Source organism: Acipenser ruthenus, chromosome 42 (genome assembly GCF_902713425.1).
Source record: "Acipenser ruthenus chromosome 42, fAciRut3.2 maternal haplotype, whole genome shotgun sequence".
Taxonomy (NCBI): Eukaryota; Metazoa; Chordata; class Actinopteri; order Acipenseriformes; family Acipenseridae; genus Acipenser; species Acipenser ruthenus.
In genome coordinates this window covers 1,065,545-1,137,633 of record NC_081230.1, presented here as the reverse complement: position 1 = coordinate 1,137,633, position 72,089 = coordinate 1,065,545, and the positions used below count along the sequence as shown (strand labels likewise).

Here is a 72,089-nt window from a genome sequence, read left to right as displayed (position 1 = left end):
CTCTTCCATTGCTGGTAGTGTCACGTGTTCAGTGTGTTGATATGTAAATAAATCCTGCTCGCCTGCGGGGGGCGTATCAACTTCAACCTCCGTCTCGATCTCCTGCCTGTCACTCAGCAGTGAATGCACGCACCCACACGGCAGACGGCTACTCTGTCACAAACATTAATATCTTTCTAAACAAGGGATTTAGGGGAACTCCATAATAAAAGCTGAATCTCAAAACAAGAATTGTGTGAATATAGTAATTGTTACAGCTGTGTGTAATGGTATTTAAAACAGGATGCATTCATCCACTTTTTGCATATCCGCCCTTACTCTGGTCCCACCGCAGTCAGATATGAGACGGATTACTGTACTTTGCAATTATTTCTGTTAAGTGGAGTTATATACTTAAATATGACATATTGCATTAAGAATTAATGTGTAATATGCATAATTTGAAATTTATTATTATTATTATTATTATTATTATTATTATTATTATTATTATTATTATTATTATTATTATTATCCCCTTCTTGTTTGAAAAGAAACAAACTAAAGTTACATCACTGACCACTTAGTGTCTGTCTCTCTGTGAATCCAAATAATTATCTTTACTGAAATTATTCAACAGTTTAGATACCATTCCTAAAACTATGTATCAGGACACTTTTCTTGCACTAATTAAACAAATTATATTGTAGAAAAAACACATATAAAATGTATAACCACGTCTGTTGTAGAGGTGAATTTAACCCACAGCACCACCTAGCCATCCAGCTAGGACACCAGGCCTCCAGAGAAAGGTGACAGGCTGGTCTAGAGCATTAACATTAACCCACAGCACCACCTAGCCATCCAGATTGGAACCCAGGCCTCCACAGAAAGGTGACAGCCTAGTCTAGTGCATTAACATTAACCCACAGCACCACCTAGCCATCCAGATTGGAACCCAGGCCTCCAGAGAAAGGTGACAGGCTAGTCTAGTGCATTAACATTAACCCACAGCACCACCTAGCCATCCAGATTGGAACCCAGGCCTCCAGAGAAAGGTGACAGCCTAGTCTAGTGCATTAACATTAAACCACAGCACCACCTAGCCATCCAGATTGGAACCCAGGCCTCCAGAGAAAGGTGACAGGCTAGTCTAGTGCATTAACATTAACCCACAGCACCACCTAGCCATCCAGATTGGAACCCAGGCCTCCAGAGAAAGGTGACAGCCTAGTCTAGTGCATTAACATTAACCCACAGCACCACCTAGCCATCCAGATTGGAACCCAGGCCTCCAGAGAAAGATGACAGACTATCCTGATGCATTAAGAATAGCCACCCATAACTATTACACACTCAATAGTGCTACATTTAGAAATACTAAAAGAAAGTATTTCTTAACATTAACATAAACCCAGTGCAGCACCTAGCCCCCCGCCCCTCCCCCCGCTAGGACCCCAGGCCTCCACAGCAAGGTGAAAGGCAGGACACCAGTATTGATTTGCAGACAGGTTGCTTTCCCTCATGTGACATATCTCGAGTGTTTTGCATGATCACATTTGAATCAAAGGTGAGCCACAGGTCTGGTCTGCTGTGGAGCGCCTTTGATTCAAATGTGATAATGCAGAACAGTCTGTTCTTTTTTGCTTGTTCTTTTTTTTCTATTCGCAGTGAATCGCAGAACCTTTAACACTTTGTATCCAGAATCCACAAGCGAAGGGCTTGTAGACTATTCATTTATTTTTACAGTTTTTTTAATGGTTAAGTTATAACCCAATTAAGGGATTATTTAACTATTCAGACAGTTCACCTGGGTTTCAAAATCACCAGTGTTGAGTTATATCCATTTATAAACAAAAATGATTAGTAAAAATACTTTACAAAGGATTTGTCGATAAGGACAGGGGGTGACCCGGCTGTCAGGAGGCTCATCAATATGGTAACAATATCTCAGAAGGGTGATACAGCAAACCTGGGCAGGTACAGACCTATCAGCCTTACAACCAGGACATGTTACACTATGGAAACAATAATAAGACTGTAACACATGTGTTTTGTGTTTCTTTTTTTATTAGTAGTACTGTTTTGTTTTAGTTATTGATTGGTTTGTTTACATTCCTGTCCTCTTTTGCACAGCTGCTGCTGGTCACACTGCTGGCTCCTTCATTGTGTGTCTGTTCCCCTCCCTGCACACACGCCGTGGAGGGAGGGGAACAATCTGTGCTCATCTACATCGGTACCTGTACTAGAAATTGACGGTAGTGGAGTGTGGGGAGCTGGTCCTTTTGGACTTCTTTCTCATTGTTGTAACCTATTCGGTATTTTTTTTCCTCTCTGCTAGCACTCTCGGCTCCGCTGCAGCAGCGCCTCAGTCTGGTGTTTGTGTGGATGTGTGGGATTTTAAATATTGTGCGCGGCCGGCACATTGTTTTAAACTGTTTTGTTTAGTTTGTTGCATTATAGGAGTCTCAGGAGAGTGTTATTGAAGTATAATCCTACCATTGTATATTAATGCAATTAGCCATTTTCTCTGCTAAGTCGCTGTTAACTTGTACCTAGCTACTATAGTTTGTTTTGTGAAATTAACTACACTGAATTACATCAGGTTGTTTTATATGGGGCTTGTGTATCTTAGTTTTGCTGTAGTTTTTGTTTTAGTTTAGAAACACTTATTATTTGTGTGATTGCACGTTTGTAATTGATACTGCTTCGTTTTGATTGCTGTGTTTATTTTATTATTGTTGGGTTTTATCTTAATTGATTTTCAGAGTGTTTTGCTTTGTTTTGTTTTTCATCATTTTGTTCTATTGTATTATCAGTTGACACTGACCTGCCTCTGCCCCCTCTCTGGGTTGTCTGGAATTGGGAAAGGGTTAAATTGTCTTTTGAATTTGTTAATATTATTTGCTGAATTTCTCCTCCTGTCTACAGCTCTTCTCTTCTGTAATAAAAGACTTGTTGATTTTTAACTTGCCTCTCTGGTATTTGTGACAAATGAAGGACTCCTATTGAAACACACAATAACCTGTGTGCTAAGAATAATATTTTTATTCAATTATTTTATATATACATTTTGGGATTCAATCCCAAATGGCGTAGCCGACTACAACAAGTATTTTAAATTAATTAAATTAATTAAATTAATTACTGTTATCCAGGGTTACAAAACTATCCTCAGTATACAGTCACAACACTGAGGTCTGCTGCTGGACTACAGTCTGCACGTTTTATAAAAGAAAACACAAGTCAGGCTGAACAGATTAATGTGATGGAAAATCCCTTTAAATATCAATTGTGGCTAAGTCGCTTATTTTTAAACAAACTAATATTCCATAAGCTCCCATTGCCTCTGCTTGTGTTATCCCTGCTCTGTGGAGACATAAAGAGGACTGGTCTCCAATCCACCACCTTCAGAGCAATAGAAAAATAAAGAAATGAAAGAACACTTGAAAAATCATTGAGATGTGTGCTTACCGATTACTAGTGAGTGGAGTAGCTGCTCTCTGTCTCTGTGTCCTGCTCGTTCGATGTGAAGGTGCTGCTGTATTAACACCTGCACATGAATGAGATCACACTGTCAAACCCAACCCAACATGCAAATCAATACTGTGCAAGACATCGAGACATCTTTTATTATAGATTCACAAAGAAACCCATTCCCAATACAACCTGATTGCTGATCATTAACTTCATTTACTAATTAACTATCAACAATTTAAAAAAAAAATCTTTACATATGTATCCATGGAAATACACCGGGGCATAAAAACATATGCAGACAGGTCCCCTAGGTTTCAATATCACTAATGTTACACTATATCAATAAAATGATAAGTAATCAGTATTTACAAATAATTTGCTGAAACAAAAAAATACCTTCAGTAACTCTGACACTTTACCTACACATACCCTGAACCACCTAGCCATGCAGATTGGAACCCAGGCCTCCAGAGAAAGGTGACAGGCTAGTCTAGTGCATTAATATTAACCCACAGCAGCACCTAGCCATCCAGATTGGAACCCAGGCCTCCAGAGAAAGATGACAGAGTAGTCTAGTGCATTAACATTAACCCACAGCACCACCTAGCCATCCAGATTTTAAATCAGGCCTCCAGAGAAAGATGACAGGCTAGTCTAGTGCATTAACATTAACCCACAGCAGCACCTAGCCATCCAGATTGGAACCCAGGTCTCCAGAGAAAGATGACAGACTAGTCTAGTGCATTAACATTAACCCACAGCAGCACCTAGCCATCCAGATTGGAACCCAGGCCTCCAGAGAAAGGTGACAGGCTAGTCTAGTGCATTAACATTAACCCACAGCACCACCTAGCCATCCAGATTGGAACCCAGGCCTCCAGAGGAAGATGACAGACTAGTCTAGTGCATTAACATTAACCCACAGCACCACCTAGCCATCCAGATTGGAACCCAGGCCTCCAGAGAAAGATGACAGAGTAGTCTAGTGCATTAACATTAACCCACAGCACCACCTAGCCATCCAGACTGGAACCCAGGCCTCCAGAGAAAGATGACAGACTAGTCTAGTGCATTAACATTAACCCACAGCACCACCTAGCCATCCAGATTGGACCCCAGGCCTCCAGAGAAAGATGACAGAGTAGTCTAGTGCATTAACATTAACCCACAGCACCACCTAGCCATCCAGATTTTAATTCAGGCCTCCAGAGAAAGATGACAGAGTAGTCTAGTGCATTAACATTAACCCACAGCACCACCTAGCCATGCAGATTGGAACCCAGGCCTCCACAGAAAGGTGACAGGCTAGTCTAGTGCATTAACATTAACCCAGAGCACCACCTAGCCATCCAGATTGGAACCCAGGCCTCCAGAGAAAGATGACAGACTAGTCTAGTGCATTAACAATAGCCACCCATAACTATTACACACTCAATAGTGCTACATTTAGAAATACTAAAAGAAAGTATTTCTTAACATTAACATAAACCCAGTGCATCACCTAGCCCCCCAGGCCTCCACAGCAAGGTGAAAGGCAGGACACCAGTTTTGATTTGCAGACAGGTTGCTTTCCCTCATGTGACATATCTCGAGTGTTTTGCATGATCACATTTGAATCAAAGGTGAGCCACAGGTCTGGTCTGCTGTGGAGTGCCTTTGATTCAAATGTGATAATGCAGAACAGTCTGATCTTTTTTGCTTGTTCTTTTTTTTCTATTCGCAGTGAATCGCAGAACCTTTAACTCTTTGTATCCAGAATCCACAAGCGAAGGGCTTGTAGACTATTCATTTATTTTTACACTTTGTTTAATGATTTTAGGTAGGGCTGTCAATTAATCGCAGTTAACTTCTGCAATTAACGCGTAAATGTTTTTAGAGTTTAATTATTTTAATGCGTGTTAATCACATTGCTGTGTCTTGATCCTTTCGGCACACCGTACTTCAATCCCGGCCGTGGCAGCATGGTATTGAGTGTCTGAGTGCAGTTATTGTTTAAATAGAAAGTTAGTCACTGAACCTCTTAATGGAGCAAAGCACTAAAAATGAATGGGATTTTTTTTTGACGGCTCACTGGACAGAAAGACGCTTACTTGTCTACTGTCAAAGTGAGTTCCAGTATCACACACGAGTACATCTAGTCTGCTGCATGCTGAACACGCCTTCATCTCTCAAAATACACGAGCAGCTCTTCAGCTACAGACAATAACAACAACAAATTAAACCCACCAGTTTAGAAATGCAGGATCGCTGCAAGCCCGTATCAAGCGAAGAATGATCATGATAATAAATGAGTTAGGCTGCGTTGCTCCTTTTTTCATGTAGTATGTAAAGCCTGACAATTGTTAGTTTGCAGTTTTTGGATATGATGACAGTGTTTTTTGTATGTTCTCTTCACAATTAAGTTCATTTCCTAGAAGTGCTTACTATAGCTACAGATTTATAATTTTATTAAAAAAAACTAATTTATTTCAGTTCACAATCACATTTAAAAATAGATATCCTATGTATTATGTTTTCTGATCTCTGTATGCTGCTGATCAAGCTTGAACCGCACATGTTATTGTGCTGGATGTATTTGTAATTTCTAAATTATTGCCCCTAGTACATTTTGGTGGTGGTCTCAATGGGTACATTTCCTGGTTAAATAAATACATGAATAAATACATTTTAAACAATTTTATTTACAGTTAAGGATATTAAAAACAATAGCATCAGTAATAAAACACATTTATATTCAATGGATGTAGTAATTGTGACAATTTAATATGCAATTAAAACTGAGATTAACTAAGATTCATTTTTTTAATCGTGAGATTAATCGCGATTATTTTTTTTAATCGCTTGACAGCCCTAATTTTAAATTATAGGCCCAATTAAGGGATTATTTAACTAATCAGACAGTTAACAGGGGTTTCAAAATCACCAGTGTGGAGTAGTGGTTAGGGCTCTGGACTCTTGACCGGTGGGTCGTGGGTTCAATCCCAGGTGGGGGACACTGCTGCTGTACCCTTGAGCAAAGTACTTTACCTAGATTGCTCCAGTAAAAACCCAACTGTATAAATGGGTAATTGTATGTAAAAATAATGTGTAAAAAATAATATAATTGTATGTAAAAATGATGTGATAAGGGCGTCTGCTAAGAAATAAATAGTAATAAAATGGATTGACAAAGGATGTGTCGATAAGGACAGGGGGTGACCCGGCTGTCAGGAGGCTCATCAATATGGTAACAATATCTCAGAAGGGTGATACAGCAAACCTGGGCAGGTACAGACCTATCAGCCTTACATCCAGGACATGTTACACTATGGAAACAATAATAAGACTATCCTCAGTATACAGTCACAACACTGAGGTCTGCTGCTGGACTACAGTCTGCACGTTTTATAAAAGAAAATACAAGTCAGGCTGATCAAACTAATGGGCTTGAGAATCCCTTTAAACATCAATTGTGGCTAAGCCGCTTATTTTTAAACAAACAAACTAATATTCCATAAGCTCCCATTGCCTCTGCTTGTGTTATCCCTGCTCTGTGGAGACATAAAGAGGACTGGTCTCCAATCCACCACCTTCAGAGGAATAGAAAAATAAAGAAATGAAAGAACATTTGAAAAATCATTGAGATGTGTGCTTACCGATTACTAGTGAGTGGAGTAGCTGCTCTCTGTCTCTGTGTCCTGCTCGTTCGATGTGAAGGTGCTGCTGTATTAACACCTGCACATGAATGAGATCACACTGTCAAACCCAACCCAACATGCAAATCAATACTGTGCAAGACACCGAGACATGTTTTATTATAGATTCACAAAGAAACTCATTCCCAATACAAACAGGGTGAATACTTCTCTAATGAAGACTTTTCAGGTTTTTATTTTTGATTGATTTGTTTTTTCAGCCCCCCAACCCCCCAGTAGGTTGTGTAAATCAAAGGAGAAAAAATCCCATTTAACTGCATCACAATTTCAGGTTGTAACACAACAAACTGTGAAAACGTCCAAGGGGGATGAATACTTACTATAGGCACTGTATATAGTGAAAAGTGTTGAATTAAAATCAAGGGAAGTAATGTTAAAACTTTACAATGCATTAGTAAGACCTCACCTAGAATATTGTGTTCAGTTCCAGTCACCTCGTTAAAAAAAGGATAGAAAGAGTGCAAAGAAGAGCAACCAGAATTATTCCAGGTTTTAAAGTCATGTCATATGCAGACAGGATAATATAACTGAATCTGTTCATTCTTGAACAAAGAAGACTACGCGGTGATCTGATTCAAACATTCAAAATCCTAAAAGGTATTGACAATGTCGACCCAGGGGACTTTTTTTTTACCTGAGAAAAGAAACAAGGACCAGGGGTCACAAGTAGAGATTAGACAAAGGGGCATTCAGAACTGAAAATAGGAGGCACTTTTATACACAAAGAATTGTGGGAGTCTGGAACCAACTCCCCAGTAATGTTGTTGAAGCTGACACCCTGGGATCCTTCAAGAAGCTGCTTGATGAGATTCTGGGATCAATAAACTACTAACAAGTAAACGAGCAAGATGGGCCGAATGGCCTCCTCTCGTTTGTAAACGTTCTTATGTTCTTACCTGTGAGCTCCCGCACTCTGCCACTGGAACCATGTCTCACTGCCCAGCCAGTCTGTGAAGTCTCTTTTGGAGGCTGCCTGCAATGATGCACGAGGCAGGGGCAGCTTCAGGCTGGATTGAAGTGACTGTTTGTCCAGGGGGTCCCCCTCTGTCCCAGCAGGGAGTCTCCCTCAGAGGGGTGAGGCTCTACAGTGGCTGAGCCTTTGAGGAGGGGTGGCAAGACTCCCCCAGAGCAGAGACACACAGAACACCACACTTGTAGGCTTGCATTCAGCAGGAGAATAGTTAGAGTGAAACCCTGCTTCAATGTTCCCCTCAGATTTTCAAAAGTAAACAAATAAATAAATGATACCACAGCTTTATAACAGATCATTGTTTAATTGTAGCTGAATAAATAAATAAATAAATAAATAAATAAATAAATAAATAAATAAATAAATATTCCTGTATGTGACCGCTAGGGGGAGCTGAAACCCCAAAAAGTTATTATAATAATACAAAAGTAAATAAGTCACCATATTTGTCTACTTCTTTACATGAATCTGTGTATATAACCAGTTTATCATCACACAATATCAAACTTATCTAGGATTGTCTTTATTTTTGCCACGTTATTATTTATTTCTTAGCAGACACCAGGGTGGTTTACAATTGTTACACACAATTACATTATTTTTACATGCAATTACCCATTTGTGAGTTGGACTTTTACTGGAACAATCTAGATAAAGTACCTTGCTCAAGGGTACAACAGCAGTGTCCCCCATCTGGGATTGAACCCACGCCCCTCCGGTCAAGAGTCCAGAGCCCTAACCACTACTCCACACTGCTTCCCTGTTCTTTTACAGTTAACATTTCTAAGGAGCAGTGCAGACCCCATCAGAGATTACACAGCAATGAACGATGAGGAGGTGATTGAACTCTAGTCATTACCATTGCAGACATGGAGATTACACACACAGAGCAATGAACTGGGTGAGGAGGTGATTGAACTCTAGTCATTACCATTGCAGGCATGGAGATTACACACACAGAGCAATGAACTGGGTGAGGAGGTGATTTAACTCTAGTCATTACCATTGCCGACATGGAGATTACACACACAGAGCAATGAACTGGGTGAGGAGGTGATTGAACTCTAGTCATTACCATTGCAGACATGGAGATTACACACACAGAGCAATGAACTGGGTGAGGAGGTGATTGAACTCTAGTCATTACCATTGCAGGCATGGAGATTACACACACAGAGCAATGAACTGGGTGAGGAGGTGATTTAACTCTAGTCATTACCATTGCAGGCATGGAGATTACACACACAGAGCAATGAACTGGGTGAGGAGGTGATTGAACTCTAGTCATTACCATTGCAGGCATGGAGATTACACACACAGAGCAATGAACTGGGTGAGGAGGTGATTGAACTCTAGTCATTACCATTGCAGGCATGGAGATTACACACACAGAGCAATGAACTGGGTGAGGAGGTGATTGAACTCTAGTCATTACCATTGCAGGCATGGAGATTACACACACAGAGCAATGAACTGGGTGAGGAGGTGATTTTCAAAGAAAAGAAACAGGATGATTCTTAGAAGTTACATTTTTTTGATGAGAGTTAATTACGTTTCACAAAACAACAAATATTTTGTTTCGATCAGCCATCAACTTATTTTACATTTTCCCATTAGCATCACAGTAGAAGATTGAAGGTATCATTTAAAAAGATAAATGGGTTAAACATAATAATCTAATTATTAGAAGACTTAAACACTAAACACAAATGTTTGTGCACATTCACTTTATTATGCAGCAGTTTAAACTAAGAATTAAAGAATGCTTTATATTGTGGAGCACATTGTTTTTATGTGTGTATTGTATCACAAAAATATCAGTAATGCTGTTTGAAATATCTAGATCCAGCCCTTTTTACTGAACTCATTCAAGGAGGAATGAACACTATCAACCAATGGAGTCTAAACTGTACAATGTAAAAGAGGAACAGTGTTTTGGTGCCACCTACTGGATACATTGAAGCATTGCAAATTTGACGTTTGTAACTTTTGAAGAGCTACAAGCTAACGCCACTCAAAGAGAATATTGGTGTTATTAATGAAACCTGAGAGATGTCTCGTCATGTTTAATAATAAACGCTTTCTGCAATGCACACATTCTGTAGGCTGCTTATTAATCTTCACTCGTGTTGCTTCTCTTGAATGAATACACTGGGTACAGACCGGGGACAACAACTACAGACCCAAATACAGCTTTACAGAAAGTACTGTTGGGAGCAGTAATATAAATGCAGAGTATTGTATGTGAATATTTACCTTTGTTCCCAATCCTCGCAGTCATAAGCAGTTAAACTACTAAAACATTTTAAAAATACTGTAACTGGACTGTTTAATACAAACCTCTCACTCTCTGACATATATGATCTGATTTCTTTATTTATTCAATACATTTACACAATGCTGTGTCGTACAGTGGTTAAAGAAACAGGCTTATAACCAGGAGGTCCCCGGTTCAAATACCACCTCAGCCACTGACTCATTGTGTGACCCTAAGCAAGTCACTTCACCTCCTTGTGCTCCGTCTTTTGGGTGAGACGTAGTTGTAAGTGACTCTGCAGCTGATGCATAGCTCACACACCCTAGTCTCTGTAAGTCGCCTTGGATAAAGGTGTCTGCTAAATAAACAAATAATAATAATAATAATAATAATAATTTAGTTTATTAACCTGCTCTGTCTCTCCACTGGGTAGTTATTCATATAATAAAAAGCATTTCATTCAAAGAGCTTTAGTTTTCTAACGCCTCTCAGGTTTTTCTTGTGGAATGGGACGCTTTTTAATCACAATAAGACACCTCAGGACATCTTTTCAAAGCTTTTACGCCAGTCTTTAATTAACTCCTATTTATTTTAAAGAGGTAAACCACCTGTTCATTTTTCAAAACTAGAACCACACAGCTGAGTAATACACTGTATTTCAAGCCCTCTTCAGCGCTCTCAATGTGTTTAGTTTTTCATGTTGTAACATTAACATGATGTCTTGTTCTTTTTTAAATCAATAGCAGTTAATTAAAGCCTGGAGGAAGCGCTTTGATAATGCGTCCCCTCGAGTCTCACAGAGCAGCGCACTCCTTGGCGTGTCTCATTGCTGGTGACTCTTCTGCTGCTGTGGACGCGGCTCTGTTGCCTGGTTTAGTTCGCAGCGCAGTCTGAGGAAGAGTCTAAATCTGTGCCGCTGGACAGCAGGGAGGAATACTGTCCTGGATAAAGAATAGGAGACAATCATACAGTTTAAGAGAAACTGAATAAAAGCATGGGGTAGAAATAGCAGAGGTTACTGCCTGGAAGTTTACTCGTAAAGAATGACCTTTCTGCGACCCTGTGCTGTATTTACCAAAAACAAGTTCACACGCCCTGAACCTGCAAGACTAGCGAAGAGAAAGCTATGAAACTGCGAGCATGCCTGCGCCATTGTGGATCTGTTTGTGACAACGGCGCTCAACTTGAATTAACCTGATATACTTCTAAAAAACATTATCAGGGGTATCGCGTTAGTGTTTGAACATCTCATTCGGAAGAAGAGGACGGGAAATATCAATATAATTACACAAAACACAGATTATATATCTGCGAGAAACTCGCTGCATCGACACTGCTGCCGCCTGATAAAGAAAGGACTATACCAACTCTGGCATGGGGGAGGGGTTACCTCAATTCAAATTGTATTCACTGGGGAAAATATAGAGCTACAAACAGCTCGATTATGATGTTAAAATTGAGAGTCATATTCATTTTTAATTAAAAGATCCCCGGTATCACAATTCCCTTTGCGGTTCATATTAGATGAATTGTTAAACCGCGCTGATCAGTTTGTATTTTGTGATTGGTATATTCCTCGTCCTGTGGGAGACAGACCCGTTCAGACACTGAGGGAGAGCAGAGAGGAGGTGAGAGAGTCTGCATGGAGCTCTACAATGTGTTTATAAACTACAGAGCGCTGTTATATTGTATTATTTTGAAAGGTCCGGGTTGTAGTGTGGTAGGAGCGCGTTGTTTTATCCGTTCAGACACTGAGGGAGAGCAGAGAGGAGGTGAGAGAGTCTGCATGGAGCTCTACAATGTGTTTATAAACTACAGAGCGCTGTTATATTGTATTATTTTGAAAGGTCCGGGTTGTAGTGTGGTAGGAGCGCGTTGTTTTATCCGTTCAGACACTGAGGGAGAGCAGAGAGGAGGTGAGAGAGTCTGCATGGAGCTCTACAATGTGTTTATAAACTACAGAGCGCTGTTATATTGTATTATTTTGAAAGGTCCGGGTTGTAGTGTGGTAGGAGCGCGTTGTTTTATCCGTTCAGACACTGAGGGAGAGCAGAGAGGAGGTGAGAGAGTCTGCATGGAGCTCTACAATGTGTTTATAAACTACAGAGCGCTGTTATATTGTATTATTTTGAAAGGTCCGGGTTGTAGTGTGGTAGGAGCGCGTTGTTTTATCCGTTCAGACACTGAGGGAGAGCAGAGAGGAGGTGAGAGAGTCTGCATGGAGCTCTACAATGTGTTTATAAACTACAGAGCGCTGTTATATTGTATTATTTTGAAAGGTCCGGGTTGTAGTGTGGTAGGAGCGCGTTGTTTTACCAGTTCAGACACTGAGGGAGAGCAGAGAGGAGGTGAGAGAGTCTGCATGGAGCTCTACAATGTGTTTATAAACTACAGAGCGCTGTTATATTGTATTATTTTGAAAGGTCCGGGTTGTAGTGTGGTAGGAGCGCGTTGTTTTATCCGTTCAGACACTGAGGGAGAGCAGAGAGGAGGTGAGAGAGTCTGCATGGAGCTCTACAATGTGTTTATAAACTACAGAGCGCTGTTATATTGTATTATTTTGAAAGGTCCGGGTTGTAGTGTGGTAGGAGCGCGTTGTTTTATCCGTTCAGACACTGAGGGAGAGCAGAGAGGAGGTGAGAGAGTCTGCATGGAGCTCTACAATGTGTTTATAAACTACAGAGCGCTGTTATATTGTATTATTTTGAAAGGTCCGGGTTGTAGTGTGGTAGGAGCGCGTTGTTTTATCCGTTCAGACACTGAGGGAGAGCAGAGAGGAGGTGAGAGAGTCTGCATGGAGCTCTACAATGTGTTTATAAACTACAGAGCGCTGTTATATTGTATTATTTTGAAAGGTCCGGGTTGTAGTGTGGTAGGAGCGCGTTGTTTTATCCGTTCAGACACTGAGGGAGAGCAGAGAGGAGGTGAGAGAGTCTGCATGGAGCTCTACAATGTGTTTATAAACTACAGAGCGCTGTTATATTGTATTATTTTGAAAGGTCCGGGTTGTAGTGTGGTAGGAGCGCGTTGTTTTATCCGTTCAGACACTGAGGGAGAGCAGAGAGGAGGTGAGAGAGTCTGCATGGAGCTCTACAATGTGTTTATAAACTACAGCGCGCTGTTATATTGTATTATTTTGAAAGGTCCGGGTTGTAGTGTGGTAGGAGCGCGTTGTTTTATCCGTTCAGACACTGAGGGAGAGCAGAGAGGAGGTGAGAGAGTCTGCATGGAGCTCTACAATGTGTTTATAAACTACAGAGCGCTGTTATATTGTATTATTTTGAAAGGTCCGGGTTGTAGTGTGGTAGGAGCGCGTTGTTTTATCCGTTCAGACACTGAGGGAGAGCAGAGAGGAGGTGAGAGAGTCTGCATGGAGCTCTACAATGTGTTTATAAACTACAGAGCGCTGTTATATTGTATTATTTTGAAAGGTCCGGGTTGTAGTGTGGTAGGAGCGCGTTGTTTTATCCGTTCAGACACTGAGGGAGAGCAGAGAGGAGGTGAGAGAGTCTGCATGGAGCTCTACAATGTGTTTATAAACTACAGAGCGCTGTTATATTGTATTATTTTGAAAGGTCCGGGTTGTAGTGTGGTAGGAGCGCGTTGTTTTATCCGTTCAGACACTGAGGGAGAGCAGAGAGGAGGTGAGAGAGTCTGCATGGAGCTCTACAATGTGTTTATAAACTACAGAGCGCTGTTATATTGTATTATTTTGAAAGGTCCGGGTTGTAGTGTGGTAGGAGCGCGTTGTTTTATCCGTTCAGACACTGAGGGAGAGCAGAGAGGAGGTGAGAGAGTCTGCATGGAGCTCTACAATGTGTTTATAAACTACAGAGCGCTGTTATATTGTATTATTTTGAAAGGTCCGGGTTGTAGTGTGGTAGGAGCGCGTTGTTTTATCCGTTCAGACACTGAGGGAGAGCAGAGAGGAGGTGAGAGAGTCTGCATGGAGCTCTACAATGTGTTTATAAACTACAGAGCGCTGTTATATTGTATTATTTTGAAAGGTCCGGGTTGTAGTGTGGTAGGAGCGCGTTGTTTTATCCGTTCAGACACTGAGGGAGAGCAGAGAGGAGGTGAGAGAGTCTGCATGGAGCTCTACAATGTGTTTATAAACTACAGAGCGCTGTTATATTGTATTATTTTGAAAGGTCCGGGTTGTAGTGTGGTAGGAGCGCGTTGTTTTATCCGTTCAGACACTGAGGGAGAGCAGAGAGGAGGTGAGAGAGTCTGCATGGAGCTCTACAATGTGTTTATAAACTACAGAGCGCTGTTATATTGTATTATTTTGAAAGGTCCGGGTTGTAGTGTGGTAGGAGCGCGTTGTTTTATCCGTTCAGACACTGAGGGAGAGCAGAGAGGAGGTGAGAGAGTCTGCATGGAGCTCTACAATGTGTTTATAAACTACAGAGCGCTGTTATATTGTATTATTTTGAAAGGTCCGGGTTGTAGTGTGGTAGGAGCGCGTTGTTTTATCCGTTCAGACACTGAGGGAGAGCAGAGAGGAGGTGAGAGAGTCTGCATGGAGCTCTACAATGTGTTTATAAACTACAGAGCGCTGTTATATTGTATTATTTTGAAAGGTCCGGGTTGTAGTGTGGTAGGAGCGCGTTGTTTTATCCGTTCAGACACTGAGGGAGAGCAGAGAGGAGGTGAGAGAGTCTGCATGGAGCTCTACAATGTGTTTATAAACTACAGAGCGCTGTTATATTGTATTATTTTGAAAGGTCCGGGTTGTAGTGTGGTAGGAGCGCGTTGTTTTATCCGTTCAGACACTGAGGGAGAGCAGAGAGGAGGTGAGAGAGTCTGCATGGAGCTCTACAATGTGTTTATAAACTACAGAGCGCTGTTATATTGTATTATTTTGAAAGGTCCGGGTTGTAGTGTGGTAGGAGCGCGTTGTTTTATCCGTTCAGACACTGAGGGAGAGCAGAGAGGAGGTGAGAGAGTCTGCATGGAGCTCTACAATGTGTTTATAAACTACAGAGCGCTGTTATATTGTATTATTTTGAAAGGTCCGGGTTGTAGTGTGGTAGGAGCGCGTTGTTTTATCCGTTCAGACACTGAGGGAGAGCAGAGAGGAGGTGAGAGAGTCTGCATGGAGCTCTACAATGTGTTTATAAACTACAGAGCGCTGTTATATTGTATTATTTTGAAAGGTCCGGGTTGTAGTGTGGTATGAGCGCGTTGTTTTATCCGTTCAGACACTGAGGGAGAGCAGAGAGGAGGTGAGAGAGTCTGCATGGAGCTCTACAATGTGTTTATAAACTACAGAGCGCTGTTATATTGTATTATTTTGAAAGGTCCGGGTTGTAGTGTGGTAGGAGCGCGTTGTTTTATCCGTTCAGACACTGAGGGAGAGCAGAGAGGAGGTGAGAGAGTCTGCATGGAGCTCTACAATGTGTTTATAAACTACAGAGCGCTGTTATATTGTATTATTTTGAAAGGTCCGGGTTGTAGTGTGGTAGGAGCGCGTTGTTTTATCCGTTCAGACACTGAGGGAGAGCAGAGAGGAGGTGAGAGAGTCTGCATGGAGCTCTACAATGTGTTTATAAACTACAGAGCGCTGTTATATTGTATTATTTTGAAAGGTCCGGGTTGTAGTGTGGTAGGAGCGCGTTGTTTTATCCGTTCAGACACTGAGGGAGAGCAGAGAGGAGGTGAGAGAGTCTGCATGGAGCTCTACAATGTGTTTATAAACTACAGAGCGCTGTTATATTGTATTATTTTGAAAGGTCCGGGTTGTAGTGTGGTAGGAGCGCGTTGTTTTATCCGTTCAGACACTGAGGGAGAGCAGAGAGGAGGTGAGAGAGTCTGCATGGAGCTCTACAATGTGTTTATAAACTACAGAGCGCTGTTATATTGTATTATTTTGAAAGGTCCGGGTTGTAGTGTGGTAGGAGCGCGTTGTTTTATCCGTTCAGACACTGAGGGAGAGCAGAGAGGAGGTGAGAGAGTCTGCATGGAGCTCTACAATGTGTTTATAAACTACAGAGCGCTGTTATATTGTATTATTTTGAAAGGTCCGGGTTGTAGTGTGGTAGGAGCGCGTTGTTTTATCCGTTCAGACACTGAGGGAGAGCAGAGAGGAGGTGAGAGAGTCTGCATGGAGCTCTACAATGTGTTTATAAACTACAGAGCGCTGTTATATTGTATTATTTTGAAAGGTCCGGGTTGTAGTGTGGTAGGAGCGCGTTGTTTTATCCGTTCAGACACTGAGGGAGAGCAGAGAGGAGGTGAGAGAGTCTGCATGGAGCTCTACAATGTGTTTATAAACTACAGAGCGCTGTTATATTGTATTATTTTGAAAGGTCCGGGTTGTAGTGTGGTAGGAGCGCGTTGTTTTATCCGTTCAGACACTGAGGGAGAGCAGAGAGGAGGTGAGAGAGTCTGCATGGAGCTCTACAATGTGTTTATAAACTACAGAGCGCTGTTATATTGTATTATTTTGAAAGGTCCGGGTTGTAGTGTGGTAGGAGCGCGTTGTTTTATCCGTTCAGACACTGAGGGAGAGCAGAGAGGAGGTGAGAGAGTCTGCATGGAGCTCTACAATGTGTTTATAAACTACAGAGCGCTGTTATATTGTATTATTTTGAAAGGTCCGGGTTGTAGTGTGGTATGAGCGCGTTGTTTTATCCGTTCAGACACTGAGGGAGAGCAGAGAGGAGGTGAGAGAGTCTGCATGGAGCTCTACAATGTGTTTATAAACTACAGAGCGCTGTTATATTGTATTATTTTGAAAGGTCCGGGTTGTAGTGTGGTAGGAGCGCGTTGTTTTTGTGTGTGTGTGTGTTGTATTTGTGAAGCGGCGTGTTTGTTTTTATTCATATCTCCTCAGTTGCAGTCTCCGTGCCGCGGGCTCAGCGCTGCTCGAGTGTCGGGTTTCCAGTCAAAATGAACTCGTGTTGAAAACATCTAGCGAGTAAATATTGTCTTTGGCGGTCTGGCTATTTTTGTCGTGCATGTTTGGTTTTGTTTTGTTTTGTTTTGTTTTGTTTTTCTATTCGTGAGACCGCGTGGAACTTAGAAGCTAGCAATCGGGGAAGTATTTTTTATATATAAACGAGATCAAATATATTTTCAGTATCAAACAATTATTATCGTGTATGTGTACCGTAATGATTGTAAAAGCAGCGCTTTCCAAAACGTTCATACAGTGACTGCCATTTTCACACTTGCATGAACACACATGGAAACCGGCTTTCTGTCCTTCTTAATGTGTTTGAAATCATGTTTAAACATTCTTTCAATGAGGTGTATCTGTGTTGCCTTTACTAGTGTTATTCTTGTGTATTATTTAAAACACTGAGGGACACCTCAATTCCAAACTCGTGCTGTGGGACGTCACACTGTGTTTTTAATATTGCTAGGGGAAACAAACATGTTTTTATTTTGATGCAGGATATCTGGTACTACACAAGGTTACAATACAGGTTTATAAGCCTTGCTTTCAGACAGTGTTGCACTTCCTTGATCACCTGGGGGGGGTGAAATTGTCTCCTCCCCTTGAACGGCTTCTTTCACAGTATCTTAAACTGTATTCTTGTAATCTCATAGTACAGTATACATTTGTTTAAGTGAACTAAAGCACATGTAAAAACATTCTCTGTTCTCCTTGAACTAAATAAACACATTTTCAGATCTGAAGAGCAGAAAGGACACATTCACTGAGGAGACGGTCAGAGCGAGTGACTGGAGCACTAGAGCCGTGCTGCACATCCCACTGACAATACCTGAAGTAAGCTTCTCTCTCTCTATTCATTAGACTTCAATCAGCTTCATACTCTGTCTATATTGTCTCATTGTAACTGAGTGTGTCGGAGCACTCAATGTGTTCCTTGTGTTGTCTCATTGTAACTGAGTGTGTCAGAGCAGTCAGTGTGTTTCTTGTATTGTCTCATTGTAACTGAGTGTGTCAGAGCAGTCAGTGTGTTCCTTGTATTGTCTCATTGTAGCTGAGTGTGTCAGAGCAGTCAGTGTGTTTCTTGTATTGTCTCATTGTAACTGAGTGTGTCAGAGCAGTCACTGTGTTCCTTGTATTGTCTCATTGTAACTGAGTGTGTCGGAGCACTCAATGTGTTCCTTGTGTTGTCTCATTGTAACTGAGTGTGTCGGAGCAGTCAGTGTGTTTCTTGTATTGTCTCATTGTAACTGAGTGTGTCGGAGCACTCAATGTGTTCCTTGTATTGTCTCATTGTAACTGAGTGTGTCGGAGCAGTCAGTGTGTTCCTTGTATTGTCTCATTGTAACTGAGTGTGTCGGAGCAGTCAGTGTGTTCCTTGTATTGTCTCATTGTAACTGAGTGTGTCAGAGCACTCAATGTGTTCCTTGTATTGTCTCATTGTAACTGAGTGTGTCGGAGCAGTCACTGTGTTCCTTGTATTGTCTCATTGTAACTGAGTGTGTCAGAGCAGTCAGTGTGTTCCTTGTATTGTCTCATTGTAACTGAGTGTGTCAGAGCACTCAATGTGTTCCTTGTATTGTCTCATTGTAACTGAGTGTGTCAGAGCAGTCAGTGTGTTCCTTGTATTGTCTCATTGTAACTGAGTGTGTCAGAGCAGTCAGTGTGTTACTGGGCAGGATTGTAATTGTGTGCAATGCTTTGTTTATTATTGACATTTTTGCTTAATATTACAGAAAGAAACGCATCTGAAAGGCTAAGAGTTTAGCACAAGAATGTGCGTTACAGTACAGTTAATCTCTGTTATTGTCACAGATTAAAAAGGGCAGTTCACTTGCTTTTAAATTCATTTTTCAGTAGATCTCTTTTCCATGACTCCTTTGCAAGTTATTGCTCTGCACACAGAGGTGCCTCAAGTCAATACTATGCAAGTTATTGCTCTGCACACAGAGGTGCCTCAAATCAATACTATGCAAGTTATTGCTCTGCACACAGAGGTGTCCTCAAATCAATACTATGCAAGTTATTGCTTTGCACACAGAGGTGTCCTCAAATCAATACTATGCAATTTATTGCTCTGCACACAGAGGTGTCCTCAAATCAATACTATGCAATTTATTGCTCTCCACACAGAAGTGCCTCAAATCAATACTATGCAATTTATTGGTCTGCACACAGAGGTGTCCTCAAATCAATACTATGCAAGTTATTGCTGTACACACAGAGGTGCCTCAAATCAATACTATGCAAGTTATTGCTCTGCACACAGAGGTGCCTCAAATCAATACTATGCAAGTTATTGCTCTGCACACAGAGCCAGAAGACATCGAAACTATCACAAAGCCTTCAACAAGTAAGAAAATAAAGAGATCATAGAAACTTGGGGATTAAAGTGTTTTCTGTCATCTGCTGATATTACATTATTCTGTTCATGTTAACACTCCTCCTTATTAAAATGTCCAGCACTGTGCAGTGTCGCTAGTTAAAATGACTGTGTTAGTGGCAATGTGCTGAAAGCACGTGTACCTTACACACAAGGGCTACTTTGAAATGTTCTATAGTTTTCATTGATTTAAGATCACCCGAATACACGTACGTTTAAACTGAAGTCTCATCGTGTTAGTTCAGTCACTTCATTCAAAGCACTTGCGTTTCACTTTGCATCGTGTTATTATAACCATTCAGGACGCACTTCAAGAAGCTTTTATTTCTTATTTCTGTTCCAGTTTACATGTTTCTGGTTAATAGGGGTGCTCTGATAATCGGGAGCCTACCGGCATGGCACCGATATAAGGAAGAAAACACAACTGGCTATCGGCAGACATGATTGAATTTCATCCAGCACAGAATTTAATGTTTGCTCAGGCATGCTTACTAATGATGCAAGAACACTGAGACACTCATTTTACCAGTGCTGTGTAACGTGTGATCATCCTGCAGTAAATAAGTCTCTAAAGAGCCGTGTTTGGATTTTTAATATCTGAAGACAACAATAGGATAGCGAGTTGTGTGCAGCAGAACAGACTTGATGCTGCATTAAATCCAACAAGGAACTGCGAGTAGAATATCATTCTGATGCTTTAAAAAAAAAAAAAATAGGTTGAATCCTAAATAACACTGATGGTTTAAATTCTTATTTGTAATTGTGTGTCTTGCTCAGTCTCATTGGGTGCGGGTGTATTCTGAGACATTTTGAAGCTGTAATTGATTACTGTGCCGTCTTGTTTAGTAACTAATTCAAGTTTGATTGAATTTTTTAAGCGGATATTTTCATAACATCTTTGTTTTTGATTAAGTGAACAGTTGAAGCTGTGCTGCATTTTGAAGCAGTGTATGCTTACAATAAGAATGTAACGGCTGCTGTTGTAGTTTCTCCACCTCACAGCTGGCTCAGTCTCATTTTGAGGGTGCATCTTCATTGATAGACTTTCCGCCTGCCTTGTTTTAAGCTAAAGGAATGAAACCACTGAGACTAAAATATAGCAGCAGCATTACTGCGGCACTACATTCTTATCAACGCTGAATGTTTTGCCATAACACGTCTGCTGTAAATAGTCATTTTTATAGTGGGGGGGGGGGGGGGGAGAAGAAAAGAGTGATGAGTCTCCTATTAAAAATAACACATCTGCAATAATTGTAATCTTGATGCCATCCAGAAAATACCTTAACAGATGTGGCAAAGAATTAACAAAGTTAAGTGAAGCAACATAAGTTGAGGTTTTTTGTGCATTTTCAAATTAACATTAAACTGCATGAATTTCACTTTGCATGTCCGGCTTAAAGGGTACAGAAGGACCTTTTTATTTTATTGTGTCGCATGTTCCCACGTGTTGATACAACTCTTTACATAAGGTGTGTGTTTATTTTTTTACATTTCAACCATTTTTTTTTTACTTTTTTAAATTTCATTCTATGTGCCTCAAGATGGCTTCCCATGTACCCACATGGACCTCTCAGAACTACATTCCCCATCATCCTCCTGCTCACATGTGTAACTGAGATGGATTTACCAGTGAGCAGGAGGATGATGGGAAATGTAGTTCTAAGAGGTCCATGTGGATACATACACACACCTTACGTAAACAGTTTTAGCAATACATGGGAACATGAAACACAATAAAATTAAAAAGGTCCTTATGTACCCTTTAACATCAGCAGCAGTTTTCTGTTCTGAACCCCTGATTATTAATATTATTATGGTTCTTGTGTTTAGACACTAAACAGCTTTTGTTCAAAGAGTGCATCATTGTTTATCTCATACAAACATGTTTTGCAGTGATGTATTTGCAAGTAACATTAGTATCTCAAATCTGTCATATTTCAATTTTGACAAATGAAAGATGTTGGATTAACTGGGTCAAAGTGAACTAGTATTCATATACAGTAAAACATAGCAAATCTGAGCATCAGTAAGTTGATGCCTCTGTGATTTCCCAGCACGGTACTGGCACTGCAGAATACTGCCTGCTGATCTGAATCAAAGCATTCAACACGCCCGCAGCAGGCAGAACTAACTTTGTTGCTGGTATTTAATAAATTGTTCCTGTTTTCAAAGACGCTGCTCCCTTAGGTGTTGGGATTGCAATGTTTTACTGTGTTCTGTAGTTTAATGTGTATCTTTTTGTAAATAGCCCCAACATTTAATCTCAACCTTGTGGGATAAGCCATTACAAAGAAACATTTTCAAGAATAATGTCTACACATAAGCGTGTTACTGAGTTCTGAAAATGTGCTCACAATGATTTCATTTCCTGCAAAGGGTGAAAGCGCTGTTGTAATATTTCTGTAAGTTTCAGTAGTTGGACGTGTATAAAAGTAGCTGACAGCAGTTACATGGACATTAAAATCGTGATATAATAATACATTGTATTGCTCGGGAATTTACAAATAAATTACCTACCTGCTTGAAAAATCATATTGTTGGATGGGAAAATGTTTATTTGCATGTAAATCATTATATTATGTGAAGAAGTTTTAGGTTACCAATAATCAGTATAATAATAAATAGTAGAAGATGCTGAACTGGAAATGCTGCCAATCTGTCTGCGGGGTAGATTGTCTATGGAGGGTTTCCAGCCCAGAATAAAGAAAAGGAGACTCTCGCTCTCTAAACTAGGAGGGCTATCCTTGACTGTTCTTGAGAAATGTTATTTAACTGCAAGGCTATATTAGGTGCAATACCGGATTTTCAAAAATGTTAATGCTGGATGTATCCACATGAACCATTTGGAAAACAATCTATTCACTCCTAACTGGTGCCAAAAAAGAGCCTCTAGAAATCGTTCATATATGAACAATGATGTCATGGTGATGGTAGACGCCCATTTTAAGCCTTTTAAACAACCATTGGTTGCTTACCAAATGACTGACATCTCCAAAGGCTCCAAACAAAAGTAAAGTTCGATAGACAGAAAGCTAGATGAGTGAGTTGTTGTTTTTTTCTTTTTTTTCTCTGTCAGGAGATTCAGCGATCACAAGTACAAGCTTACCAGAAATCATACTAAATCATCCAAAATGTTTATAAACCCAAAGATAAATCGACAAAATATTAACTGTAGTGAAATATTCATAGGATAAACATCAGAGATGACTGTCCAATCAAAATGCATGTCAGTAAAGCCCCAGGCCATTAGAAATACCTTTTATTATGAGGTGCAGCATTTCAGTATCTTTGGTTTCGGTAGTACGCACCCGTCAAACAATTTGGTGAAAATGATTCTGATACACAAGATGAAAGTCACGTTCTGTCAGTCAGACCTCAAACAGGTAGAATGTTCACCGGAGCAGAAGGGTTAAAAGCAGCAGGAGATGGTGCCTCCCTTCCAAATCGAGGCAGATCATTCCACACCTGTGGGGCACTGAAGCTGAACGCTCTGCCACCTGCCTGCTTTCTCTGTGTCCATGGAATACTTGTCATGGGCAAGAAAATACATGGGAGTTACTGTTTACATTTCCATGCAAGAAGAATTGTCAGACTGATGTGCAAATAAAGACAATAACACCTGTTTCTTGAAACATCAGATTTGCATGTTTTCAATGCTCCGCTCCATTTCTGATGACAGAATGAAATCTTAATTGGCACGGAATGACCACCTTGCAGTAGAAACACACAAGTGACTCAAATGACAGGCTTGCTGTTGATTTAAACACTTCTGCCTCTGTGTCCTGGGAGGGGTAATGTCTTCAAGCATGGAGTGGTTGATACAGTTCAGGGGCTATGTGCGCGCATACGGGTCAAAGCCAGCCTAGTTCTGTGCTCAGGTGTAAACTGGGGGCTCAATTATACAAATCTTTCAATCTCATCAAACCTGCCAGTTCAGGTCCAAGTCCTAAGAGTAAACACACCAATAGAGAACAGATTGTAACACTTAAATGTTATTTTCTGCTTCCAGGACTGTCTTATCCAGGTGAAAGCCAAGGAAAAAGATTACATTAAACAGGAGATGCCTGTCCACTTTAAAGAAGAGACTGAACTGGAGCCTGTCCACATTAAAGAAGAGACCGAACTGGAGCCTGTCCACATTAAAGAAGAGACCGAACTGGAGCCTGTCCACATTAAAGACGAGACCGAACTGGAGCCTGTTCACATTAAAGAAGAGACTGAACTGGAGCCTGTCCACATTAAAGAAGAGACTGAACTGGAGCCTGTCCACATGAAAGAAGAGACTGAACTGGAGCCTGTCCACATTAAATTAGAAAAGATTGAACTGCAGCCTGTCCACATTGATGAAGAGACTGAACTGGAGCATGTCCACATGAAAGAAGAGACTGAACTGGAGCCTGTCCACATTAAATTAGAAAAGATTGAACTGCAGCCTGTCCACATTGAAGAAGAATCTATTGACTTGTTTAAGGATTCAGAAAACATATCCCAGCCACAGATATCACAACAATGTACTGAATGTGAGAAGAGCTTCAGTTCATTAGGATACCTAAAAATACACCAGAGAATTCACACTGGAGGGAAGCCATATCACTGTGCTGACTGTGGGAAGAGCTTCCGTCAGTTAGGAAACCTAAAAAGACACCAGAGAATTCACACTGGAGAGAAGCCGTATTACTGTTTTGAATGTGGGGAGAGATTCAATGAGTCAGGAAACCTAAAAACACACTTGCGAATTCACACTGGAGAGAAGCCGTATCAGTGCTCTGACTGTGAGAAGAGCTTCCGTCGGTTAGGAGACCTAAAAAGACACCAGAGAATTCACACTGGAGGGAAGCCATATCACTGTGCTGACTGTGGGAAGAGCTTCAGTCAGTTAGGATGCCTTAAAATACACCAGCGAATTCACACTGGAGAGAAGCCGTATCACTGTTCTGACTGTGAGAAGAGCTTTCGTCAGTTAGGAGACCTAAAAAGACACCAGAGAATTCACACTGGAGAGAAGCCGTATTACTGTTTTGAATGTGGGGAGAGATTCAATGAGTCAGGAAACCTAAAAACACACTTGCGAATTCACACTGGAGAGAAGCCGTATCAGTGCTCTGACTGTGAGAAGAGCTTCCGTCGGTTAGGAGCCCTAGAAAGACACCAGAGAATTCACACTGGAGGGAAGCCGTATCACTGTGCTGACTGTGGGAAGAGCTTCAGTCAGTTAGGAAACCTAAAAACACACTTGCGAATTCACACTGGAGAGAAGCCGTATCACTGTTCTGACTGTGAGAAGAGCTTCTGTCAGTTAGGAGACCTAAAAAGACACCAGCGAATTCACACTGGAGCCAGCCTCCCTCCCTCCCAGTCCCTCACCTCTCCACCCTGCTTGTTTGAGTGCGTGGAGAGCTGTCTGATTCCTTGTCTCTCTCTCACCCTGCAATAAATGAAGGGGGTCCCCAGGAGTGAGAGCCAGCATGATCCAGAGACACTGAGAAGGGGAGCGTGTCAAACTCAAGGAGACAGACCCATTCTGCAGTGTGGAGTAGTGGTTAGGGCGCTGGACTCTTGACCAGAGGGTCGTGGGTTCAATCCCAGGTGGTGGACACTGCTGCTGTACCCTTGAGCAAGGTACTTTACCTAGATTGCTCCAGTAAAAACCCAACTGTATAAATGGGTAATTGTATGTAAAAATGTGATATCTTGTAACAATTGTAAGTCGCCCTGGATAAGGGCGTCTGCTAAGAAATAAATAATAATAATTCTTTCAGAATGAACTGAAGAACCCTGGGATTCAGCTCCACTCCTGCCCCTGAATTAAAAATGAATCTCGCTCATCATGCTGTGGATTTAAGACAGTTACAGGGTCATTCTACTTATATGTGTGATATGAACCCAACACATTAAGCTGCCAATAACATACATCATTTTTAATGTAATTTGATGTATTTGAGCTGCAAATGGCATTACTGTACCAGTGTGGGTGAGTACAGCATAAGATAAAGGATTGAATTGTTTAAAATAAATGAAAACTAAGAATATCTTCATGGGTGTGGCAGCAATGTGTGCTTCATCTAACTAGAATGGCCTCTAAGCTATTGCACCAGTGCAAACACAAGCTGTGAAGCAATGTTGTGCTTTTTAATTATGTGTTTTATTTCAAGTGGTGCAAACCTTGCACTGCAGCAAATGCTGTGTTGGTTTTGAATGAATTTGAATAAAAATGTGTATATCCAATTATTATGACGTCCCCACAGTAGTAGAGCTGTATAAATATACTGTAAAACATGAAAGGTTTGCAAGCAAACTATTTGAACATTTTGCATGTGTTAAAAATCTGCAGAACCTACATGCTGCAACATTACCATTATTACTACATTCATAGTTTGTAAAGTTTATGAATAATTGATCGAAACAATCTGCAGGATGAAGTTGCCTCAGACTGTTTGACAGTAACAGAGCTGGTGCTTTTGTGGAATCACCATTAGCTGTTTATTCCCTTTGGGTAAAATATGGCTTGTTTGCTTGTATTTTTTATTAGTATGCTATCATTAGAATGACCTTACAGTACATATTAAGGCAAGCTTAGCTATTTAGAGAGTTTCATTGAGTTTGAGATCTTGTACGTTTTCCATTGTCTCTGTATATAAAGGGTGTGTGAGAAATTCCTAGTTGTAATTGAATGTTCTTTGTAAAATTACATTTCAAATCTTAAACTGAGACTTCAGATGCTGTGATGTTAATTAAGTTTGTCTTCCTTCCCCATAACGTTCTCTAGATCTACTTCAAAGGACTAGATATTAGTAACAGGGTGGTAAAGATTTCCATTGGAGAATAGTTTAGATTCCCTGCTGTGCTGCCCTGCCTGTCTGGTATAAACAAACAGAGCTGATTCTTATCTTTAAATTAAGACTGTCTGAAAGCAAATACACAACTTTCTTAAGAAGTGTGACACCTGGTGGACACGAGCTGTCATCACTCTCCCATGAAATGAATTATCATGAAACACTGAACATTAATGTGAATATAATTCCTAATTTCCTTATCTAAAAGTGAATTGAAAAAAAAAGCCTTTACGGGGGTATAATATTAACTTGTTTAACAATCTCTGGGTTTTAGATTTACTAAAACTATTAGACTGAAATGTAACAGAAGTAAAACTTACTGATCAATTGGTTTTATTATTTCAATTACTAATCTTGCACATGCAAGTTTAAGAGTTGTTTAAGTGTGTTTTCCCAATAAAATTGAAAGGTTTATTGCATTTAAATAAGTTTAAAGTGAAAATAATTCTTAAATTGTTTTACTTTAATTGTTGTATAACGTGTTTTTCCTTCTATGATCAATATAACTAAAGTTAGAACAGAATGAAGTTTCATTCTACATCTTACGAATCCTGTTCTATCTCTCTGCATGGTGGAGGGGGAGCTACCTGTGTTAATGGCACACATTGCTGTGTAAAAGTTAGCGTCATTCAAACTGTAAGCCAATGCAAGGACTGATTTCAGTCAGGGATTCGCTTCCTGTTTTACCTGGAAGGGATTGGATCACCAAAGTAAACTCCTCTTGGGCGCTATATTTAAATAAAAACAAGCGTGAGCTTCTTTATCTTTGATTTGAATGGGGCTCCATTCGAAGCACTGTAATGCAGACATCCTCCCTAGATATCGACTCCACATCCAACTGAGGCTCTGTTACAGAGAAGACCAACTGCAGCTCTGTTACAGAGAAGACCAACTGCAGCTCTGTTACAGAGAAGACCAACTGCAGCTCTGTTACAGAGAAGACCAACTGCAGCTCTGTTACAGAGAAGACCAACCGCAGCTCTGTTACAGAGAAGACCAACCGCAGCTCTGTGTTACAGAGAAGACCAACCGCAGCTCTGTGTTACAGAGAAGACCAACCGCAGCTCTGTGTTACAGAGAAGACCAACCGCAGCTCTGTGTTACAGAGAAGACCAACTGCAGCTCTGTGTTACAGAGAAGACCAACTGCAGCTCTGTGTTACAGAGAAGACCAACCGCAGCTCTGTGTTACAGAGAAGACCAACCGCAGCTCTGTGTTACAGAGAAGACCAACTGCAGCTCTGTGTTACAGAGAAGACCAACTGCAGCTCTGTGTTACAGAGAAGACCAACTGCAGCTCTGTGTTACAGAGAAGACCAACTTCATTCCAACGATCACATCTCCAGAATAAGTATTATATCACAGACTTTAGGTTTCAAGTAAAATACCATATTTGTATAGGAAATATCTACATGGAAACAGAAGGAAAAAACAGTCAATACAATGTAACACATTGCTAAGATTAAAAATACAAACAATTCGACTTTGAACAACTGAAACAAGATAAGACTTTAACTGATCTCATGATATTGTGTGCATTTGAAAACAACAACTATGAATATCAGAACCATTTAAACATTGATGGAATTTATCTAGTTGTGAAGTAACTCTAGATTCCAACTTAATACTAAAGGCAATTGAAACTGCTTCCGAATCTTCATTGCAACCCACACAACAGACTCTGCTGAACACAGTCACTGTATGTAATGTGTATGAGTCCTGCGTGCACGTAACCATACGGGAGCCTGCGTGCTTATGAAAATGTGTGTTGAAATGTGTTACTTTTAATGTTAGTTTATTGACTTAGTTATTTGACTGGTTAACCTCTCTTGATATTGAAACTGGAAGGCATGTTTTTATAACTTTAGACTCATTTATTTTCTATTTTGTTCTATTTAAATAATCTTTTTGATGTATTTATATACTGCAGCTACCAGCATCCGCTCTAACCGAGGAGTTTAAGTGCACCAAGGTCAGACTGGAAATGACATTAGTAGAGTCACGCGACAAATGCGTAAGGGAGGCAGCACCTGTGCTGAAAACTGGAAGAAAGTGGGCGGCAAAGAAACCTGTAAAACAAAATGTTTCTGGTAAAAGATGTACGCCGTTACTGTGGGTAACGGCGTCTGTGTCCTCAGAAGGCTCTGATTATATTACGATTAGTGTCAGGATCATATAACAAGTACTGCATTATTACAAATTGAGCAGAAACTGCATTTTTGTTTTAAGTAAATAAAAAGTTGAAAAATGGTGAAAAGCTTTAAAATTGCATCGCTGCTGCTGCAAATAATAGGGTTAACACCTAAAACGAGTGTGTCCTCAGAATTAGCATGTGCCTTGTTTTATGGTCATTCCTTACTCAGCAATGCGACCATAGCTTCACTCTAATATGAAATCCATTTAATGTAAATCAAAATGTTTCTGGTAAAAGATGTACGATTCTTAACTCCAGAGTAATTCATTTTCAAAGACAGCCTAAAACTATTGTAATTATTGCTATAGAAGTACCAGTTCTTTTGGATCAAAATACGGTTACTGACAGGCTTGTGGACTGAGGCAGTACTGAAACTTTCAGTTCATTATTATGAAAACAATAAATAAAAAATGGGTGTATACTACAGCCGGTAGATGATGGTGTCAAGTGTTTTTAAAAAAATACTATTTGCAAAATAGTATTTACTCATTCCTATTTAAAATACATGTCTGGCAACCTATTTTCTATTTGTATTTTAAATAAATATGGAGACCAATGTTTTGTATTTAAAGTGTTTCCGAGACTATTTTGCCCATCCTTGGCATTCAGCTGTTAACTGTAAGGTTGGTTTCGAGACAGATTGTCTTTCCGGGCAGCCTTCTCAATAGAGTCCAAGCTTCCGATTTCATGTGCAGTCATGAAGGGTGCGGTGGCCAAGTGGTAAGGCGTCGGTCTCGTAAACCGAAGATCACGGGTTCAATCCCCGTCCGTACCTTGTTGCTCTCTTTAAAACACTATTTGTTACTTGTTTGTACCTTTGCAGCTGAAAAGAAAAATGATATAATGCAACTTGTATTTTAATTTAAATTAAAATGGGGGTATTCGGATTTGAACCGGGGATCTCTTGATCAGCTGTTAAATGCTCTACCACTGAGCTATACCCCGACTCCAACAACACCATTTCCTATCAAGCACAACCAACGGTGCCGAGCTGTCAGTTTCAGGAATGCAACCTGTCAAGACACGTGATTTTTTACCTCGTATCCCGCAGAAAATTCCTGTGGCGCAATTGGTCAGTGTGTTTGGCTCTTAACCCTTTAAGGACCGAGATTGTGTCAACACCACATCATACTGAAATTTCAAATTGAAAGCCACAGCTTGCCTTGCCAGACGGCTTGGACAGATTATTTAAGAGAAGCTATAACGTTCCCCAGAGTGTCCTGAAAACAAGGACACCCATTCCAAGATGAGACTGTAACAAATTGATTTTTTGTGCATTGTTATAGGAAGAGAGTCAAATACAGCCAAAAAACCCGCTTGGTCCTTAAATAGTTTAGCAAACGGTTGGTTTCTTGTGTAGCAGGTCTTTATATACATATAGCTACATTTATGTTAATAATTTGACTACGGCACCTTGTGTTTATTGAGGACAAGGACGTCGAGTGGTTGGTTCCCACACAAACTCTTTTATCCAGGAGAAACCAAGCAATCATATATCAAAAATAATCTTTACAAGTTTTTATTAGTAATTGTTTTAAAAATCTCAAGCACATTAACAATAATGTAAACCATATGACAATGCCACCTTCACTTCACAGTCTAACAATTGTCTAGTAGATTATATATATATATATAAGGATAATACAATAAAACAGACTCTAAATCTATCAGTTTCTTATAGTGCTGTTAATTAAACTAATTACCACAGATTATATTATTGCAGTTTATATAAAATACTTGGATCTATCAGTTTCTTATAGTAAAGTTAATTAGCCAGTTCAGCAATTCTGTTCTTTTTGTGATACATACAAAGTAGACAACAACGTCAGCAGTTGAATGGTCTCGTTACAAACTACATTACATTTATAAAGTACACGGTACCAACTCCCCCCAATCTATTTAAAATGAATATATAAAACAGCTGCGCGCACGCTAGAATAAAATAAAATATAACAAATAAACGCAGAGGATTCCTTGCTGCAGGAGCGGCACAGCTATCAAATAAAGCACACAACGTTAACAATAAACTAACAGGCTCCCTGCCCGGGGAACCCCAGCACGCTGCACCTCGTGTTTGAAATGATCCCCTCCCGGTCAGACACAGCCTTCCTGGTGTGCGACACGAAGTTATAAAGTCTCTCCGCGTTCCAGCTCCAGTCTGCAGCGCGGAATCTCCTTCACAAGCCCGGCTCTCCCTCTCACAATATTCCTCCGCATTTATAAAGGCAGGAGATGATTGGCAGGGCGGGGAGATCAAGCAGCGAGCCGCTGGCAAGCAGAGCCGTGGAACGGGAGACGCGGTTGCTAAGCAACAGGGGGGGCGTTTATTGCGCAGACAGTCCTTCAGCCAATCGGAGTTTCGCTCGTATAGTTCCATAGAGGAAAGAGAGAAAGTAGTTTAGGGGGGTCCAGTGAAGCAAATACATCAAACCACACTCGAGATGAGAAATAATAATAAAGAGCTGAACAACAAAACACACATTTATATAAATAAATCAATAACAAGTGACACAAAAACAGGAGGAGTGGCAAACACTGTTGCAGCAGCAAAGGTCATTCAAAATGATCTCGACAGCATTCAGAACTGGGCAGACACATGGCAAATGACATTTAATAGAGGAAAGTGTAAGGTGCTGCACGCAGGCAATACATTTCTCCCCCCTTCCTTTCTATATTGGTTGATTGTGGGCTCTAGTTTTTTTATTTAACATCGCTGAGTCCCTTGACCCTGTGGATTGCAACCACAATGTAGAAACATCTAGAGAATGGATGGGAATGGGCAATAAACATCACTGCTGTTTCTCTTAAAGCGTGTTTATTTATTTCTAATACTGGACCCTGTCTTAATACTGTATCACATTCTGAATATGAATATAGCTGAGTTATTAATTGTAGGTAATACTTAGAATACCAGATACACATTTAGCATTAAAAAGCAATCCATGTGATTTCTTTACCAGTCGTTCATTATTTTGTGTATCAGCCTCCACACAAAGCCGAGCGCAGTGCGGTATACTGTAATGATGCTCCAGTCAGTCTGCCCGGACTGCACCTGAACCATCTTAAAAACACGAAGCCTCCAATAAGCTCATTTGTAAAAGTTAGTAAAGAATGGCGCTATATAATCTAAGGAAGCTGAATGTGAACTCCTAGCTGGAGCAACGAGAGAGGGAGAGAGGGGGCGGGGCAGAGAAGGAGGCGGAGACGCTGCTAGGCAACCGGCTCCTGAACATTCCACTCCGCTGAGCAGAGACCGTTAGGATTTAAAAATGCCAAAGTTCCGAGCGCCGTTAGTATGGGCTGCCAGAAATGAGGAGAAAATAAATACAGCTTTTTATAAATGTGTGCATTCAGATATCATTTAGAAATCCAGTTACAAGATTTAACATTTAGCTAAATATTTAAATAAATCTTAAATCTCTCTTAAATAGACTTAACATTTTGCTAAATATTTAACTGTATGTGTCAGTATCTGTGTGTATGTGTCAGTATCTGTGTGTGTGTGTCAGTATCTGTCTGTGTGCAGGTCAGTAACTGTGTGTGTGTGTGTCAGTATCTGTTTGTCTCAGTGTGTGTGTGAGTGTGTTTGTCTCAGTGTGCGTCTCAGTGTTTGAGTGTGTCTCAGTGTATGTGTGTCTCAGTGTGCGAGTGTGTGTGAGTGTGTCTATCTCAGTGTGTGTATGTCTCTCAGTGTGTGTGTTTGTCTGTCGCAGTCTCTGTGTGTGTGTGTGTCTCAGTGTGCGAGTGTGTGTGAGTGTGTGAGTGTGTCTATCTCAGTGTGTGTATGTCTCTCAGTGTGTGTGTTTGTCTGTCACAGTCTCAGTGTGTTTGTGTCTCAGTCACTTCAAGTCATACAAAGAGCATTTCAAGTGGAGCGATAAAGTGGAGCGAAAGTTCCGAGCGGCTTCAGGCGCTTCGTTTAATTAACACTCTTACATTTTAGCTTCTTGAAGTTACCACAGCGTGTCTATGTATGAATTACTGAAGAGTAATATTTGTGAGAGAGAAACACACACACACACAGACACACACACACACAGACACACACACACACACAGACACACACTCACACAGACACACACACACACAGACACACACACACACACACACACACACACACACACACTGACACACACACACACACACACACACACACAGACAGACACTGATACACAAACACACACAGAGACAGGCAGTCACACATACACACACTCATCATCATCATCATCATCATTTATTTCTTAGCAGACTGACACACACACTGACACAGACACAGACACAGACACACACACAGACAGACACTGATACACACAAGTACTGACACACACACACTTATTCTAATGTTTAAATATGCAAATTTCAACATTACAAGAGCCAATCAAACCGTGTGAAAGCACAAAGCGGGCGGAGCTCATTTGCATACAAACTCCAGATTTAGCGTCCATTTAAATATTTAGCTAAATGTTAAAGCTAGTTAAGTGATTTAAGATTTATTGAAATATTTACCTAACTGTTAAATCTAGCTAAGAGTTTTAAGATTTATTGAACTATTTAGCTAAATCTTGAATATAGTTAAGAGATTTAATATTTAGTTAAATATTTAGCTAACTGTTAAATGTTGTAAGTAGATTTCTAAATGATATCTGAATGCACACATTTATAAAAAGCTGTATTTATTTTCTCCTCATTTCTGGCAGCCCATACTAACGGCGCTCGGAACTTTGGCATTTTTAAATCCTAACGGTCTCTGCTCAGCGGAGTGGAATGTTCAGGAGCCGGTTGCCTAGCAGCGTCTCCGCCTCCTTCTCTGCCCCGCCCCCTCTCTCCCTCTCTCGTTGCTCCAGCTAGGAGTTCACATTCAGCTTCCTTAGATTATATAGCGCCATTCTTTACTAACTTTTACAAATGAGCTTATTGGAGGCTTAAAAGGCATGTCGTATGCAGACAGGATAAAGAATTGAATCTCTTCAGTCTTGAACAAAGAAGACTACGCGGCGATCTGATTCAAGCATTCAAAATCCTAAAAGTTATTGACAATGTTGACCCAGGGGACTTTTTCAACCTGAAAAAAAGAAACAAGGACCAGGGGTCACAAATGGAGATTAGATAAAGGGGCATTCAGAACAGAAAATAGGAGGCACTTTTTTACACAGAGAATTGTGAGGGTCTGGAACCAACTCCCCAGTAATGTTGTTGAAGCTGACACCCTGGGATCCTTCAAGAAGCTGCTTGATGAGATTCTGGGATCAATAAGCTACTAAAAACCAAACGAGCAAGATGGGCTGAATGGGGCCTCCTCTCGTTGGTAAACTTTCTTATGTTCTTATTGATTATACAATGCTGCCACCGTGTGGACATTTACTAGAACTGTTTGATCTAATATATGTATTTATGTCAAGTCTCAAGTCACAACGGTCAACGGTCAAGTCTGGAAACAGCCAAGCCTGATTGACCTGATGAGGAAGATAAGGATGATGATGATGATGAGGAGGAGGAGGAGTGTGAGGGAGGAGACCCTCACATTGTCTCAGTATGTATCTGGACATTTACTGCAAATGTTTTTAATCTGTTTTTGGATGGTGTTGCTGATCCTTGTGTCTAGTAAGGAAAATAATAAAAACAAAATTCACTTCCCTGTTGTACGGGGACTGGAGGCCTGTGGTTGGGAGTGTCCTGAAAACCAAAAGAAAGGTTAATGAAGAGTACGGTTTAGAGAGCTGGTTTGGAAAGGAGCACACTTCCAGAACAATGGATTGCAGTACTATTGTTGAGATAAACTGATATGCAATGGTTCAGGTAACCTGAGTTGGGTGTGGTGGTGAGGTCCTCCATCTTGACAGGAAGTGGGGAAGCAGCCATGTTGGTGAAGGAAGATTTTATTGACTTCCCTGAGTACTGACTTCCTGTAGTCAGGGCAGTACCTGTAGAAGATATTGAAAGGGGGGACCGCTGATTTTAAGTACGTTTCCCTCTGCTTGTTTTAAAGCATAGTTTTAATGCACGTGTTAGATTAATGTCTATATATATATTCATTGATTTGTTTCTTTTTGAATACTTTATTTATTCTTGATAACTGTTTGCTGGTTTGTTTCTATATACCCACCTGCAGAATGGTTTATTCTGGGGGAGGGGGAGGTCTGGAAGGGTATAAAGGCTGTTAGTTTTGTTCAGTCAGGATCGTCTTTTTGTGCAGATCAGAGGGCAGTTTTGCAGCTCTGTGGTTGGACTCAGTTATTGGAGTCAGTACCTGTGATTAGGTGACTATAAATAGTTCTTTTTGGTTTCCACTTTTTCTTTCCTCAAATTGTTTGATATTTTGTTCAATTAGCCTTTTGTTTATTATTGTTCTTAAATAAAAATAATTGGTTTGGCACCAAACTTCTCTGTGATCCTTGTGCGCGCGTGTGTGTGTCAGTCACACACACACACAGACACACACCGAGACAAACACACTGAAACACACAGACACTGAGACACACACACACACCGAGACACACACACTGAGACACAGACACACACACACTGAAACACTCACACACTGAGACACACACACACACACAGTGAGACACACACACACAGTGAGACAAACACAGTGAGACACACACACACACTGAGACACAGACACACTGAGCCACAGACACACACACACTGAGAGACACACACATACGCTGAGACACACACACAGACACAAACACACTGACACACACACACACTGAGACACACACTGAGATACAAACACACTGAGACACACACACACACACTGAGACAAACACACACACTGAGACAAACACACACACAGGTACAATTATGTTATGCTAATTGTTAAATATTCAGATTTAGCGGCCAGTTAAATATTTAGCTAAATGTTAAATCTAGCTAAGAGATTTAAGATGTATTTAAATATTTAGCTAAATGTTAAATCTAGTTAAGAGATTTAAGATGTATTTAAATATTTAGCTAAATGTTAAATCTAGTTAAGAGAGATTTAAGATTTATTTAAATATTTAGCTATCAGTGACCTCACACACCTCAGTGACCTCACACACCTCAGTGATCTCACACACCTCAGTGATCTCACACACCTCAGTGATCTCACACACCTCAGTGATCTCGCACACATCAGTGACCTCACACACATCAGTGATCTCGCACACATCAGTGACCTCACACACATCAGTGATCTCACACACATCAGTGACCTCACACACAGGTCTCAGCTGTTGGTGTTCTGAGCTGGCATCAGTGTAGATGTTATTTTGCTTTCATGGCATCGGAGATCTTGTTTTTTTTTTTAGCTGGCATGGCACAGAGATGTTAGTTTCTAAGCAAATAAATGACTTCATACAGCACAGATATACAGCTGGCTTATGTAATTTCCTTGCCCAAATTTGGTCTCATTTCCCTAGCATGATCCATGGTGTGAGACAAAGCATATTAAAAGTTAACATTAAACATTAAAAGCGTTTCTTCTTCACTTTACCAATGTCGGCAGAAACCCAGATAACAAGAAGTTCCATTTAAGAACATGAGTTTTACTCAATTCTCACAGGCAGCAAAGCGCTATACTCATGCATCACAAGGTTGAACGACAAGGCTGGTGATTGCAACCTACTGATGTGCACCAGCCATGTACAGCTTGATGTTAAGAGTTCATTAACCCTGCGTTGATTCAGAGCTTACACAGGAAAATCACACAATGTTTACAGTTTCAATGATTTCTCACTTCCTTCAACATTTAAATGGGAAGCATAAGTAACGGATTGTATAATGAAAAGGAACAAAGGCTGATGAAACAATAAGAGCTCATGCCATTTAACTGGAACAGTGTGTACCCTGCCCCACACACGCGGTGCGTGCTTATCAGAAAAAAACTGCGTGTCCCAATTGTATAGTGTGTTATTATGAGTTCCGTGACAGTTTAACTGATCGCCTTGAAAGTTGGATAGGGCTTTCAGGAACTGTTTTAGACTGGCTGAGGTCATATCTTACGGACAGGTGGGATTTTGTTTCAATAGCAGACTCTCTATCACAATTATCCACTATCCCCTGTGGTGACCCCAGGGCTCCATTCTTGGCCCCTTACTATTCTCCTTATACTTGCTACCATTGGGCATGATTATCTGTAAACACCATGTACATCTTCACTGTGATGCTGACGACACACAACTTTACATCTCTGTGAAACCTGGGGATATATCGGTTGTCTCCACCCTAATTGCATGTCTGTCGGAGGTGGAAAGCTGGATGTCCCAACATTTTTTGCAGTTAAATTCAGGTAAGACTGAAGTTGGAGCAGAAATTGGAGTTGGTAAATTCTATAAAAACTAATTTAGGTAAATATAATTCAAATATAAATTCCAAAGCCAGAAACCTGGGATTTGTAATTGATTCTGATTTATGATTTGAGGGTCATATTCACAATACCACTAAAGTGTCCTTTTATTATTTATGTAACATTGTCAAGATTAGGTCTTTTTTTTATCATTGCCTGCTGCTGAGAAGCTAATTCATGCATTTGTTTCATCTAGACTGGATCACTGCAATGCTCTGTTATCTGGGCTACCACATCATGCCTTATTCTGTGTCAGCTTGTTCAAAATGCAGCTGCCAGGGTGCTAAGTAGAACAAAGAAGAGACAGCCCATAACTCCAGTACTGACTGCACTTCACTGGCTTCCAGTACGTTTTAGAATAGGTTTGAAGGTCTTGCTGCTGACTTGCAAGGCGCTCCATGGTCTGGCTCCTGACTCTCTAAAGAGCTCCTGTGCTCACATGCACCTGTCCATGCTCTAAGGTCAGCCGACTCTGGTCTTTTGCTTGTTCCAAAGATTAAGACCAAGAGAAAGGATGAAAGAGCTTTCAGCTATAATAACACACCAAGACTGTGGAATAGATTGCCATCCGACATCAGAGAAGCAGAGTCACTGCATGTTTATAAATCAAGGTTAAAAACTCATTTTTTTAAGATTAGCTTTTGAATCCTGATTTTATGTATCAATCTGTTATTATTTTAAATTTGTTCACTGTATTTCTGTTTTTAAACAGAGTTGTTGCTTACTTTTCATTAATATTACCAATTTTGCTGTAAAAATGGTGTTTAATTCTGTGTTTTGTTGTTTTTTTATTGTATTGTAAAGCACTTTGAGACACTGTGTGAAAGGTGCTATATAAATAAAGAAACTTTAAACGTTACATCACTGCTTTCTAGCTATTTTTAGTGGGAAGATGAAGCAGGGATGTGAGTTAGTAGACAGGGTTTCTTGGCCATCTTCAATAATAAAAAACTTGTAATAGCTAGAAAGCAGTGATTTGTGTAGCTGCACAATGTTTGCTACATTACTCAAATATATCAAGACCCATCATGCCAGTAAAAACTGGCAGAAAAGTTGTTTGTGTCTTTTGCCATTTTCCCACAGCAGACTGTATTAATAACAGTATTTCTCCAGAAAATGTGTATTCAACTGCATATTCCACAATTACAGATGTGTTTAAAGAGGTGTCTATCAAAGCACAGTAAATAAAGTGTAGACATTATTGTAGTGGCCTCTAGTGTCAGTGAGAGTAATTGCAGGCACTCACCCCAGTCATCCTGATCTTCTTTTCAGTAGGACTCTTGTTGATGCCGCCATGCCGCGTTCATTTCACAAACAAAGGGCCGGCCACACCCGTGCGTCGCACACAACTAAACTTGAATCTAAACTAAATGGAACTCAGATTGTGCTGCACTTTGTATTATAATAGGATCCAGTCTTTCACAATGACAATTTTTTTTCTTTGGTATCATCGTGCATTAATTTCTGATACATATTATTCTTTTAAAATGAACTCTTAAAGGGAAGCTCTGCACCGGCTGTGGAATGCAACTCTGTCACATGACACGTTTGCATTCCGCAGCAAAGCAGCTGTGTGAGCATGGACACCTGTCCCTGCAGAGCAGAGCAGCAAGTGGGAAATGAGAATAAATAGTTCTGTACTGCGATATTAAAAAGTTTAATTTCACTCTTAATTATATAAATTTGTAGAGGGGGAAAACTGGTTTCCATCTTCTTTATGTGGAATGGTTAAAAGTACTGAATTCTAGCTCTAAACTTGCTGACGTTTTGCAATACCCAGGAGCTGTGCACGAGCTGTTACCAGAGGGGAAGATTAACCAGCACCTTGGAAAACAGGAATTCTGTACAGCATCACACAACACAAATCATGACAAACAAACAATTTATCATTTATTGTACATTAGATCATTAAAAAAAATAAAAAGCATGATAATTAACTTGAAAATAAATAAATTGAGTAAGTTCAAAATGTTAAATCCTGAAACTCATTTCCACACTGAGTTATTGATTTCTCCTGACTCGTCCATCAGATGAGGTGTGGAATAGTTTCCTTTCTGCATATTCCCACTCCCAGGCACTGACTGCATTGACAGCCTGAGTTAAACTGACAGCAGAGAAGCCTCTTGTGACGTGTCCGCATCACCACCCACTATCTGACACAGAGTGCAAGAGAGTTTTAAATGCATGCTCAAGAGTGATCTACAAAACAGTTATTACACAGGGATTCGTAATGCAAGGTTAATATTATTTTCCCCTCATGAGTGAAAAGTCCCATTGAACATGGTTTTTAAAGTTTATCTCTTCTGTGAATTCGCTGGTGTTTTTGAAGGACTTGTTTCACACTGAAACTCTTCCCACAGTCAGAGCAGCGATACGGTTTTTCTCCTGTGTGAGTTCGCTGGTGTGAAACAAAGCTGTCTGCCCGAATGAACCTCTTCCCACAGTCAGAGCAGCGATACGGTTTCTCTCCTGTGTGAGTTCGCTCGTGGTTTTGAAGGCCTTTTTTCACACTGAAACTCTTCCCACAGTCAGAGCAGCGATACGGTTTCTCTCCTGTGTGAGTCCACTGGTGGTTTTGAAGGCCTTGTTTCACACTGAAACTCTTCCCACAGTCAGAGCAGTGATACGGTTTTTCTCCTGTGTGAGTTTGCTGGTGTGAAACAAGCCTGTCTGCCCGTCTGAAACTCTCCCCACAGTCAGAGCAGCAATATGGCTTCTCTCCTGTGTGAGTCCACTGGTGGTATTGAAGGCTTTGTTTCACAGTGAAACTCTTCCCACAGTCAAAGCAGTGATACGGTTTCTCTCCTGTGTGAATTCGCTGGTGTTGTTTTAGGTTTCTAAAATGATTGAAACTCTTCCCACAGTCAGAGCAGTGATACGGTTTCTCTCCTGTGTGAATTCGCTGGTGTTGTTTTAGGTTTCTAAAATGATTGAAACTCTTCCCACAGTCAGAGCAGTGATACGGTTTCTCTCCTGTGTGAGTTCGCTGGGTTTTGTTTAAATGCCCCAACAGCGTGAAACCTTTCCCACAGTCAGGATATTCTCCACCACCTGCCCTCACTTTAGCTGCTGGACTGGAACCTGGAAAATATGAACAGGAAAGAGTGAGGGGAAGTGCTTGTAGGCTTAAGGTTGGTTCATAATTCAGACTGACAATTTCTGGTTGGAGTTGAGGGTCTCCGACCCTGTGCGACAAGTTGAATAATGTCATCCACACTCCTGCACATGCCTTAGGGCATGTGCAGGGCCGATTAACACACAGGCAAACTAGGCATGTGCCTCGGGCCCAAACTCAAGGCGGGGCCCAAAACGGTTATGTGGGTTTTTTGTTTTTTTTAAATATACAGATCTGCGCCTAACCTGGAAAGAACTTCACTCCCTGACATTCGAACTGAGGCATGTATCTCAAAATCAATTTGTTCTGACGGGTGTTATGCAGATTTCTGTACCCCATAGAATTCTGCATCCCCTGTGCAGATGCAGTTTCTCAGACTGCTGGATGCGGACGCGCACACGCGATATTTCTGTACCCGAGCCCAGGTGTTTTCTCAAGCACTCCTGCAGCTTGCAACACATATTGTGAACAAGACAAAACTAGTGATGTGGCAAAATAAAAACCGCACATTGAACTCCACTGATTATCTAGATATACAGTACAGTCAGCCTCCTGTGTTGCTCATGCATGAAACCCTTGATTTAAAAGTAACCTTAGAAAAGATTTTCTTCTTTTAAAACACGTTTTCATTTTTTTTTTACATGTACTGTCCAGAATCATCAAGTGTTCATATCCAGCGATCTTTGAAAGAAAATGCAGCTGTGTCAGGATGGATTCATCAAGGGTACACAGTTCTACAGGGTATAGAAAGCTACCATAGGAAACACCTGAATATACTTGTATGTCAAAACATTGACGATTCTCTGCTCTGGAGAAAAGGGCATTTTCTTTAATGAAGCGAGTCAAACCCAAGGAGACTATTGACGATTTTGCGTGCAGTAATCTAATGTATTTGACTCACAACAATGTTCAGGTAGGTTTGTTTTTATCTATTTATTTTCGTTGGCTACTGTGGAGCTACCATTAGTGAAAACAAGTCTGAGCACCTTCTATATATTACCTTTTTCAACTTCATATGGGGTTCCTTGTTTGTTTGAACTGTTGCCTTTTTATTCAGTAAATCAGGAAAAGTCATTGTTGAGCTGTACTACACAACTTCACGTAGGCTTTAGTTTTTAGCACATCCCCTACAGTTTGATTTTCTGTCAGCTTCATTCAGTCATTCATAAAAACTTAAAACTGAGAATTCTACCTGTTGTGAAAGGGTGGAGCGCTAGAATGTATGTATGTGTATGTGTACGTGTGTATGTGGCTGTTTGTTCTGGGGTAGGAGGCCCGCAGGTTTATGCTTGCCTCGGGTCCAGTGATGGGTTCATCCGGCCCTGGGCATGTGGCTGGGTGCTGGAGTGGATTACAGCATGTTAATTTCAGCTGTGGGGGCTCGCACTGGGTTACACTATCTTAAAAAAGCAAAGTTAAACTTAGAGTAAGTAGATAGGTTCCAAAAAATATAGCGCTACCCTCCCCACCTGTTGCTACAACTGTTTAAATAATGTGTTTCTCTTTTCATTGTTCACATCCTGACAACTATACACTCATAACTATAAAGTTTGCTTCAAAGCTCTTTACAAAATGTCCACTCTAGTACACTGATTATTGCCCACGTTGTCAAACAGGTAACACAGCAATAATGATCACTGATGTGGTACGAAACAGAAAAGAGTACTTGGGTCTTTTAGTATCTCTCTTCCTGCAGTGATTTAGAGTGCATATCTAAAACCCCAGTGCACTAGAGCAGACATTTCTAAAAGAGCTTTCCAATAGACTTTAAAGTTATGTGTAAAAAGGTGGCAGGATGTGAACAATGTAAAGAAATGACAGGTATGTTATTTAAACAGTTGTAGTAACTCATGGGGGCGGGTAATGCTAGATTTTTCAGAACCCCGCTACTTACTCTTCAAAGCCTTTACTTTATGTGTAAAAGCAAAGTCAGTAAAGACGGACGCTGCTGAAACCGAGCCCTGGGATCAAAATCTGCCTTCAAAGTTCTCCTGTAATGTTTCGGGTCTATTTCCTCAAACACACCCTACAATTATATATTTTTCAATAGCATCACATTTAGGGGTGTTAAACATTTAGAATTTAAATGTCAGTAAAGGGTCAAGCGTGCTTAATTGTTTAAACTTTGTCAAAAATGGCCAAATATTAACAACAAGAGCGTATCTGCAAATACAGCTACTCAGAGTTTTCTTTCATTGCCTTCACCAGATGCATCTGAAGGCTTGGCATTTAAATCAGCCAAGCCTTCATTTTCATTACAAGCAGGACGTGCAAACGAGATCGCGACATGTTAATAAGAGACTCCTCTTTATTAAAGCTAGAATGAACAATACAGTATTTTATGCTGGACTCACTTTATTACAATCGCTGTGCGTGACTGTATTTACATTAAGAGGAGTCGCTTCTGCATTTAAATGAAAACCCCAGTTAGCTGTTTCACATGAACGTGTTTCTCAGTGTGATTGAGATACACGAATGGCTGAACAGGATCAATTGCATTCTTTAAAGAGAGTAGAAAAGCAGAGGTACAACACAGACAACCAGAAGCCCTATTTATAACACACATGCAGTAATTTAGAGAAAGCTATTTATGTAAAAAATGAGTAATAGCACTCTCTCAATTTTTGTATTTTAACATTTAAACTATATATTTTCAAAAGTTTAAACTATTGATAAATGTAATGGAATCTAGCACCCATAATGACATCACACACGTACAATAATATCCCTCTATTTTGACACTGAACATTTCTAATGTTATATACAGTACTTTAGCTCTTCTCCCCTTGGTATAATCGGTTAGGAGTGCCAGTGTGATGGAGGCTTACATCTGTATCTTAAGATCACCAGTAGTGAGTCCTATCCTGAACTGGTGTGAGTGGTACAGGAAAAACAAATAGCGAGTAATGTAACCCACATGCTCCCTCCCTCCCTCTCTGCCACACTATCATGCAATCTAGAATGACAATGTCACAGCTACTGGGAGTCACTCACCTGCTAGACTGCATTCTGAATGCAACCGCCTGTCTCCCTGTCCACCTCCTTGTGTGCTGTTGGGAGAGCCTTCCTCTCCAGCGCCTCGCTCTCTCACGCAGATTCTCTCCAACACCACGCTACACTCCCGCAGGCGTACAGGCTCCAGCTCAGGGATGTTTGGTTTGAAGTCCTCTGGTTCTTCCTTCCCTGGTTCCATGTGCTCAAACTCTACTTCAGGGGGACCCCGTTTAATACAGACAATTTCCAGCACCTCTTCTTGTTTAACAGGAAGGTGTTCTTCTGTCTGCGGGATCTCCAATTCATTGTGCTCAGCTTTAATCTCAGAGACCTCTGGCTGACTGCTGTCACATTGCATCTCACAGAGCTCCTGTTTCATGGGGAGGGAAGCCAGCCCAAAGAACTCCATTGTAAAGGGGAGAGGTTCAAGTTCAGGGAACTCCTCTTTAATCTGGACAGATTCCATCTCCACACTGTCCATGACAGCACACAGGATTCTGTTTAGAAGTTGCTGAAAAAAGGAAGACATTTATTTATTTATTTACAGTACTACTAAGGCCATTGAAGGGACTGACAGAATCTGTCCTTAACAGCAGGGCTGGCTTTACTATAGACACAGAATTAATTGTAATAAGTTTATAATAACGAAGGACTTGATCTGTCTAATCTCAAGAATGATGGATGAAAGTTGGCAAAAGTTAAAATATTTCTCTTTTCATTAATCATGTTGAGTATTTTAGAATGCGTTCTCCAAAAACAACCGATCAGTAAGGAGTCCTTTTGTCCTCGGGCCTTAAATGTAGATTTGTTACAAAACATGATCTGTGATACAATGTTCCACAAACTTTATCAAACTGTGTATATTCTTTTAAAGACTTACACAAACATTGCCAGCACTGGTGTATTATTTATTCCTTAGCAGACGCCCTTATCCAGAGCGACTTACAATTGTTACAAGATATCACATTATTTTTACATACAATTACCCATTTATACAGTTGGGTTTTTACTGGAGCAATCTAGGTAAAGTACCTTGCTCAAGGGTACAGCAGCAGTGTCCCCCACCTGCGATTGAACCCACGACCCTCCGGTCAAGAGTCCAGAGCACTAACCATTACTCCACACTGCTACCCAGTGTAGTGTGAGGTCACGTGAAATCTGGTCTCCCCTGGCAACAGGCTTGCGGCTTTGAACCGGTTGCTAAGCAAAGGACACATTGACGTGACTTGAGTATTCAAATGGAGCGTGCATTGTTGGATTTCATTTAATTACCCTGAAAATAGCTGTGATTCCATCAACAAGAAGAACACATTTCTAGCGAACTTGCAAAATTTGGCACATATATATATATATATATTATATATATATATGCAAATCTTATCGTACAAAAACAGGTTTCCATTAAAATAGATTCTAGCGAACAAACAGCTCTACGTACCGACACCATGAGCTGGAAAAACTGGTTATCACTCAAATTTTCTTGATCCGAACAACAAAAACTAAAACGTGCAATGCATCTCCATCTATTTCTTGTATAATGTATTGCTGGACTGAAAATGGACCAAGAAGGAATAATAGATACAGTATATCTCCTCCAAATTAAAAAGAATTACCATTGTACAACTTTTCAGATTTTTTGAAGCTGTACTGTTTCCCTCATATGCAATTTTAAGTAATAATAATAATAATAATAATAATAATAATAATAATAATAATAATAATAATAATTCAGACAGAATGACAGTCCGGTTTCAGATAGCCTCCGGAGATAGCTGCAACGAAACCTAAATGATGATATTTCAATCCTGCTTGGGAAAATGAAATTTTGTTTTTGAACAATCAAGGGTGGAATTAATCTGCAGTGGCCAGAGCATTGCCAAGAAATGGTGTACAAAATATTAAAACATGTCTGCAGCAGAAAATATGTTTGTAAGAAAAGCGATAGAAAACAGGAGGCACTGGAACCATGTTTAAAGCAGGGCTGCTGAAAGCTCCTCTAGTTCCAGTGTCCTTGCAGTAATGCAGTGGCACTGGAACCATGTTTAAAGCAGGGCTGCTGAGAGCTCCTCTAGTTCCAGTGTCCTTGCAGTAATGCAGTGGCACTGGAACCATGTTTAAAGCAGGGCTGCTGAAAGCTCCTCTAGTTCCAGCGTCCTTGCAGTGATGCAGTGGCACTGGAACCATGTTTAAAGCAGGGGTCCTGAGAGCTCTAGTTCCAGCGTCCTTGCAGTAATGCAGTGGCACTGGAACCACGTTTAAAGCAGGGCTGCTGAGAGCTCCTCTAGTTCCAGTGTCCTTGCAGTAATGCAGTGGCACTGGAACCATGTTTAAAGCAGGGCTGCTGAGAGCTCCTCTAGTTCCAGTGTCCTTGCAGTAATGCAGTGGCACTGGAACCATGTTTAAAGCAGGGCTGCTGAGAGCTCCTCTAGTTCCAGTGCCCTTGCAGTAATGCAGTGGCACTGGAACCATGTTTAAAGCAGGGGTGCTGAGAGCTCCTCTAGTTCCAGTGTCCTTGCAGTAATGCAGTGGCACTGGAACCATGTTTAAAGCAGGGGTGCTGAGAGCTCCTCTAGTTCCAGTGACCTTGCAGTAATGCAGTGGCACTGGAACCATGTTTAAAGCAGGGGTGCTGAGAGCTCCTCTAGTTCCAGTGCCCTTGCAGTAATGCAGTGGCACTGGAACCATGTTTAAAGCAGGGGTGCTGAGAGCTCCTCTAGTTCCAGTGTCCTTGCAGTAATGCAGTGGCAATGGAACCATGTTTAAAGCAGGGGTGCTGAGAGCTCCTCTAGTTCCAGTGCCCTTGCAGTAATGCAGTGGCACTGGAACCATGTTTAATGCAGGGCTGCTGAGAGCTCCTCTAGTTCCAGTGTCCTTGCAGTAATGCAGTGGCACTGGAACCACGTTTAAAGCAGGGGTGCTGAGAGCTCCTCTAGTTCCAGTGCCCTTGCAGTAATGCAGTGGCACTGGAACCACGTTTAAAGCAGGGGGTGCTGAGAGCTCCTCTAGTTCCAGCACACCTGCAGTAATGCAGTGGCACTGGAACCATGTTTAAAGCAGGGGTGCTGAGAGCTCCTCTAGTTCCAGTGCCCTTGCAGTAATGCAGTGGCACTGGAACCATGTTTAAAGCAGGGGTGCTGAGAGCTCCTCTAGTTCCAGCACACTTGCAGTAATGCGATCACAGCATTATGAGGTATGTTTATTTGATATTGGGATAAAATGAATCATACGTAATACTAACGGACAAAATATATGATCTTGTCCTAGTGAGGTCAGTATTTTGTAAGGTGTCTGTTGTGTAACATGACTGTGCCAACCCCTGCATATGAGAAGTGCCATTTAAGATGAATTACTGCAATTATACCTGTGCCCAGCAACCTACAGAATTAACCAATGTTGCATCATAGTCGAATATAATGTTACGTTAACATATTGAATTACATACTGCAGTTTAACACAATTAAGCAGGTTGGTGATTCCCAGTCCTTACATAAAATATGCCTTTACCGTTAACAGAATGCTACATTCATTGTTTACTGAACTAATATGAAGCATCATCATTTATAACATATTTAAAAGTACAACAATTGCAAACAGCATCCATCTACCTGTAATTTTAGGCAACTTAAACTGAACAGAAGTCTCCATAGCTTAGCCATGTAGCTGTCACTCGCTGAAGCTGATTTTACAGGAAATTTACAGATTCTAGTTACTGACGCTTCATAGAACAAAAGTTTGTTTTAATCCCCGTACAAAGTTATACTAATCTTATACATGGTTTTAATTGCGAGTATATTTAATGAAAGATGTTAAACGTTTATATACGAACATAGAAACTGTACATAATTCATATTACTGTATTTTGTAACAAACTATTGAAAATGTATTTTTTCTTAAACATGTACCAGTATGTATGTTTTCTTAAAAGGATAAAGGAATCTTGTTCAAATCACGTCAGTGCGTTCGCTCACCGGTGATGCACAGTAGAGGTCACAGATTCCAAGTACCTGCACATCATATATGATATCTTTCTAATTCCTGTGACTGAAGGTAGAAGAATACTCTGTGGTTGCAAAATACCGACAGCATGTAGCCTGCTGGGGTCACGTGACTGCAACCTCCCACTTGGATTGTTTACATCACGTGGTTATGTTCGTAGTCCCCAGTATTTGAATAATGCTGAAGACAAAGTAGAATGTACAGATCAGTACTAAACAGTGCATTTTTCTAAATACAACAGTGGAAATCGTTTAAGCAACTAATGTATGTCAAAGAAAATATTATAGGAAGGTTGGTGTTTCTGATGCGTTTCACTTAAACCTGACATCACGGCATCCAGGCTTGTTAATTCCTGCCACACGGACACAGATGCTAATTCCTGGACTGTCCGGGTCAAACCTGGACCGGTGGCAGCCCCAACTCAGGGAGACGGTGTTGAATTCTCAAATGCTCTGCAACCCCCGTAAACAACAACACACATTCTCCCCATTCACTAATGCCGTGACCCGTCCCGTTCCCCTTCCAATACAAACTGAACAACAAGTCCTGCACACATTCTCCCCATTCACTAACACCGTGACCCGTCCCGTTCCCCTTCCAATACAAACTGAACAACAAGTCCTGCACACATTCTCCCCATTCACTAACACCGTGACCCGTCCCGTTCCCCTTCCAATACAAACCGAACAACAAGTCCTGCACACATTCTCCCCATTCACTAACACCGTGACCCGTCCCGTTCCCCTTCCAATACAAACTGAACAACAAGTCCTGCACACATTCTCCCCATTCACTAACACCGTGACCCGCCCCGTTCCCCTTCCAATACAAACTGAACAAGTCCTGCACACATTCTCCCCATTCACTAACACCGTGACCCGTCCTGTTCCCCTTCCAATACAAACTGAACAACAAGTCCTGCAACAAAGCAATTGTCCAGGTTGTTACAATATATTTATAAGTAAAACTATATAAAAAGCATGACAACCTTTATGTACAAAAATCTTCACTAATATACAATTGAACAAGAACTGTTGAATATGTAATTTCATACAGTACTAAATGTCATTGTTTATATGATAGTAATGTAAACACAAATTACAGACACGTCTATGTATTCATTTTTCAATATTTATATTTTACTTTTACCAAATATATCCTTCAGCATAGCTAATTCTTAGAAATGAGGTTTCTTTTTTGTCCAGCGGGGACCGCAAATAGCGTTACTCTCATCAACCAGCATAGACAGAGGAAACCGTACTTCATTGTGCCAATAGGGACCACAATGAGTGTTACACTCACAGGAAACCAACAATTTCCAGAGCTTCAGCTTAAAATCTCAGAATGATGATGATGAAGATGAACGACGACTTGAAATATAACACAGTCTGGAGAATTTTCAGCTGGCTGACTTCATCTTTCAAAATCCTGTTTGTCTCAACTAATCATCGTGTAGCGCTGACAGTTAACACAACACGCTTGTAAGCTGAAGGCTGTAGGTTCAAAAAGATTTTTTTACAGGCAAACGTTCCATTTTAGAACAGAAATAAATCATTTCGTTTGCTAGGGCGGCAAACGTTGCGCGGCCCTCCACTCAACTGAACCGCAGTTAAACTCTACAGGAGTTACCGTATTTGAAAGAGATAAGAGCACCAATTCATTACAAATTCAGACAACCAGGTATTATTGTAAAGCACTAGTATATGCAAGACACTAGACGTACAACTGTTTATGTAAAAAATATATATATATACATACGTTTGTACGCAGTTATTTAAAAGTGACCATAAGTGCAAAAGTGCATGCTCCAGATATAAAAAGCTTACTGGAGCACTGCTAACTTCGAAATCGGTAGAATTATTCTGTTAAGTGAACTCGAGTCAGAATTAGAACAGCTAATTGACAAACGTTACATGCCATGAAGATCTAGCGAAATCTATTTCATATTTACTGTAAAGTATAATAATAATAATAACAACAAACAAAGCACTGCACACAATTACAGTCCTGCCCAGTAACACAGTGACTGCTCTGACACACTCAGTTACAATTAGACAGTATAGGAGAGTATGAAGCTGATTTAGAAGATGAATAAAGAGGGAGACACTTACTTCAGGTATTGTCAGTGGGATGTGCAGCACGGCTCTAGTCACTCGCTCTGACCGTCTCGGTTCTTCTCTCCAGGGTAAAAAGGCAGCTCAATCTAACAGCGACAGGTAATCTGTGTGACTAGACTAACCCTCACTGCAGATTTAACCCCCTCTCTCGCAGTTCAGGTACAAGACCACGCCCCCAACACGTCAGCCCCTCCCTGGGTGTCCGCTGTCCGGTGTTAGCCTCTCTTTGTTCTGTTTAGGGAGTCGTTAGCGGTTTCCTATATTATTTGCTTCGGTTCACTTTCACAGATGTATACAGCACAATGAGATTACAAGGATACAGTTTAAGATACTGTGAAAGAAGCCGTTCAAGGGGAGGGGACAATTTCACCCCCCAGGTGATCAAGGAAGTGCAACACTATTATTATTATTATTATTATTATTATTATTATTATTATTATTATTATTATTATTATTATTATTATTATTATTATTATTTATTAGCAGACGCCCTTATCCAGAGCGACCTACAATTGTTACAAGATATCACATTATGTTTTACATACAATTCCCCATTTATACAGTTGGGTTTTTACTGGAGCAATCTAGGTAAAGTACCTTGCTCAAAGGTACAGCAGCAGTGTCCCCCACCTGGGATTGAACCCACGACTCTCCGGTCAAGAGCCCTAACCACTACTCCACACTGCTGCCCATTTCACTATCTGAAAGCAAGGCTTGTAAACTGGTATTTATGTTACCCTAGTATAGTACCAGATATCCTGTAGGGAAATAAAAAATGTGTTTCTTTCACTTAGCAATATTAAAAAAAAAAAAAAACCCTGTGTGGCGTTCCACAGCACGAGTTTGGAATTGAGGTCTCCCTCAGTGTTTTAAATGATACCAGCAGAATAAAACTAGTGAAGGAAACAAAGCTACACTTCATTGAAAGAATATTTAAACATTATTTCAAACATATTAAGGAGAAACCAGTTCAAACACAAATGTGGCTTTTTGTTAAAGATTCTGAATTTAATATTTGAATCAGTTCATAAAAGTGACCAGTAGATGGCAGAATTTTTACTTTTATTTTTTTCAATGCAGTCCAGCAATCCAGTTTATTCTTGGACATTAATAACACCGCTATTAGATTTCTGTGGTGTCATTATGTTTCCTTTACCAATATGGTCCTTGTTAGTGTAAGTGACATTTCCTTGTTCATTTGTATCAGTCTGAACCCCTTCTATACATTTCAGCTTCAGCCCTTGGGTTCCAATGCAACTACAAACTAAAGGTAACAAACCAGGATTATTATTGTTACATGTTACTGTTTGTACCACTTGACCCTCATTCGATTAAAAATAAAATACATCTTTTAGTAATCAATCTCCAGAAGTGTGCTTCTAAATGTGTTTCCAAAAGCTGCTCCACACGAAGCACCTCAAAGCTGCTCCACATGAAGCACCTCAAAGCTGCTCCACATGAAACACCTCAAAGCTGCTCCACATGAAACACCTCAAAGCTGCTCCACATGAAGCACCTCAAAGCTGCTCCACATGAAGCACCTCAAAGCTGCTCCACATGAAACACCTCAAAGCTGTCCACGTGAAGCACCTCAAAGCTGCTCCACGTGAAGCACCTCAAAGCTGCTCCACGTGAAGCACCTCAAAGCTGCTCCACATGAAGCACCTCAAAGCTGCTCCACATGAAACACCTCAAAGCTGCTCCACGTGAAGCACCTCAAAGCTGCTCCACGTGAAGCACCTCAAAGCTGCTCCACGTGAAGCACCTCAAAGCTGCTCCACATGAAGCACCTCAAAGCTGCTCCACATGAAGCACCTCAAAGCTGCTCCACATGAAACACCTCAAAGCTGCTCCACATGAAGCACCTCAAAGCTGCTCCACATGAAACACCTCAAAGCTGCTCCACATGAAGCACCTCAAAGCTGCTCCACATGAAACACCTCAAAGCTGTCCACGTGAAGCACCTCAAAGCTGCTCCACATGAAACACCTCAAAGCTGCTCCACATGAAGCACCTCAAAGCTGCTCCACATGAAGCACCTCAAAGCTGCTCCACATGAAACACCTCAAAGCTGTCCACGTGAAGCACCTCAAAGCTGCTCCACGTGAAGCACCTCAAAGCTGCTCCACGTGAAGCACCTCAAAGCTGCTCCACATGAAGCACCTCAAAGCTGCTCCACATGAAGCACCTCAAAGCTGCTCCACATGAAACACCTCAAAGCTGCTCCACATGAAGCACCTCAAAGCTGCTCCACATGAAACACCTCAAAGCTGCTCCACATGAAACACCTCAAAGCTGCTCCACATGAAGCACCTCAAAGCTGCTCCACATGAAACACCTCAAAGCTGCTCCACACGAAACACCTCAAAGCTGCTCCACACGAAGCACCTCAAAGCTGCTCCACGTGATGCACCTCAAAGCTGCTCCACGTGAAGCACCTCAAAGCTGCTCCACATGAAACACCTCAAAGCTGCTCCACATGAAACACCTCAAAGCTGCTCCACATGAAACACCTCAAAGCTGCTCCACATGAAACACCTCAAAGCTGCTCCACATGAAGCACCTCAAAGCTGCTCCACATGAAGCACCTCAAAGCTGCTCCACATGAAGCACCTCAAAGCTGCTCCACATGAAGCACCTCAAAGCTGCTCCACATGAAGCACCTCAAAGCTGCTCCACATGAAGCACCTCAAAGCTGCTCCACATGAAACACCTCAAAGCTGCTCCACATGAAACACCTCAAAGCTGCTCCACATGAAACACCTCAAAGCTGCTCCACATGAAACACCTCAAAGCTGCTCCACATGAAGCACCTCAAAGCTGCTCCACATGAAACACCTCAAAGCTGCTCCACATCAAACACCTCAAAGCTGCTCCACATGAAGCACCTCAAAGCTGCTCCACATGAAGCACCTCAAAGCTGCTCCACATGAAGCACCTCTGCAGTGGTGTCATTTTCTGTGACCTTAATGTTTTAAAGTAATGCTGGATTTTGTTTGTTGTTTTTCCCATTTCCGCATGCATGACATCCCTGTACAGTGCAAACCTGTTTGAGGATCCATTGCTCCTGATCCAATCTAAATCAATCTGCATGCTGTTTGGATTAATAGACTTCTCTTCTCCTAGACAGGCAGCACAAATAGTGGAGCCCAGCAGTAAAGCAATAAAGAAGAAACACTTCACAGCAGTTCAGTGTAAAATCAATGCAAAGTTTATTAGTGGTTTCTGAACAGTGAAATGTGTAAAGGTGTTCTCTTTTAATAGCATCATCTACACTTCACACTGTCTTACAGGATGCAATTGAGACACAATATATAAAGATTTAAACATTCTACTGTAATGGCAGTGCTGATGTATATGTGCAGCTCAGACAAAAGTTTAGCATCACCTAGAATTTGTTGGTATAATTAAAAACAAAACAAAAAAAACAACTATATGAACATAATTCATAACTTTTATTTAACATTGTGTAATCAAAGAAACTACACAAGGATATCACAAAAGTCTACTGGATGCCATAATAGTAGTACAGTACATCATCACAGATTTCAAAATGTCACTTTTTCATTCAGTATATGGAAAACTACAAAGCTGTGTGTAATTCAATGTGTTAACGTAACATTATTCCGAAGATTTCATTCGAATTTATGAAGCAAAATTAGTTCATTCCACAGAGTGAGGCAAAACCTTTAGCCAGAGTTGTAGTCTGTTTCTAATAGACTTATCTGTGCTTTTTTTAGCATCACCTAGAATTTTTGGTACAATTCATAACTTTTATTTAACATTGTGAAATCAAAGAAACTACACAAGGATATCACAAAAGTCTACTGGATGTCATAATAGTAGTACAGTACATCATAGATTTCAAAATGACAATTTATTTCAATTTCTGTCACTTTTTCATTCAGTATATGCAAAACTACAAATCACTGTAATTCAATATGTTAACGTAACATTATTCAGCAGGTTTCATTCGACTTTATGAAGCAAAATTAGTTCATTCTATAGAGTGAGGCAAACCTTTGGTCATATCTGTAGTCTATTCCAGTCAGTCAAAGCTCTCAGCCTGCATTAAAACATCTAGCAGGACCAGTGAAATATGACACTGCTTACACTCTCACACACACACATACACACACACACACACACACACACACACACACACAGCCTAAACTGAAATGGTTCAGACAATCTTACAATAGATCACACTAAGCTTACTAATAGTAAATTGTTTATCGATATAGCAAGTTTACTTTAAAATAAATTCTTCATACAACTATGAGGTAGATTACTTATAGTTACTTTATCAAGTTTCACTAAAACGTTATTTCACACACAAGGTGTGCAAAATATACAATTAACATTTCAATTGTACGTGATAGTGTTACAATTAATTAATTTAGTTTCATGAGAGGAAAACGCAACTGGAACTATACTGGCTTACAGCAAACTCAGTCTCTCTGCATTTGCTCGTTTACTAGCTTGCCTTCCCTTTTTGGGTCGTGTTCTCAGTCAGAGTCCCGGAGTTGCAGCTTGGCATAGCAGAGTTACAGCAATTAGTTTAGCAATCAAAGTGGAGCACAACATGTTTAGTTTTGCTTGAATATTTATAGCATTTCTCTATGCTAGGTAGCTATCTGCATTAGGTCATTTGTTCATCTTGCATCTTAAAACTCAGTCCTTTGATGTTTTAATGTCCTTTTCCGCTAGGACATTGATGCTTTATGTCTTCCTCGCATCAGACCGCTTCTTGATGCCGTTGTGAATTATCTGTACAGAATTCAACTGTCCTTCCAGCCTAATCCAGTCCAGATGCCACCCAGCCCTGCTCACCTAGTTCAGGGGTCACACAGTTCAGTGTGTCTGCAGGAAAGGAGCCCTTTTTCTTCAAGACACAGAGATTGCATTAATCTGTCCAGTTACATTTATAATACACTTTCATGTATTAATATCATATTCAGGGAATATTCACCACAAGCAGCAGTATCTTCCCCTTTTTCAATGTCTCCCTTGGGTTTGTTCAGTTCCACTGCAGATCTTTATCTCAGGAATCATTGACAGTTTAAACAGTGACAAACCTTTTACATACAGAGGTAATGGAAACATAATAATGTGCCCTTTATACACACAGATACTGGAAAACATACAGGAAATCAAACTCAATTTCAATGCAATCCTTTCTAAATAACTAAGCCTGCCTTAGAATGTACTGCATTGTCACTCTAATGATATCATACTGATACCAAATACAAGCAAATAAGCCATATTTTGCCCAAAGGAATAAACAGCTAATGGTGATTCCACAAAAGCACCAGCTTTGTTACTGTCAAACAGTCTGAGGCAACTTCATTCTGCAGATTGTTTAGATCAATTATTCATAAACTGTATAAACTATGAATGTAGTAATGATGGTAATGTTGCAGTATGTAGGTTCTGCAGATTTGAGTAAATGCAACTTTTATGAATCTTTTACTTGCAAACCTTTCATGCTTTACAGTATATTTATACAGCTCTAATATTGTGGGTCTGTCATAATTTCACACACAGCAATTTACACAATAAAAATGATAGGAATTGTATTTCAATCCCACTGCATTGAAGCAGGGCTCCAGTATACAACAAGCTTGGAGATTCTCAGTACTTAACCTGCTCACATATGTAACTCAGATAAATTTACCAGTGAGCAGGAGGATGATGGGAAATGTAGTTCTGAGAGGTCCATGCAGGTACATGTGAAGCCATCTTGAGGCAGCGAATGCAATTTAAAAGTTTAAAAAAGTGGTCAAAATGTACAAAAAAATGAAAACAATACACACCTTACGTAAACACATGGGAACATGTAACACAATAAAATAAAAGGTCTATATGTGCCCTTTAAACACTCAAAGCAGTCAAGTTCATTCAAACCCAAAACAGCACTTGCTCCAGTGCAAAGTTTGCACCACGTGAAATAAAAAAAGAAAAAGGTTGTTTCAGCTTGTGCTTGCACTGGTGCAATAGCTTAGAGACCATTCTAGTAATATGAAGGGCACACTGCTGCCACACCCAGGAAGAGAGTTTTAGTTTTAGTTTCTTTTAAATAATTTACTTCTTTTCTCACCGACACTGGTACAGTAATGGTGTTTTAAAAATATGATGTGTTTCTGGCATCTTTGTTTAATGTGTTTACAGAAACAAGCTTGGCATAAATCCTCACAGCATGATGAGTGAGATTCATTTCCAATGCAGTTCATTCTGAAAGAATGGGTCTGTCTCCTTCAGTTTGACACGCTCCCCTTCTCAGTGTCTCTGGATTCAGGCTGGCTCTCACTCCTGGAGACCCCCTTCATTTACTGCAGGGTGAGAGAGAGAGACAAGGAATCAGTCAGCTCTCCACACACTCAAACAAGCAGGGTGGAGAGGTGAGGGACTGAGAGGGAGGGTGGCTGGCTCTAGTGTGAATTTGCTGGTGTCTTTTTAGGTTTCCTGACTGCCTGAAGCTCTCCCCACATTCAACACAGTGATATGGCTTCTCTCCAGTGTGAATGCGTTGGTGTCTATTTAGGCTTCCTGACTCACTGAAGCTCTCCCCACATTCAATACATTGATATGGCTTCTCTCCAGTGTGAATTCGCTGGTGTATTTTTAGTTTTCCTGATACATTGAAGCTCTTCCCACAGTCAGTACAGAGGTGTGGCTTTTCTCCAGTGTGAATTCTCTGGTGTTTTTTTAGTTTTCCTTTGTTAGTGAAGCTCTCCCCACATTCAGTACATTGATATGGCTTCTCTCTAGTGTGAAGTCGCTGGTGTGTTTTTAGGTTTCCTGACTGACTAAAGCACTCCCCACATTCAACACAGTGATACGGCTTCTCTCCAGAGTGAATTCGCTGGTGTTTTTTTAGTTTTCCTTTGTCAGTGAAGCTTTTCCCACATTCAAAACAGCGATATGGCTTCTCTCCAGTGTGAAATCGATGGTGTCTTTTTAAGCTTCCTGACGCATTGAAGCACTTCCCACATTCAGTACATTGATACGGCTTCTCTCCAGTGTGAATTCGCTGGTGTTTGTTTAGTGTTCCTTTGTCAGTGAAGCTTTTCCCACATTCAAAACAGTGATACGGCTTCTCTCCAGTGTGAAATCGATGGTGTCTTTTTAGGCTTCCTGACTCCATGAAACTCTCTCCACATTCAGTACAGTGATACGGCTTCTCTCCAGTGTGAAGTCGCTGGTGTCTTTTTAGGCTTCCTGACGCATTGAAGCACTTCCCACATTCAGTACAGTGGTGTGGCTTCTCTCCAGTGTGAAGTCTCTGGTGTCTTTTTAGGACTGCTAACTGACGGAAGCTCTTTCCACATTCAGTACAGTGATACGGCTTTTCTCCAGTGTGAAGTCGCTGGTGTCTTTTTAGGACTGCTAACTGACGGAAGCTTTTTCCACATTCAGTACAGTGGTGCGGCTTCACTCCAGTGTGAATCTGCTGGTGTGTTTTTAGGCTTCCTGGTCGGCTGAAGCTCTGCCCACATTCATTACACTGATGTGATATCTTTGGCCGGGATATATTTTCTGTATCCTTAAACAAGTCAACAGATTCCCCTTCAATGTGGACAGGTTCCAATTCAGTCTCTTCTTTCATGTGGACAGGCTCCAGTTCAGTCTCTACTTTCATGTGGACAGGCTCCAGTTCAGTCTCTTCTTTCATGTGGACAGGCTCCAGTTCAGTCTCTTCTTTAATGTGGACAGGCTCCAGTTCAGTCTCTTCCTCTTTAATGTGGACAGGCTCCAGTTCAGTCTCTTCCTCTTTAATGTGGACAGGCTCCAGTTCAGTCTCTTCTTTCATGTGGACAGGCTCCAGTTCAGTCTCTACTTTCATGTGGACAGGCTCCAGTTCAGTCTCTTCTTTCATGTGGACAGGCTCCAGTTCAGTCTCTTCTTCTTTCATGTGGACAGGCTCCAGTTCAGTCTCTTCTTTCATGTGGACAGGCTCCAGTTCAGTCTCTACTTTCATGTGGACAGGCTCCAGTTCAGTCTCTACTTTCATGTGGACAGGCTCCAGTTCAGTCTCTTCTTTAATGTGGACAGCCTCCAGTTCAGTCTCTTCCTCTTTAATGTGGACAGGCTCCAGTTCAGTCTCCTCTTCTTTCATGTGGACAGGCTCCAGTTCAGTCTCTTCTTTAATGTGGACAGGCTCCAGTTCAGTCTCTTCTTTAATGTGGACAGCCTCCAGTTCAGTCTCTTCTTTAATGTGGACAGGCTCCAGTTCAGTCTCCTCTTCTTTAATGTGGACAGGCTCCAGTTCAGTCTCCTCTTCTTTAATGTGGACAAGCTCCACTTCAGTCTCTTCTTTAATGTGGACAGGCTCCAGTTCAGTCTCTTCTTTAATGTGGACAGGCTCCAGTTCAGGCATCTCCTGTTTAATGCAGATAGGTACCAACTTCATCTTTGTTCCTTGGCTTTCACCAGGATAAGGCAGTCCTGAAAGCAGAAAATGAAATGAAGTATTACGATCTGTTCTCTATCGGTGTGTTTACACTTACAACTCGGACCTGAACTGACTCAGGGTCTGTGAACGTGTGGGTTGTAGTGCGTAGTGAAAGGGTGATGCAGGTGCTCCAGACAAGGACAAACACAAAGTTCACGGTTCTAGTTCCTTTTTATTTCTTGAACAAAAATTAAATAATAAAGCTGGCTCTACCCAGCAATGGGTATTGCCAGCGTCTAAACAAGGGGTTGCAGTCCCAAAATAATAATCACAAACACAACACAAACACAGTCACGTCTCCAGACAGTGCGTGCTCGTAGTGCAGGTGCGGTGCTGGAAACAGTGATGCTTGATTAAGTGTAAGTGCGGTGAAGTCCGGGTGAATCGCTGGCCTCAGGCTGCAGCTCCCAGATCTGTGCTTAATTATTCTGAGAATGTTTTGCAACCGTGTGTCTCTTATCAAACACAAAGCACTTAACCCTCGCTCCAAACAGTCCTCGTTTCCTCCCATCAACCACAACAAAGGAACCGATTATGACGTCACGTCCCCCTAAAGTACCCTCAGCCCCGCCCCCTCCGATAGCTAGTTCAATCACGTCTCCTCCAATTCATGAATGAAACTTTGCTTACCGTACTAGGGCGGCTTCCGACTGCCCCCGGAATGAACTGCCGAAACATTCAGTACGGGGCACGCAATTCCTGCTGTACAGTGCTCTCACAGGTCGAGAGGGAGATTGTTGATTCAGATTCATTCGCACTTTGTCACAGGGTCTATCAGATAGATTCCTATCATTTGAGCCCGTTTACACTTGAGCACAGACCTAGGCTGGCTTTGGCCCCGTATCCACGCACATAGCCCCTGAACTGCAGTGTGTGCCTGATGACATCATATCAACCACCCCTTGTGTGAAGACATTTCCCGGAAGTGTTTAAATCAACAGCAAGCCTGTCATTTGAATCACTTGTGTGTTTCTACTCCAAGGTGGTCATTCCGTGCCAATTAAGATTTCATTCTGTCATCAGAAATGGAGCAGAGCATTGAAAACATGCAAATCAGATGTTTCAAGAAACAGGTGTTATTGTCTTCATTTACACCTCAGTCTGACAACTCGTCTCACATGGAAATGTAAACAGTAACTCCCATGTATTTTCTTAACCATGACAAGTATTCCAAGGACACAGAGAAAGCAGGCAGGTGGCAGAGCGTTCAGCTTCAGAGCCCCACAGGTGTGGAATGATCTGCCTCGATTTGGAAGGGAGGCACCATCTCCTGCTGCTTTTAACCCTTCCGCTGCGGTGAACATTCTACCTGTTTGAGGTCGGACTGACAGAACGTGACTTTCAGCTTGTGTATCAGGATCATTTTACACCAAATTGTTTGATGGCTGCGTAACGTGAAGAAGTTCAACATCAGACAGATCTGTCAACTCATCAATACTTTCTGTAATAAATTAAAGTTTTCTTTTGGGTCGGTGTGACAGAAACACAGTGATTCTTGGTGGTAAATCTCCCTCCTGACCTGTCAATGCGATAAGTAGCGAGAACAGAGTTGTACCTTGGATGGGCTGGCCCGACAGTTCTTTCCCCGGGTTCAAGGGAAGTCGGCCAGCTAGAAAGGGGGTGGAACTCTGGTTAATTAACTCATTGACCTGGAAGGGAAAAGACGTGGCAGTCGCAGATTGGAGGGGCAGCTGCACTCGTTTACCAAGGGGTCATGTGTGACGGCATGAATGGGGATGGAGAATCGCAATCTGTTCCTTTGCTTTGGTTACGAGAAAATAACCTGGAAGGACCTGTGCAGTATCGTGATAACTTATCGTGAGTGTTTTGTTTTGCCTATAATTGTTGGTTGTTGTATTAATAGATGACTAACACATTCCAGAGCTGTTGCAAAGGGCCAGCACAAAACCTGGAACAGCACGGCACTATTGTCACTGATAAACCTGTACAACCCACCACGAGCACTGCAGCACGCACCCAGGACTGGTGACCGTGTATTTATATTGTAGGAGGGATACGTGTGTGTTTTATTTGAGACTGCAAACCCGTTATTATTTACCCAATGCTCTACACATTGCTGTGTATTGCCAGGGATCATTATTTGGTCACCAGACCTGGATTGTTAAAAATAAATTACTTTCAACTGGATTACAAATCTCTGTCTGATAATTCCACACCTCATCAGTGCTGCACCTGTACACTGCAAACCACTTTGCCACAGTCGGTAAGCATTCTTGGTACTGTAAAGCAATTTAGTCCGCTCTCCAGTAAAGCTGCACTTTAAAATCATGGTATATACCAGTCATCTAAACCGAAACCTAAGAGACTGAAATGCTGCACCTCATAATAAAATGCATTTCTCTTGGGCTGGGGCTTTAGTGCAATGCATTTTGATTGGACGGTGATCTGTGATGTTTATCCTATGAATATTTTGTTTTCTGGTAAGCTTGTACTTGTGATCGCCAAATCTCCCGACAGAGAAAAAATAAATAAACAAACTCATCTAGCTTTCTGTCCAACTGCTTTTGTTTTGAAAGTATATAAAACTATTCCTGATTGGTTGTTGGAGCCTTTGGAGATGTCAGTCATTTGGTAAGCAACCAATGGTTGTTTAAAACGCCTTAAAATGGGCGTCTACCGTCACCATGACATCATCGTTCACATATGAATGATTTATAGCAGCTGTTTTTTGGGACCAGTTAGAAGTGAATAGTCAGAGTTTTCCAAATGGTTTCATGTGGGTACATCCGGCATTAACATTTTTGAAAATCCAGTATTGCACCGAATATAGCCTTGCAGGCAAATAATATTTCTCAATAACAGTCAAGGATAACTCTCCTAGTTTATACAGCAAGAGTCTCCTTTTCTTTATTCAGCAGACAGATTGGCAGCGTTTTCCAGCATTTCTATTATTAATTCTAATTATTATCCTGATTATTGGTAGCCTAAAACTTAGTTCCAATCTTCACATAATATAATGATTTACATGCAAATAAACAAACATTTTCCTATCCAACTCACAGTATGATTTTTCAAGCAGGTAGGTCATTTATTTACAAGTTCCCTAACAATCCAATTATTATATAATGATGTAACTGCTGTCAGCTGCTTTTGTACATGTCAAACTACTGAAACTTACAGAAATATCATTAAAATAGCACTTTCACCCTTTGCAGGAAATGAAATCACCGAGCAAATTTTCAGAAACTCGCTCATATCACTAACAATCTTATATGAGACATTATTCTTGAAATGTTTCTTTGTAATGGCTTATCCCACAAGGTGGAGATTAAATGTTGGGGCCATTTACAAAAAGATGCATATTAAATACAGAACAGTAAAACATTGCAATACAACCGCCTATTATAATCCTGCTGAGTGCTTGAAACACTGATGAAAGTCATTCTACACATCATTTTTTATTATTATTATTATTATTATTATTATTATTATTATTCTAAGCTCTCTGCATAAATCAGTGACCATCAGGACTGATGCTAAACGAAAGCCAGAGAGTGTTTCATTTTACAATGCAACGCAGTACAGTGTGGATGTACTTGATCAAATGGCACGGCAGTATCCTGTCAAAGGTGCTTCTCACAGGTGGCCTGTGGCTGTTTTTTTTTATAATGTTTTGGACCTGGCTTTTGTTTGTACAAGGAGTGCACCGAGAACACAATCTCCCAGAGGAACTTCATTCTGCAGCTACCCCTGGAGCTGCGGCAGAAACATTTTGCTTAGAGAAGTGCAATCCGGCTTGCAAATGCCCCTCAACCTTCAGCCAGCGCTGCACCCACTGGCACACGGAGGAAAAGACAAGGCCAGGCTGCTAAATGCAACAGAAACAAAACATTGGAAGCCTGCGCCGGTTGTGAACAGGCAGTCTGTGGCACATGCACTGGCAAAGTTGAGAAGTGTGTTTTCTGTGTGGATTGTACTAATTAGACAGCTGTAATAGATGTGCCTTTGAACTCTGTTTCCCTCAAAGCACATTCATGTCGCTTGTTATGTTATATTTTTGTTTTACTTTTAGAACTAGTTATTTATTTTTTATAATTTTGTACGCGCATACAACTTTCTACACCTGTTTACACAGTAGTTTATTGGGTAATGTTTATTATAGTTTTCATATTTATGTATATGTGCTATACAGTGTTTTTGCTGTGCAAATGTTATATATGGTGTTCACAAATAAAAACATTAAGTTGTATCTGATTGTTTTTCATTTTCATATCGAAGCTGTTTTAATGAACCGCTGTGGCGGTTGTAACTAGTCAGAAATTTCGGCGGTTCAAGTGTTAATTTGAAAATGCACAAAAAACTCAACTTATGTCGGAGTTTTAAAGCTAAAACTCTGACTTGTTTCACTTCACTTTGTTAATTCATTGCCACATCTGTTTATAGATATTTTTTGCATTCAAGACTGAAATGATTGCAGATGTGTTATTTTAAATAGGAGACTGTGAACAAGATGGCTTGCAGTGCATGACTTCAGACCAGAAACACAAAACCAAAACAAACAGGTACTGGCGGGGCAACACTGAAACGCTACGGCGTTCAGTTCATTTATTAAACAATAGGAAATAAAAGACTTAAACAAACACAAAACAAAAGGAGCCAAACAAGTATCGTGCTGGTTTTCAGCCAGCACGTATTTTATATTCTGGCCGAGGGGTTAACTAGCTGTTAATTATCTTATTACCCCTCGGCCACAGTCTGCACGCGTTTAATAAGGATGCGTGACTGTCAGCTAGTTAAATAATCAGTAGCTGATCAGCCATGCATCCTCACGAGGTTATAAATTATAAATAATAATTAATAAATAATACGCTGCGCTGTTATCTGCGCCACAAACAATAATACAAATAATAATAATATAACCAAAGGGCACTCATCTCTATTAATAATACAAATAATAATAATATAACCAAAGGGCACTCATCTCTATTAATAATACAAATAATAATAATATAACCAAAGGGTACTCATCTCTTTTCTTTTTTCTCTCTACAACAAAAATTACTTTATTTGCAGCAGATGTTTTATGACAAAAAATTCAGAGTATAAAGTAATGTAGTGACAGTCATGAAGTGCTGCAGTAATTCAGAGTATAAAGTAATGTGCTGACAGTCATGAAGTGCTGCAGTAATTCAGAGTATAAAGTAATGTAGTGACAGTCATGAAGTGCTGCAGTAATTCAGAGTATAAAGTAATGTGCTGACAGTCATGAAGTGCTGCAGTAATTCAGAGTATAAAGTAATGTAGTGACAGTCATGAAGTGCTGCAGTAATTCAGAGTATAAAGTAATGTACTGACAGTCATGAAGTGCTGCAGTAATTCAGAGTATAAAGTAATGTACTGACAGTCATGAAGTGCTGCAGTAATTCAGAGTATAAAGTAATGTAGTGACAGTCATGAAGTGCTGCAGTAATTCAGAGTATAAAGTAATGTAGTGACAGTCATGAAGTGCTGCAGTAATTCAGAGTATAAAGTAATGTAGTGACAGTCATGAAGTGCTGCAGTAATTCAGAGTATAAAGTAATGTGCTGACAGTCATGAAGTGCTGCAGTAATTCAGAGTATAAAGTAATGTACTGACAGTCATGAAGTGCTGCAGTAATTCAGGGTATAAAGTAATGTAGTGACAGTGATGAAGTGCTGCAGTAATTCAGAGTATAAAGTAATGTGCTGACAGTCATGAAGTGCTGCAGTAATTCAGAGTATAAAGTAATGTAGTGACAGTCATGAAGTGCTGCAGTAATTCAGAGTATAAAGTAATGTAGTGACAGTCATGAAGTGCTGCAGTAATTCAGAGTATAAAGTAATGTGCTGACAGTGATGAAGTGCTGCAGTAATTCGGGGTGCACCGATAAAGATTTTCTTGTCTGATGCTGATAGTCGATGGTTCTCTGTCCATATAGACGATACTGATAATAATAGACAGTGCATGTAAGCTATTGTAAACTACTAGAACAAGACCCAGGGCCAAATGTAAACTGTTTTACAATTACGAATGTTAAAATGAACAGGTATTGTTTACGTGTTGCATTTACTTCAGAAAATGAATACAAAGAATAACAAAGTATTATACTGTGTGCTGGACAGCAATTTATACATTTGTTTTACAACAGTCACACAAAAATAACACTTTGCATTTGTACAAGTGAAAACAATTCTGTAGAAAAAACCTCTATAATGTGACATGAACTTGTATAGCCACTTGCTGTCTAGCATTGCGTATCATAACCTCTACCTGCACTGTACAGTAGAAAAGAAACCAGTCTAGACAATGTGAACTACAACAGCGGCCGTTCCATTCTTATTGTAAGCATACACTGCTTCAAAATGCAGCACAACTTAAACTGTTCACTTCATCAAAAACAAAAAGATCTCATGAAAATAACCGCTTACAAAATTCAGTCAAACTTGAATTTGTTACTAAACAAGACGGCACAGTAATCAATTACAGCTTCAAAAAGCCACAGAACACACCCGCAACCAATGAGATTGAGCAAGACACACAATTACAAATAATTATAATAATTATTATTATTTTAAACCATCAATGTTATTTAGGATTCAATCTTTTTTTTTAAAGCATCAGAATAATATTCAACTCGCAGTTCATCGTTGGATTTAATGCAGCATCAAGTCTGTTCTGCTGCACACAACTCGCTATCCTATTGTTGTCTTCAGATATTAAAAATCCAAACACGGCTCTTTAGAGACTTATTTACTGCAGGATGATCACACAATACACAGCACTGGGAAAATGAGTGTCTCAATGTTCTTGCATCATTAGTAAGCATGCCTGAGCAAACATTAAATTCTGTGCTGGAAGAAATTCAATCATGTATATGGGTGTACATTATCGGCTAAAATAACACACACTGCAGATAGACGAGTGTGTGTGTTTTTATTTCCTCTCATCGGTGCCATGCAGACAGGCTCCCGGTTATCAGAGCACCCCTATTATTAAATAAAAACATGTAAACTGGAACAGAAATAAGAAATAAAAGCTTCTTGAAGTGCGTCCTGAATGGTTATAATAACGCGATGCAAAGTGAAACGCAAGTGCTTTGAATGAAGTGACTGAACTAACACGATGAGACTTCAGTTTAAAGGTACGTGTATTTTGTTGATCTTACAGTAAATCAATGAAATGTGCGTGTTTCAGCACATTGCCACCAACTGTCCTTTTAACATTTTACTAAGGAGGGGCGTTAACATGAACACAAAAATGTAAGACCAGCAGATGACAGAAAACACTTTAATCCCCATTAAGAAGAGCGACATGATTGTTTGGTCCTGAGATCTGTTTATATGGTCTCATGACAATGTGCTCTGATGCCCTTCAGTGATTTCAATTAATATTTAGCTTGTGCATGATAAGACATGGGATTACTCTGCAATCTCATCAAGCTTACTACCAGTCACGTCCAGAACTGTCACGTCCATGACGCTAATCTGGGCACTTACTATTAAGAAAGGGTCAACATTTTTATTCCAGAACATACATTTTAAAAAATTAGCTTTGCAGAGAAAGTTTGAACAAAATATATAATGTAGTATCCAACTTTTATAGAAACTTTACCAAGAAAATGTGATGGCTGTGACATTTGGTTTAATTTAAACACCATTATTTTGAATCACTAAAAATATTTTCCTTCATCCCAAGAAAATGTAATATTAGTAACTGGGCAGCAGTGTGGAGTAGCGGTCAGGGCTCTGGACTCAGTGTGGAGTAGCGGTCAGGGCTCTGGACTCAGTGTGGAGGAGCGGTCAGGGCTCTGGACTCAGTGTGGAGGAGCGGTCAGGGCTCTGGACTCAGTGTGGAGGAGCGGTCAGGGCTCTGGACTCAGTGTGGAGGAGCGGTCAGGGCTCTGGACTCAGTGTGGAGGAGCGGTCAGGGCTCTGGACTCAGTGTGGAGGAGCGGTCAGGGCTCTGGACTCAGTGTGGAGGAGCGGTCAGGGCTCTGGACTCAGTGTGGAGGAGCGGTCAGGGCTCTGGACTCAGTGTGGAGGAGCGGTCAGGGCTCTGGACTCAGTGTGGAGGAGCGGTCAGGGCTCTGGACTCAGTGTGGAGGAGCGGTCAGGGCTCTGGACTCAGTGTGGAGGAGCGGTCAGGGCTCTGGACTCAGTGTGGAGGAGCGGTCAGGGCTCTGGACTCAGTGTGGAGGAGCGGTCAGGGCTCTGGACTCAGTGTGGAGGAGCGGTCAGGGCTCTGGACTCAGTGGAGTAGCGGTCAGGGCTCTGGACTCAGTGTGGAGTAGCGGTCAGGGCTCTGGACTCAGTGTGGAGGAGCGGTCAGGGCTCTGGACTCAGTGTGGAGTAGTGGTCAGGGCTCTGGACTCAGTGTGGAGTAGTGGTCAGGGCTCTGGACTCAGTGTGGAGTAGTGGTCAGGGCTCTGGACTCAGTGTGGAGTAGTGGTCAGGGCTCTGGACTCTTGACCGGAGGGTCGTGGGTTCAGTCCCAGGTGGGGGACATTGCTGCTGTACCCTTGAGCAAGGTACTTTACCTAGATTACTAACCCAGTAAAAACCAACTGTATAAATGGGTAATTGTATGTAAAAATAATGTGATATCTTGTAACAATTGTAAGTCGCCCTGGATAAGGGCATCTGCTAAGAAATAAATAACAATAATAATAACAACTTGGTATTACATACCCAGAGTCAAAATGTGACTTATTTACAAATGTGTGACTAAAACATGTATCTACCATTGATAGCTAAAGTGTATGGAAGGCAGACTTCTGAAAATGTTGCTTTAACAGTAATTTTAAATGCCTGTAAAGTAAAGGCACAAAGAGAACAATAATAATACAGCCTGCAATGATAGACACCCTTTAGTACAAATACAGGGAGAGATGGTTTTGATAAATACAACTTTTTTTTTTCATGGCCGTGGCACTTTTTCATGGAATTGTCCTTATAATGTTTTTACTTATTAAAAACAAGGCTAATTGTTTAGAATGTTACTGCAATTACTGATCTGAGGACACCTCTGTGTGTACAGCAATAACTTGCATAGTATTGATTTGAGGACACCTCTGTGTGCAGAGCAATAACTTGCATAGTATTGATTTGAGGACACCTCTGTGTGCAGAGCAATAACTTGCATAGTATTGATTTGAGACACCTCTGTGTGCAGAGCAATAACTTGCATAGTATTGATTTGAGGACACCTCTGTGTGCAGAGCAATAACTTGCATAGTATTGATTTGAGACACCTCTGTGTGCAGAGCAATAACTTGCATAGTATTGATTTGCGGCACCTCTGTGTGTAGAGCAATAACTTGCATAGTATTGATTTGAGGCACCTCTGTGTGCAGAGCAATAACTTGCATAGTATTGATTTGAGGACACCTCTGTGTGCAGAGCAATAACTTGCATAGTATTGATTTGAGGCACCTCTGTGTGCAGAGCAATAACTTGCACAGTATTGATTTGAGGACACCTCTGTGTGCAGAGCAATAACTTGCATAGTATTGATTTGAGGCACCTCTGTGTGCAGAGCAATAATTTGCACAGTATTGATTTGAGGCACCTCTGTGTGCAGAGCAATAATTTGCACAGTACTGTTCACTTAAGAAACAGTCGGAAATGAGTCATGGAAGAGAGATCTCCTGAAAAAATTAATTTAAAAGCAAGTGATCAGCCCTTTTTAATCTGTGACAATAACAGAGATTAATTGTACTGTAACGCGCATTCTTGTGCTAAACTCTTAGCCTTTCAGATGCGTTTCTTTCTGTAATATTAAGCAACAATAATAAACAAAGCATTGCACACAATTACAATCTTGCCCAGTAACACAGTGACTGTTCTGACACACTCAGTTACAATGAGACAATATAAGCCGAGTATGAAGCTGATTGAAGTTGAATGAATAGAGAGAGAGACACTTACTTCAGGTCTTGTCAGTGGGATGTGCAGCACGGCTCTAGTGCTCTAGACACTCGTTCTGACCGTCTCCTCAGTGAATGTGTCCTTTCTGCTCTTCAGATCTGAAAATGTGTTTGTTTAGTTCAAGGAGAACAAAGATTTTTTTTTTTACATATATTATTTGCTTTAGTTCACTTTCACAGATGTATACTGTACTATGAGATTACAAGAATACAGATTAAGATACTGTGAAAGAAGCCGTTCAAGAGGAGGGGACAATTTCACCCCCCAGGTGAGCAAGGAAGTGCAGCACTATCTGAAAGCAAGGCTTGTAAACCCGTATTGTAACCTCGTGTAGTACCAGATATCCTGCATCAAAATAAAAACGTGTTTCTTTCAGGTAGCAATATTAAAAACACTGTGTGACGCTCCACAGCACGAGTTTGGAACTGAGATCTCCCTCAGTGTTTAAAATGATACCTGCAGAATAAAACTAGTGAAGGAAACAAAGATACACTTCATTGAAAGAATGTTTAAACATGATTTCAAACACATTAAGAAGGACAGAAAGCCGGTTTCCATGCGTGTTCATGTAAGTGTGAAAATGGCAGTCACTGTATGAACGTTTTGGAAAGCGCTGCTTTTACAATCATTACGGTACACGTGCACGCACTCCACTCAGTGAAATAATAATTGTTTGATACTGAAAATATATTTGATCTCGTTTATAAAAATAAAAAAAAACTTCCCCGATTGCATTTACTCGCTAGATGTTTTCAACACAAGATCAATCTGTCTGCAAACCCGCCACTCGTGCAGCACTGAGCCAGCGGCACGGAGACTGCAACTGAGAGATATGAATAAAAACAAACACGCCGCTTCACAAATACAACACACACACACACAAACAACGCGCTCCTACCACACTACAACCCGGACCTTTCAAAATAATACAATATAACAGCGCTCTGTAGTTTATAAACACATTGTAGAGCTCCATGCAGACTCTCTCACCTCCTCTCTGCTCTCCCTCAGTGTCTGAACGGATAAAACAACGCGCTCCTACCACACTACAACCCGGACCTTTCAAAATAATACAATATAACAGCGCTCTGTAGTTTATAAACACATTGTAGAGCTCCATGCAGACTCTCTCACCTCCTCTCTGCTCTCCCTCAGTGTCTGAACGGATAAAACAACGCGCTCCTACCACACTACAACCCGGACCTTTCAAAATAATACAATATAACAGCGCTCTGTAGTTTATAAACACATTGTAGAGCTCCATGCAGACTCTCTCACCTCCTCTCTGCTCTCCCTCAGTGTCTGAACGGATAAAACAACGCGCTCCTACCACACTACAACCCGGACCTTTCAAAATAATACAATATAACAGCGCTCTGTAGTTTATAAACACATTGTAGAGCTCCATGCAGACTCTCTCACCTCCTCTCTGCTCTCCCTCAGTGTCTGAACGGATAAAACAACGCGCTCCTACCACACTACAACCCGGACCTTTCAAAATAATACAATATAACAGCGCTCTGTAGTTTATAAACACATTGTAGAGCTCCATGCAGACTCTCTCACCTCCTCTCTGCTCTCCCTCAGTGTCTGAACGGATAAAACAACGCGCTCCTACCACACTACAACCCGGACCTTTCAAAATAATACAATATAACAGCGCTCTGTAGTTTATAAACACATTGTAGAGCTCCATGCAGACTCTCTCACCTCCTCTCTGCTCTCCCTCAGTGTCTGAACGGATAAAACAACGCGCTCCTACCACACTACAACCCGGACCTTTCAAAATAATACAATATAACAGCGCTCTGTAGTTTATAAACACATTGTAGAGCTCCATGCAGACTCTCTCACCTCCTCTCTGCTCTCCCTCAGTGTCTGAACGGATAAAACAACGCGCTCCTACCACACTACAACCCGGACCTTTCAAAATAATACAATATAACAGCGCTCTGTAGTTTATAAACACATTGTAGAGCTCCATGCAGACTCTCTCACCTCCTCTCTGCTCTCCCTCAGTGTCTGAACGGATAAAACAACGCGCTCCTACCACACTACAACCCGGACCTTTCAAAATAATACAATATAACAGCGCTCTGTAGTTTATAAACACATTGTAGAGCTCCATGCAGACTCTCTCACCTCCTCTCTGCTCTCCCTCAGTGTCTGAACGGATAAAACAACGCGCTCCTACCACACTACAACCCGGACCTTTCAAAATAATACAATATAACAGCGCTCTGTAGTTTATAAACACATTGTAGAGCTCCATGCAGACTCTCTCACCTCCTCTCTGCTCTCCCTCAGTGTCTGAACGGATAAAACAACGCGCTCCTACCACACTACAACCCGGACCTTTCAAAATAATACAATATAACAGCGCTCTGTAGTTTATAAACACATTGTAGAGCTCCATGCAGACTCTCTCACCTCCTCTCTGCTCTCCCTCAGTGTCTGAACGGATAAAACAACGCGCTCCTACCACACTACAACCCGGACCTTTCAAAATAATACAATATAACAGCGCTCTGTAGTTTATAAACACATTGTAGAGCTCCATGCAGACTCTCTCACCTCCTCTCTGCTCTCCCTCAGTGTCTGAACGGGTAAAACAACGCGCTCCTACCACACTACAACCCGGACCTTTCAAAATAATACAATATAACAGCGCTCTGTAGTTTATAAACACATTGTAGAGCTCCATGCAGACTCTCTCACCTCCTCTCTGCTCTCCCTCAGTGTCTGAACGGGTCTGTCTCCCACAGGACGAGGAATATACCAATCACAAAATACAAACCGATCAGCGCGGTTTAACAATTCACCTAATATGAACCGCAAAGGAAATTGTCATATCGGAGACCTTTTAATTAAAAATAAACAACACTTTCAATTGTATCACCGTAAACGAGCTGTTTGTAGCTCTAGTTTTTCCAGTGAATACAATTTTAATTCAAGTAACCCCCTCCTCAATGCCGGAGTTGGTACAATCTTTTATGAACCGGGGCGCTGTGTCTGGAGGCAGCAGCGCCGATGCAGAGTTTTTCGCGGATATGTAATCTGTGTTTTGTACAGATATTGTTATTTCCCGTCCTCTTCTTCAGAACAAGATGTTTAAACACTGACGGTATATCCCTGATAATGTTTTCAGAAGTGTATTAGGTTAGTTCCAGTTTGAGCCCCGTTGTCACAAACAGATCCACAATGGCGCAGGCATGCTCGCAGTTTCATAGCTTTCTCTTCGCTAGTCTTGCAGGTTCAGGGCGTGTGAACTTGTTTTTGGTAAATACAGCACAGGGTCGCAGAAAGGTCATTCTTTACGAGTAAACTTCCAGGCAGTAACCTCTGCTATTTCTACCCCATGCTTGTATTTCGTTTCTCTTAAACTGTATGGTTGTCTCCTATTCTTTATCCAGGACAGTATTCCTCCCTGCTGTCCAGCGGCACAGATTTAGACTCTTCCTCAGACTGCGCTGCGAACTAAACCAGGCAACAGAGCCGCGTCCACAGCAGCAGAAGAGTCACCAGCAATGAGACACGCCAAGGAGTGCGCTGCTCTGTGAGACTCGAGGGACGCGTTATCAAAGCGCTTCCTCCAGGCTTTAATTAACTGCTATTGATTTAAAAAAGGACAAAACATCATGTTAATGTTACAACATGAAAAACTAAACACACTGAGAGCGCTGAAGAGGGCTTGAAATACAGTGTATCACTCAGCTGTGTGGTTCTAGTTTTGAAAAATGAACAGGTGGTTTACCTCTTTAAAATAAATAGGAGTTAAAGACTGGCGTAAAAGCTTTGAAAAGATGTTCTGAGGTGTCTTATTGTGATTAAAAAGTGTCCCATTCCACAAGAAAACCTGAGAGGCGTTAGAAAACTAAAGCTCTTTGAATGAAATGCTTTTTATTATATGAATAACTACCCAGTGGAGAGACAGAGCAGGTTAATAAACTAAATGTATTGAATGAATACAGATATTATTAATGTCTTAGCAGACACCCTTATCCAGGGCAACTTACAATTGTTACAAGATATCACATTATTTTTACATACACTTACCAATTTATACAGTTGGGTTTTTACTGAAGCAATCTAGGTAAAGCACCTTGTTCATGGGTACAGCAGCAGTGTCCCCCCACCTGGGATTGAACCCACGACCCTCTGGTCAAGAGTCCAGAGTCCTAACCACTACTCCACACTGCTGCCCAGATAATGTATGTCAGAGAAACTCATAAATCATTTCAATTACCTGAAAGGATGAAAAAACTAAAGGTCTGATTTCTTCAGTTACATGTTTTCATTGTAAAAAGTCACTCTCTTTTGTTTTGTTTTCTTATTATAAAGGCATCACAGAAACCTTGTTCATACCTAATACTGAATGAAAGCAGTGAAGCAGCACAGTAGATCTGCACGCTGGGTAGAAGGGCATCACTGGTATGCAGAGCAGAGAAAGATCAGCAAAAGCAACAGGACCAGCTTGCATT

General features: G+C 40.9%; 2 protein-coding genes and 1 non-coding gene across 5 annotated transcripts; 2 read left to right on the top strand and 1 right to left on the bottom strand.

Moving 5' to 3' along the window:
- The first annotated feature begins 11,872 nt into the window (after positions 1-11,872).
- On the top strand, positions 11,873-26,628 carry LOC117409883 (zinc finger protein 501-like). Of its 3 annotated transcripts, none has more exons than XM_059011630.1 (3): positions 11,873-12,009; positions 18,022-18,119; positions 23,675-26,628. In XM_059011630.1, exon 3 carries the CDS (start codon positions 23,726-23,728, stop codon positions 25,097-25,099), a length of 1,374 nt encoding a protein of 457 aa, XP_058867613.1. In that variant the 5' UTR covers positions 11,873-12,009; positions 18,022-18,119; positions 23,675-23,725; the 3' UTR covers positions 25,100-26,628. The 3 variants fall into 3 exon arrangements, with proteins under 3 accessions (XP_058867613.1, XP_058867611.1, XP_058867612.1); XM_059011628.1 differs by lacking the exon at positions 11,873-12,009 and adding an exon at positions 15,541-16,905; XM_059011629.1 differs by lacking the exon at positions 11,873-12,009 and adding an exon at positions 16,913-17,049.
- Positions 26,629-29,394: 2,766 nt separating this feature from the next.
- trnat-cgu (transfer RNA threonine (anticodon CGU)) lies at positions 29,395-29,466 on the top strand. Its single transcript has one exon. It is a non-coding gene; the product is annotated as a tRNA-Thr (tRNA).
- Positions 29,467-38,891: 9,425 nt separating this feature from the next.
- On the bottom strand, positions 38,892-68,720 carry LOC117404843 (zinc finger protein 850-like). The gene is made up of 7 exons (XM_059011374.1): positions 68,599-68,720; positions 67,609-67,706; positions 55,613-57,693; positions 54,079-54,130; positions 49,240-49,325; positions 43,133-43,643; positions 38,892-40,104 (listed from the first exon to the last, which is right to left on the bottom strand). The coding sequence occupies exons 3-7, from the start codon at positions 57,656-57,658 to the stop codon at positions 39,311-39,313; spliced, it is 3,489 nt and encodes a 1,162-aa protein (XP_058867357.1). The 5' UTR covers positions 57,659-57,693; positions 67,609-67,706; positions 68,599-68,720; the 3' UTR covers positions 38,892-39,310.
- Positions 68,721-72,089: the final 3,369 nt, after the last annotated feature.

What these genes read in the sequence shown, in the direction of transcription:
- LOC117409883 (XM_059011628.1), top strand. Translation starts at nt 15,624, where the DNA reads ATGGAGCTCTACAATGTGTTTATAAACTACAGAGCGCTGTTATATTGT. An exon ending in TGAGGGAGAGCAGAGAGGAG is followed by an intron (nt 16,906 to 18,021) that starts GTGAGAGAGTCT and finishes ACACATTTTCAG; the next exon opens with ATCTGAAGAGCAGAAAGGAC. An exon ending in TCCCACTGACAATACCTGAA is followed by an intron (nt 18,120 to 23,674) that starts GTAAGCTTCTCT and finishes TTCTGCTTCCAG; the next exon opens with GACTGTCTTATCCAGGTGAA.
- LOC117404843 (XM_059011374.1), bottom strand. Translation starts at nt 57,658, where the DNA reads ATGAAGTTGGTACCTATCTGCATTAAACAGGAGATGCCTGAACTGGAG. An exon ending in CTGTGTGACCCCTGAACTAG is followed by an intron (nt 49,326 to 54,078) that starts GTGAGCAGGGCT and finishes TGTTAGATTGAG; the next exon opens with CTGCCTTTTTACCCTGGAGA. An exon ending in TTCAGAATGCAGTCTAGCAG is followed by an intron (nt 40,105 to 43,132) that starts GTGAGTGACTCC and finishes CATATTTTCCAG; the next exon opens with GTTCCAGTCCAGCAGCTAAA.